General features: G+C 41.3%; 1 protein-coding gene and 1 long non-coding RNA gene across 3 annotated transcripts; one reads left to right on the plus strand and one right to left on the minus strand.

The window, feature by feature from the left end:
• Positions 1 to 10236: 10236 nt before the first annotated feature.
• On the minus strand, positions 10237 to 33409 carry FAM204A (family with sequence similarity 204 member A). Of its 2 annotated transcripts, none has more exons than XM_081912849.1 (8): positions 33260 to 33409; positions 30074 to 30339; positions 28815 to 28905; positions 25981 to 26017; positions 25487 to 25586; positions 23489 to 23578; positions 10916 to 11022; positions 10237 to 10586 (listed from the first exon to the last, which is right to left on the minus strand). In XM_081912849.1, the coding sequence occupies exons 2-8, from the start codon at positions 30335 to 30337 to the stop codon at positions 10535 to 10537; spliced, it is 741 nt and encodes a 246-aa protein (XP_081768975.1). In that variant the 5' UTR covers positions 30338 to 30339; positions 33260 to 33409; the 3' UTR covers positions 10237 to 10534. The 2 variants fall into 2 exon arrangements, with proteins under 2 accessions (XP_081768975.1, XP_081768974.1); XM_081912848.1 differs by lacking the exon at positions 33260 to 33409 and adding an exon at positions 32852 to 32987.
• Positions 33410 to 33562: 153 nt separating this feature from the next.
• On the plus strand, positions 33563 to 38895 carry LOC309370784. Its single transcript, XR_014168691.1, has 3 exons — positions 33563 to 33923; positions 37532 to 37584; positions 38768 to 38895. It is a non-coding gene; the product is annotated as an uncharacterized lncRNA (long non-coding RNA).
• Positions 38896 to 72089: the final 33194 nt, after the last annotated feature.

Below are 72089 nucleotides of genomic sequence, written 5' to 3' on the forward strand. Positions count from 1 at the left end.
GGACAATCACAGCTGGTAATTCATTCCAGAGGGCTGGAGCTGCAACACTAAAACCTAGCTTCTAGCACAAGCTAGGCACATTTCAAGAGCATGTGGCACTCTCAGCAATGCCCTATCTGAGCAGTGTAGTTTCTGGGCCAAGGTAGTCCCTTAGATAACCTGCTCCCAAGTTTCCTGTGTACACTGTACTTGGAAAAGCAGGAAAGTTCAACAATATCTTACTGAACTTTGGCTGAAAGCTGCCGTGCCACCCTAGTAAATGAGGCTTTGAGCTACCCCTGGAGTTAAGGTAGAGTCCTCTGGGAAGAGGGATGGAGTGTTAAATTGTAATTTATTGTTATTATGATTTTTATACCACCCTTTTAGATGCGGGTAGCGCTGTGGGTTAAACCACAGAGCCTAGGACTTGCCGATCAGAAGGTCGGTGGCTCCAACAGGGTGAGCTCCCATTACTCAGTCCCTGCTCCTGCCAACCTAGCAGTTCGAAAGCACGTCAAAGTGCAAGTAGATAAATAGGTACCGCTCTGGCGGGAAGGTAAATGGCATTCCCATGCGCTGCTCTGGTTCGCCAGAAGCGGCTTAGTCATGCTGGCCACATGACCAGGAAGCTGTATGCTGGCTCCCTTGGCCAATGAAGTGAGATGAGCACCACAACCCCAGAGTCGGCCACAAATGGACCTAATGGTCAAGGCTCCCTTTACCTTTACCTATACCACCCTTTACCCGTAGATCTCAGAGCAGTTCACAACATAAACTTACAATATAAAAAACACAAAATACAGGGGAACAGGGGGCTCCTAATAACACTCAGTGCCCTTAACAAACTACAGTTCCCAGGATTTTGGGGGAGCGTGAGTGGAGGAAACTCTGACTGTTTAAAGTGATATGATACTGCTTTAAATGTATAGAGCAAATGGAGCCCGAAAGTGTTGTATTACTGAACTATAGAATCAGAACAGACATCTGGGAATATATTTATATTAACACTTTTTTAATCCCTTTCTTCTACTGGTTTTATTTATTTTTGGTGACACAGTGGATGTTACTGTTGTTAATACAATCCTCTTGCTTTCCAGATGAATGCCTGTAAGTCCCTCCTTGATCTGACTATCATCAACTGCCTATGAAGCGTGGTCCTTGAGTGACATTTCTGTGCTCTTGCACTCTTCAGTCAGAGATAAATGAACCAAACACAATATGCTGCTTGTTATCTAAAAGGATTCAGGTAAAAGTATCATGCTACAATCACTTGGAGGGAGAAAAAAAAATCTGTTTCTTCATACTAAAAACACTTTACCCAGATTTTTGGATTGCCCACAGAGGAAGTGCAGAGTCTCGGGGGAGGAGGGGGAAAATCTGCAGTCACAGAAATGTTTGAACATTCATACAGGATTAATTACTTTGTTGTGTTTTACTTTAATTCTAAGCGATTGTACTTCTCATGGAAGTGAAGGATGAAAGGCTCTGATACGAGCCAGTCTTAGCATAAATGGGTGCCAAGCCAGCATCCACCCATTGAGGAATTTCAAAATCAGAGAATCGGGGACAGCCCAAGACATTTTGCTGCCTGAGGCAAAGGACAAGATGGCTTCCCTCCTCCACCTTCCATTCACAGAAGCCAACCGGACTGGCTCAATCTTGCTTCAGCACTGCCAACACGATAGCATTCTCCATCATCCCTGAGAGCACTTTTATATCTACCCCTTTGGAATAATCTCTGCATTAAAATCACATTTAAAGGAGGAGTGGTTACCATGTGGCCTGCTAGATGTGACTGAACCATCATCTCTGGCCATTGGCCATGCAAGTGGGGACTTCTTGGGGTCACCATTCAACAACATCTGGAGGGTCACCAGTTTGCCACCCCTGCTTTGAGAGTGTGGCAGATTGCATCGTAGCTGTCTTTAGGCATGATGAAACTTAGCATGAAAGTGATTCATTGAAATGCTAAGACAGAGGACAGTGTACCTCCAGAACCACTTGCTTCCACACGACTCTACCCAGATTTTGATGTCATCTTCAGAGCACTTTACCAGCTTGGGCTTTTTAATCAGTTTTGACATCTGCCATCTGTGCTTATGCTATGTTGTTTTGCGTTTTAATGTGACAATTCTTTAAAAATGGTTGGTTTTATTGTTAGCTGCTCTGGAAAACATTTTAGGGGTTTAAGACCTGTAATAAATAAAAGAATAAAATAAATAAAATAAAATAAAATAAAATAAAATAAAGGAAGAATGTTGGCATTAACTTTTGGAACACAACCCCAGAAATCAGCAGTGAAGGATTCAACCCAGCCCTTGCTGTTATTTCCATCAACAATCCGTCTGCCAATATCAAATTCTTTTGCAAAATTGCACTGGAGGACAGGGTAACATTTCAAACTGCAAGTGCAGCTTCATAATTATTCTGCTCCTAATTTACATACATTTGCCTCTATTCAATGGCTTTAACATGTCTTCTTATTAATTGGCCTCAGTCCCAAAAGGTAACTTTAGCCCCCAATGTAAATAATGAGTTGCATATCTGGTGTTTCCAACAAAGGCTCCAGTCCGAGTTTTAAAATACCTAAAGAGTGGCGTGTTTAATGGCTTCTTGCTTACTGTATAAAGCAGAACAGCAATCCATCAAATGACAAATCTACATGTTAAACAGTGTGAGGTCATTGGTCTCATTAACTGTTGACCATTTGAAGTCACTGCACAGCAATTCATCAGGACAGATCAAGATGTATAGGAAGTTGGCTGAAAGGGCAGAATTATGAGGAATGCGAATAACAGTGCAGATAAGTACAGACCTAGTGGTTTATCACAAAGTGAAATAACATCACACAGATGCCCTCCATGCTGTCACGCAGGGAACAAAACACCATTGCCATCAGGATTCCAATAATTATTGCCACAAAACAAGGAGCAGGGCTTTTAAGTAAAGAAATTTAGAGAAAGGTAGAATGACTATCCCGTGAAACCCACAATATATTGCTAACACCCATATTTCTTCCAATTAAAACCTCTTCTTTCCCTAATGTTTACCAGTCCCATTAGAAAAATGAAATAAAGAGAACAACACAAAGCCTTTTCTTTATCACTATCATGGAAGGTAAATGACAAATACTAGAGAGTTCAGGCAAATTCTCCGGATAATCAAGCAGAAGAACACAAGCAGATTGATTTCATTTGATTGCCACTGCTCCCCGTTACTGCCACAACATAAAATTCTACTACAGTCCTACTTTTTATTGCTAGTGCAGGAATGCAACCAGCATACCTTTTTAAAGCCATGGCTGTTGTCCCCATAACATTGGCCAGCACCACCCCTCATAGCCAAGGGATTGCCTTATTCCCTATATTCCTGCACAGTGACTACAGTCATATGCAAAAGCTTCCTTGTAAACTGTATGCACTAGAAGTTTGTTCTATGGCTCTGTGGACTAGGACCTTTATTATAGTAGCATCAGAGCTTTGGAACACAATACCCATAGAAATTAGACAGTGGTCATAAGCCTTCTTTTAAACAATTTTTAAAAAAAAAAATTCTGCAGCCTTTCCCAAAGAGATGAGTCCACTCACTGGCAGAATTTCTAGGGTTGAGAAAGGCTGCCCTAGTGGGTAAAATAGATTGCATAGCACAGCAGCACACATCTGAAGAGGATCAATCACAGGAATCCTTCCCCCTGATTGTTTTCTTGCTCACTTGGTCAATGATCATGGGGAAAACCCATGCAACTGGATTGGTACACATGATTCTGGCATTCAGATTCATACCACTGCGTTGGGGGAGCACACCCCACCAAGACAGCACCAGAACCACTAATGATATGTGTAAATGGTCTTCATGTGATAATGATATAGGCAAGTGAGTAGCAAATGTCGATTGATGGCAGACAATGCTTTCACCATCATTTCTTTTTAGGCATCCAAGAAAGGGAATAATTTGTGACTTGGAGAACAAGATGTTAACAATACATCTGGGTACAGTTTCAGTGATTCGCTTGACAGACCTTGCGATGAGGAGGAATTCTTTCCTGAGACTTGTCTTGCAGTAAGTATTTGTGATTTGCATGCACGGTATAGAAATGAAGAAATACGTTTGATGACTGATATTTAAAAACATTCACTGCAAGCCTCCCTTTAAAGTGCTCTATGCTGTCAAAATATTGATTGATTATAGTTGAAGTCAAGGCTTCAGAAATTACTTCCTATAATCAGCATAAAGTGTTGGGAAAGCATTGCGGAGGAGAGAAAATTGACAATTTAGAATGCTGTTGTGCCTGTTTAACCACAACCGCTACAGAAATAATTGTCAAGAATGTTGGAGGCCTATGAATCACACCAGTCATTTGGGATTTTTTCCCCCTGTGAAAGGTTCAATTACCCATTAAGGAGGAGATAGAGATCAAGTCAAGTCATGTCAGCTTGTATTGTATGGTCAAAGCCATTTTGGTATTACCCATTCAGACCACCATAACCACCACACTCAATCAAGGGCATTTATCAGTAATAAAAATAGTGTGGCCTATACCAGTTCATTGGCAAAGAGCCATAGCTCAGTGGCAGAGCACAGGCTGTGCATGCAAGATGTTCCATGCTCAATCCACATCATATCCAGGTAGGGCCAGGAATATTCCTTGGCTGAAACCCAAGGGATTTCTGACTGGAAAACCACTGCCAGTCTAAATAGACAATACTGATCTGAATTGATCGATTGGTCTGAATTGGTGTAAGGTAGGTTCCTTTGTTGTTATTATTTATTAAATTTCTACACTGTCCTTCATCCGAGGACCACAAGGTGGTAGAAATTACAAGAACACAAAAACACATACCACAGCAACAAATAAGACCACCCCACATTTGCTGGGATGGCTAACCAAAGGGACCCCAAAACAATGACAACTGCAAGGCAGCTGTAACACAGTGAAGTAATATGGTGTGTCTTCAACAAATCCTATGCTGCATAGGATGATTGGAGCATTACTTGGCGCAATGTTTGTCCCCCTCTTGTCTCCATAGATAGGAAGGAAAATGGAACAAGAGCTCTAAAAATAAGCAGAATAAAACAAACTGCAGTACAGAGCTAACTAAAACCAGCCGCCTGAAAAGACACATTAGCACAGAAGAGCTGAAAACAGTGAGAATCTCTAAAAAGATGGGGGAAAGTGGCAGGTGAGCCTCTCTGGGGAGGGCTTTCTGCAATAGGGCCAGAACTGTGGGAAAAGGCCCTATCTCTGGTTGCCCTATCTCTTTCCTTCTTCCACAAGGCAGTGGAGATTTAGGATCAGAGTTTTCCTTCTCTTAGATGGGCTACCTTCCCAGGTTGATGGGCCCCACCTGCCCCTCACTTGCCTCTACAGCACATGCAGAAACCACCTTCTTGACTTTTGGGCTCACTGTTGATCTCATCTGCTCAATCCATCACAGCCTGCCTTCTCATGCAGGGGAAGTCCATAACTCACTGAGGGTTTGAGATCCATTGGCTACCCTCAACTAGTTTAGCCAGCCAGTCAAAGCCATTTTCCAGGGTGTGGCCATGCTGACAACTTCTAGGAGCCACAGGTGAGAGCTGAATGAGAGGGGGGGGGACCAAGGGTGGGCAAACTACCCCAGAAGCAGCACGACAGGTCTCCCACCAGAGGTACAACCCCTCCCCTAAGACCCCATACATACTGACCTGGTATGATGAGAACAGCCAGTCCCAGTTTGTATTCTTGCTGCCTTGTTTTGGACCAGATAAAGCTTCTAGGCCATTTTCAAAGACCCACATATAACCCATTGTAGTAATCTAAATGGGAGGTGACTGAAGAATGAATAGCCTGTCCACATAGCCTCACAGTTGGTATATCCGATTAAGCTGATAAAAGGCACCCTGTGCCACTGAGACCAGCTGTGTCACCAGCAACAATGGTTGCACCCTCCAACTGTGAAGCTGAGCCTTTAGAAAGAATATAATGGACCTAGCTACAGCAACTCAACTGGGCAAACAAACCACCCACCAACAACTCATCCAAGTTATCCCCATATCCCCTCTCCCCATAGGAACCGACCTGGATGAACCCTGTGACCAAAATCAGAAGCTCTTCTTCATGTGTCTCCTCTGCAAGAGGTCTGGAAGGCAGCAAAATTAGAGCAGGCCTTTTCTGCAGTGGCTCCCCGCTTGTGGAATGCTCTTTCTAGGGAAGCTCTCCTGGCACCTGTATTACATATCTTCATGCGCCAAGCAAAACCGTTCCTCTTCTCCTAGGCCAGTGGTTCTCAACCTGTGGGTCCCCAGATGTTGTTGGACTACAACTCCCATCATCCTTGACCACTGGTCATGCTGGCTAGGAATGATGGGAGTTGTAGTGCAACAACATCTGGGGACCCACAGGTTGAGAAACACTGTCCAAGGCCTTTGGCTAATCATCAGCATCATCAAGGCTGAGTCTCATGTTGTTGATTTTCATCCAGTCCATTACCATTCTCTACACTGATTCAGAACATCCACCACCTACCCAGGTGGAAAAAAGAGAGTTGGGCATCATGCTTTGGTGACATTTCAGGCAGAATCTCTGGATGAACACTCCCATGTAAATGTTGCACAGCACAAGGGAGAAAAAGGATTCCCAAGATGACCCCACAGCGTAACTGCCAAGGGGCAAAAGAGTAATTGTGGAGCGCTACCTTCTGGAATGCAGGATCATGCAGTTGCAGTTCCACTCTAATGCACTACCTCCAACACCCAACTGAGACCATCTTTCCAGGAGACCATGGTTTGTTGGATCAAAAGCTTCTTGGATCAAAAGGTTCCAGAGAATTGGCAGGGTTGCACTCCGTCCTTCAGGGCAACCAAGACGCCTAAAGCCCAGTTGAAATGGATCTAGAGAATAGGTTTCATCCAAGAGTGCAACCACTCTCTTGTACCCCATGCCCAGGAAGGGCATGTTTGCAATGGGGCTACAGTTGTTCAGGTCTTCAGGAGTGGTCTAATTGCTGCCTGTTTTAAAGAGTCTGGGACCATTTCATCACCTGATGCTAGATCCTCTTGTAGTATGTCTAGTTTTAAACAGGACCTTTACTCATAGAAGGTCTTGTTCCAAGACGAACTCCCCTGAAAAGAAACATCTGCTTAATTGTTTGTGAATCTGAGCCAACCAAGAATTATTATTCAGGTCATGATAGTTCCTTTAAGTGTAATTTGGAAAGTCTAGAATTGTCTATGAATTGTGACTGCAGCCAATAATTCAACACCGGAAACTTTATTCTAGTTGACATAGAACATGTACCAGCTTTCAAATGAAGCCCAGTTGCAGAAGCATTGGCTGCCCCTAGGTGATCTCTGAAATGTATTTTGAACTGTTCCAATGGCCAACAAATTACATCTGCCCCTAACCACATGATAACTGGGTAGTATTATGTGTTTTTAAAACTTTTACTATAGCATAGGTCAAACTTCTCTCTATTTCTAGAAACACAAATAGTTGCTTTAGGCCTGATATCAGTCTTAAGCCAAACATATTTTCCTATGTTTTTCTATTTCTTTTGGGAGAAAAAAAGAAAGACAACATAGGTAGGCAAGTAGGACAATTACAGTGGTACCTCGGGTTACAGACACTTCAGATTACAGACGCTTCAGGTTACAGACTCTGCTAACCCAGAAATAGTACCTTGGGTTAAGAACTTTGCTTCAGGATGAGAACAGAAATCTCGCGGCGGTGGCACGGCGGCAGCGGGAGGCTCCATTAGCTAAAGTGGTGTCTCAGGTTAAGAACAGTTTCAGGTTAAGAACGGACCTCCGGAACGAATTAAGTACTTAACCCAAGTTACCACTGTATAGCACAGTGACAGTTATGTCACATTATGCCACACATTGGTTTTATTACAAACTCAGGAGCATTATTTCATCAGCATCTTGCGTTCAGTAATTCAAAGGCATTAAAAAGGAAGGCACTAGAGCAGGCTTCTTCAACCTCGGCCCTTCAGATGTTTTGAGACTACAATTCCCATCATCCCTGACCACTGGTCCTGCTAGCTAGGGATCATGGGAGTTGTAGGCCAAAAACATCTGGAGGGCCAAGGTTGAGGAAGCCTGCACTAGAGCTCATAAAGCAGAATAAAATGTGCAGATCAGCATTGACATCTACAACTGAGGCTAAATTCAGAGCAGAGAAATGGGTATACAGAAAAACTGTGGAGACTCTAGCAAGGTATGATCAACAGTGAGCAGTACAAGGTACGCACATGAGTGGGAACTCTTCCTCAGTGGTTACTGATTGGTGGAGACTCTGTGCCCAACTCTTACCAGAGCCAGGACAACTTCTGTTCCTTTAATTTTTTGGTGATGCATTTGACCACAATCAATATACTGGTTTCAGCATATTGTTTTGACCTTTCCACAACTCTTGCCACTGGTACTTCAGCTTGGGACTTAAAAATGGGGTAAAGTCACTTGATGGGACTTTTGCATGTTTCAAAGCCAGCCACTTTGCAATCTGTGAATAGGGAGCCAAAGTTGGATGGAATGGGGGAGAGAAAGTATTTTGGCTCTGCACTGCATTATTGCCATTGACCACCCAGCGCCTATCATTTATGTCTTCAGTATGGAATTCACTTTTCTATGCAGCTTGACGGCCTTTTGAAGTACAATGTGGCACCTTATTTCATTTGGCTAGCAGCTAACCATGGCAAGCTATGCTTTGTTACTGTAGTTTCTTCTTAGTCTGATAAAAAGAAGGAATCCCTTTCTCAAATATCATTTCCTGCAAGTTAAATGGCAAAGACATTCAGATAATCTCACACTTGCACCTGTTTCAGATTCCAGAGGGAACTATCCCCGTTTTATCCTATATCATCCATAGTCCTTAACTGTGCATGCTGTCAACAGCACATATCCTCCCAAGTCTATGAAATTACTGGTATTCTTTTTATTTACTTCCCTATTCAGATCTATGCCATCTTTACTATCATCTTTATTACCATCTGTGCCTGATCTCAGTAAAGGCATATTCCTTTCGAAATCTTATCCTCTGTAGCCCATGATAGCTAGAGGTGCTTTAGCATGGGGGCTAGATGCAAACTGTAGTCCTGTAAGTAACTCATGTCAAATGCAGGATCCATCATATAAACACATGATGTGAGCACAGCATGGCTGCTTCTGCTCCAGGCTCAGTGCCACAAGACCTTAGTAGCTCTTGCCAAGTTTTTGGGGAGGGGAGGGGAGGCTGTTGATGCGTGTTAAGGTCTTCCTCCAGACTTTAAGGGATAATTCTAACCTTGCCCACTGCTGCTACTACTAGGTCGACCCACCTATACCCACAATTGCCTCATATAGTACTTGACTTCCCTTTTCAGTATCTTTCTCATGCTCCTTAGTCTTAAACGCATAGGTCCTTCTCTACATGCATACAGGTATGCAATCTTTGCAGGACTGCACCTTGGAGTACCAGAAGACAAAAAGGATGGCTTGGAAATATTAAAAAAGCAAGCCCTCATTTGTTGGCAATATTATTAATAGTGGCTGTGGTATGCCTAAGTATGTGTTGTCTTATTAACATTTATTTGGGCATTATCAGCCCATACGGGACAGTTAAGAGGTCCACTTTGTTTGATAGCAAAGTTTGTTAAGACTTTAAGAGGCTCGACAATACTTGCTTCCTCTCTTCGCTAAACAAAAACCCCTCCGAAAACAGTCCCCGAGTACAGAATAAAGACTTTGCTGATTTATGGGGCTTTGTGGTACAAACCTGTTGGGCCAGTGATTTACAGGCTTTGCTGCACATTTAACTGTCAATATAACTAATTACAGTTGACTTTAGCTTACTGTACTGAAAACGCTCATTTTGTGAAATATAGTGTTCCATGTGAAAGAGGGAAAATCAAACATCCTCAGGGCTACCAAACAAGAAAGAACTACTCCACATTAGGACGGAAAACTTTGGACTTGTCATAAACCTTCAAATTATTATTTCTTGGCACCATGTTTTAGCTCAAAGTACTCAAATATTATAAATCACCATTAAGTTAATATTTCAATCTCGCTTAATAGTAAATGAAATTTACCAGTTTAACTCTCATATAGGTGACTGACATTTGAAGAAACATGGTGGGGGTGAGAGTTATTGCTAATTTGCTTGCGGTTTTGTTTTGAGGGAATATTATCATTGCCTGGTCTCATTATTATGTAAAAACAAGGCTTTCCAAACATGGTGTTTTATTGTAAATAAAGATTGTTTTTGATGTTAATAAATAACTAAAAAAAATTAAGAGCTTTTTTTTCTAGACTGTATTTTAATAGTTACAAGGCAAACGAGAGATTTAAATCTTTAGAATATTTGAAAGGTAATAAATTGGATATATTTCCAGGGCGAAAAAGAGTATATTCGAGACATACCAGAGATACTTAAGAGTATGGAATGCAAGCCTAAATTACTCAACGGTGATTCCCCCAGCTGCACAACTAATGGAAATAAAACCCAATGAAAAACATAATTTATGTATCTTCAATATTAACAAACACTTCCCCTCAGATTTAAATGTCACCCCCACCCCCTCCAAGACACAACTAACTACATGTATCCCATGTTGCTTTTAGTTTCCCATCTTTTCTTGGCTTCAAACCTGGAAAAAAACAAACAAAAAAACAAAAACAAATGTATGTCAGTATCTACCAAAGTACACTTTAGGGAGTTTTCAATCAAATTTCATTTAGCAGCAATGGCTATATCGGAACTAGATTTTTAATACTCTAGCAATCACAAAAGGGAAAGTATAAACATTTGAATAATGTATCAGCTGTAGTAAAGACTCTACATTAAGCAGATGCACTACTCAAGGAAAAAGCCAAGGTCAAATTAAGCAAACAAGGATTAGTAGAAGCCAATCTGAAGGCAGAAAACATTTTACTCAGAATCTCTATTAGTCTTAAATATAGAAGGCCAATGACCCACCCCCATGCAAGCTTCTTTTTCTTCCGGGCTTCTTGACAAGCTTCTGCATCCTGCTTTGTTTTCACAAAATTTCGACAAGCAACAGCTTTGGAAATTTTCACACCAAGCTAAGGAGAGAAGAACATAAGCAAGTGAGTTCACAGGAGAAATTAAAGAGAGACAAAAAGAACGGCCCTTTAAAGCAGCTTTGTCTGAGACGTTTTTAGCATTTGTACCTGACTCAACTGTCCTGCATCTACTATGGAACATTTCTGGGTACATTATATTCAGCAACAGGTGGAAGGAAGGTGAGGCCTGTTCTGATTTTCAGTGAAAGAAAAGTTCATTATTTGCCTAGCAAATCAAATTAGTTTTGGCACAGTTTGAAAAAGAGGTGGGATAATCATGTAAAAACAACAACATAATAGCTGTTCTATTAGAGTCAAAGTTGCTGTGAAGTTTCATTTCAGCACATGTTCTCTAGAGGTTGAGCAGGAATGGATATACTGTTGTGACTATTCATGCCTTCTTTATACTTTTTAAATTGAGTGCTTAGGAGACACCACTAGGGCTTTCCAGACTTTGCATAGGCAAAGGAAAAAGGATCTCCTCAATTTTCTTGGGTTTTTAGATGATTCCCCCCACCATTTCAGATATTTGATTTCCACAAAACATTTATACTTTGCTTTTCCACCTTTAGAGGCCACAAAGTAGCTACAACCAAATTATATTTTTGATCAGTCACAATAACAACAAGACATCACCATTAACAAAAAGATATAAAAAAGAAAATCAATTGAAAAAATACTATTTGATGATGATGATTTATTTATACCCCGCCCATCTGGCTGGGTTTCCCCAGCCGCTATGAATAGCAGAAATATTAAATTCAAATAAAGTTTATCTCAGTATCCCGATTCTCTCAGTAAAGGTTCAGTGTGACGAGGACAATAGATAACAAATCCATGGCAGGTTAGCTTTTTCTTGTAGTTTAAAGCTGTGAGTTAAACCTACACTAAATAAATCCAAGGACCACTCATTCAGGGTTATCGGAGAACCAGTCTCTGATGGAATTCATACAATGGCTGGGATCCAACTGATCCACATAGAGAGGTTCTATATGTGTTGAGGGACGATGATTCAGCCAAGTTACTAACCAAACTCAGAGGTAACCTATATAGCTGCCAGTGATGTACCACAAGAATGTAAGAGTGCTGCTAGATTAAAGACCCATCAAGTCTTGCATCCTGTTTCCCAGAGTGAGAAGCCCATAAACATGGCATGAAGGCAGAATCTAGCCCTCTTCAGCACTGCTGTTGTGCCCCTGCAACTGGTATTTCTATGGCATGCTTCTTCTGAACTTGAAAATGCCATTTGACATATGACAGAGGACAGCGGGAGCCAAAGGAAAGAAACAGAGGTGATTGTGGAGAGAAGCGGGGTGGGGTGGGGTATACACATATGAATATATGTATATTTATTAATTCCATATATACACACACTAGCGGGGAGTGCCTGGGAACTTTTAGAAAGTAAAAAATATTGTGATTTTAAAATACATAGTGTAATTTGTGAGTCTGGATTCTTCACATCAAAAATCTGGTGAAGTCATGATTTTTTCCCCACCATCTTGATTCAAAATGGTGCCCAGCTTTCAAATATAAACAAAGATTGCTGCCCCCACTCCGGGAACACTCATGCAGAGTTTGGTGAGGTTATCTTGAGAGGTAGACAAAACCTATGCCAAAAATCAGGTGAAGTCACTGACACTATTATAGCAACATCACTGAAAAAAGTAGGACATTTGAAAGATAAATAAAACAGGGCTGAATGAAGAAATTAATGGGAATAGAAAAGTAAGTTGCCCAAGGAATGAACTATGTTTTAACTAGAACACAGATAATTAGCATCACGGCTCAGGATTTGTATTCATACAGCAACCTAGGAATATGCATTAAGATTGGATTACTACAATGCACTCTATGTGGGACTTGTGCTTGATCCGAAAGCTGTGGATAGTGTATAACGCTGCAGCACTCTTGCTGACATGACTGAAACCCTGCCAGCATATAACATATAATTATATTTTTGGAAACTGCTTAGGTTTTCTTACAATCAACCTGTTTAAATAAATAAATAAATAAAGCACTGCAAAGCCTAAAAAGTTACTGTTTTTTAAGAAGAGCAGTATTTTTTTAACCGCCCCGATACCCCCTTTTATATCCCAGAACACCCATTTATTAATTTCTGCCATTTTAAACAACTATAAAGCTCACTCAAGTACTTAAGATGCCCGCAAGCTTCTAACCCTGATCTGGGCACTGTAACCACAGATGTGGCTTACCCACTATTAGCTAGCTTGCACTTGTTTGCCCGGCTAATAAGGCCTGGCTAAATTCTCTGGATTGCTGCCTCTTTCTTTGGATATCTTTGGAGTAAAATAACACTTATAGACTTGGCAAAGCATGGTTCTAGAATGGGCTAAAGCAGCCCGTACTATTGCGAAGAACGGGAGAGAGAACCATTTTGCAGTCTTAATGTTATTGTGCAAGGACTGCATTGATGCAACTTCTAAAAGACAAATCTGCTGTGAATAAATCAGACACAGCCATGTCTGATTCAAGTGTAAGCCTACTGCCCTCCTATCCACACCCTCACATACAGCCTCACTTCCTTTCCTAACAGAAGCCCCTGAAATCTTGGTCAATGGGTTTTATATTTATTTATTTATTTATTTATTTAAAAAATGTTTCAGGCCATCAGATAATACAGCAAAATACAATGTTGTAAGAAGCAATAAAACATGAATAAAAATACATACAACAATTTCTTGTGTAGTCAAAGTATCAGCATTTTCCATATAGAACATCCAATATTTTGCTGCATTTTAATTAAGGTGTCTAAACATTATCACAAAGAACTGCAAATTGGTCAGAGCACGCAGTAAGGAAAATTAAGCTCTAAAGGCTTTTTATCACCACATTTCAGGAACCAAGGGTGTAAAATGTTCTAATTTGGGATATATTAAAAGCCATAAAAGGTCTTTCAAAAAGATTAATGGTACTTTGCTTGGATTTAAGATAAGGGCTTTAGCTGGTTGGAAAAGCAGGGCCCTGGCAAGACCCTTGAGGCATTCATCTTTACAGCCACTTGGAAGATTTGTAAAAGCGTCTGCATAACCTCAAGCAAACGCACTGCGACATTTTTTTTAAAAAAAAAATCCTTTCAATTTTATAGGTTTAAAGTGTGTAAATCATATTGGGAAGTAATGCAGATATTATGGCTCATCCTTGTAACGTAGTACACATTTTTCAGAGACAAACTTTTAAATCAAGTTAGTTTTCTAGGGGGCAAACTCATTCTAATTTAAGTTCATAGATAATCATTTTAAAAATCTTGCTCTTGCAGCTTAATACAGCATAACGGCAAACTTGCTATCCATTATTTTTCATTTTAAAAAAACCCTGTATAGCCATGAAGAATACCTGGATCCTCATCTCTTGCCAAACCATATGAAGGCACATATTTTTAAAAAATACCAATTTTCATACTTAAAACTTTTTTTGTGGAATAACAGGTTTCTATGAAAAATATTTATGCTATTCGCTTTTGTTCTTTAATTAAATGAAAACAGATGTTTTCTGAAGTAAAGCGGAACCATTACTGAAGTACTTAAAGTGCTAAGGTCTTTAATTTTTATATCAGTTTGGTCTACAATTCCTGATTGTCTTTACTCAAGCTCAACATTAATGTCAAGCAAGTTACCTAGGAGACGAAAGAGATCAAAGAGACAAAACCCCCTCAAATGTCTGATTAATCAAGCCTGCAAACAGCTTATTTCTTTTAGCCTGCATGCAAGTATGAAAATGAGATTCAGGGAGCCGTACATTGTGCAGATTTGTTCATTCTTATCAGAACAAAGCCAGCGGCAGCTTATTTCATGGATCATTGGCACTGTCATCAGTGCTACACAGAACGGGTGACAGCTCCTCATTTTGAGGCTTGAACAAAATTAGCAAAAAGTCGGCACAAATTAGCCTCTCATCTTTTTAGTAATATGACATTATTCATTTACTTTTTATCCAATTTTTAATTTTTTCCTTGTCAGCTATCCCTTTCTAGTGTTTCTTGCACAGCATCATAAAACCCTTTAAAAAAAAGAAGCAGCAGCAGCAAAGGAACGGCTGAAGTTTGAAATAGTAAATAAAGTTGAAGGAGAGAGAGGAAAATAGACGATCTTAAAAGCTGCAAAATGTGTTTACTGTAACTTCAGGAAACATTACAAAAAATAAATAAAGCTTGAGATGCTTGATGAAATGTTTGGAGGGGAACCATCTATGACCCACCATAGCCCTTGAAATCCGCTGAAGATGCTCTCATGGTTCATGCGCCAAGTTAGAACATTGAGGGCAAGGGAGCAAGCTGTCTGCACAGCAACTGCCTGGCCATGGAATTCATTTCCTCTTGGAAGCATCTCTGAGTACGTCTGGCTTCCTTCCGGAAGCAATGCAGAGCTATTTTGCTTAGGCTGCCCTTTAGTGACCAATGACTGATGCCTCTGTTTTGAGCTGTGTATTGCTTTTAATATTTTGTATTATTATATTTGATGGTTAGGTTTATACATTATTTCACCTTTTGGGTGCCACCTTGAGCCTCTGGGCTGGCGGAATGAAAGTCCACCAAAAGATAAAAGATTTATTTCAAAGACCCCATTATAAAATACATACTCTCTAGGACATTCAAGGCTGGATTCAGAAATGTCATATGTAGGCATGTTCTATAAAAGGCTAAACCCAAAGGGGTTTTAAAAGAACATCTCTATTCTAACAAGTCTTGAAGCATCCTGTGGTCTATCAGAGAAACCAAACAGCCTTTTAATACTATATTACAGTTTCTCATCAAATATGAATCTAGTTATTTCAGGTTCTGCCCGCGGCTATGATTTTCCCCTTTTATGTTGTGGAATGTTATCCATTGCTGATGTATATTAACTATATAAAGCAAACAAGAATATTGAGTGGATTTTCAAGTGAGAATGGTCTTCTGTCAATGATTTGTTCAACTTCTAGTACAAAATACTTTGTAATACCTTTGTTGGGTTTCTATAGAGGAGTATTAAATCATCAAATTACTGTATATGTGGACAACTCTGTCATATAGCATGGACATTAAAAACTGTTCCTATATTTGAGCTTTGTTTTAGATTCAAATATTTATATGCAAGTAACTTCTTCCATTCATAAGAAACAGCATTAAAAATTAACCATAAGCTGTTAGATGTTTTACACAGTCCCCTTGTAAGAAAGGCTGTTTTAAAAAAAAGAACTGTAGTACTGTTTTCAGCAATTTCTTTATCTCTGTTCTTCTAAGTAAGAAAGCTTATTAACAAGCTTTGAACTTAAAATCACATTTACAATAATGTGCCATCAACAGTTTTATAAGCTAATTAGAAAAAAAGATTAATTAATGACTGGCTGCTAATAAAATGGCAATCATGAAGAAAGAAACCAAGGGTGCTAAGCTTCAACTACCACCAATTAAGAGCTAATTACAAACAAATTATATATGTGTTTTGCTGTGGGCTTTAATTTACTAAAATGGTTTTAATTAAAAGAGAAAACATGCTGATTAATTGAACTGCAGAAAAAAATCTACAGTATAAACTGTGCTTTGTCTCTTTAATTAGACTTGTAACATCTGAAATCTTTTTTAAAGGTTTGTTAAAAAGAAGATATACATAATTAAGAGAGCATATGAATATAATCCTAGGTGATAACCCCTGTCATATACTAAAGGTTAAGAGAAAACAACCTCATTGAAGAGAAACTCAGAAACACCTTCACTAGAAAGGCAGAGGAATTAGCCACAAATATATTGTATTTGTCTTTATTTCCCCCAGCACATTAACATTAAAAGGCATTTCTAAATTGTACATGGTTGTTCTACATTTTTTAATATATATTTTTAATTTCTTTGAACACGTAAAGTATTACTGAACATTTTGTATGTGATTCTGGAAACTGCCAACTCTATTCGCAATGGCCAACAACACATCCATTCCCTGTAGAGTGTATCAACTGTGTCTATGAAAAATAATCATACTAGTTTGGCTATAGTACAGGAATGACCTAACACTTTAAAGTAATATTTATTATCATGAATCATCTGAACAAATTCAAAACAAGATCATGCAAATTATTGTTTGTGAAATCTCTTACACTAAAGGGCGCAAACTGCTAGGTGAACAAATGGAATGATAGCACAGGAAAAGTCAGAAATGGCAGGGCCTTTTGCTCTTTAAGTTACTGCCCTAATTTTAATGCACTATTACAAAACAGAGCAAAGGAACTAAGTCACAAGGTAACTGAAAAACTTTTGATATTAAGTATTTTGAGGGTGGATCGGGCAGGAGATCTTTCACACATAGTAAACAAGTAACCACTCAAATTTCAATGATAGAATTAAAGTACCACTACTAATAAAAATATTTTTCTTCAACAGTTCAAATACTGAAGGAAAACTAAGACTATAGTGATGGCACTGAGTTATCAAGCTTGCCATACAAAATTACACAAGTTGTGAATCATGGGTCACTTAGGAGCAGAGCAGCAGAGAAGTTCTCCAACTACAGTGGAACCTTGGTTCTCGAACGGCTTAGTTGATGAACAAATGCCGCAAACCCGGAAGTAAATGTTACGTTTTGCAAATGTTTTTTGGAAGCCAAACGTTTGACACGGCTTCCGCTTGAGTGCAGGAAGCTCCTGCAGCCAATCAGAAGCCGCACCTTGGTTTTTGAATGGTTTCGGGAGTCGAACAGACTCCCGGAACTGATTAAGTTTGAGAACCAAGGCTCCACTGTATTGGGAATTGAACTGCTATGTATGCTCCAATTGGATCCTTGAAAAACCTTGGCTGCTGGAGGCCTTCCTAGAGATTCATCCATATCAGTCCTTGCCAATCCACACCACCAGGAGCCCCTTTTTCTTGACCTCACTCTGATGAAGGAGATAGCACCAGTGGCAGGTATAATAATGATAATAATAATATGCCACCCATCTGCCTAGGTTTCCCAGCCACTTCCCAACAGGTAGACTTCGCAACAGCAGAGGCTTCCGGCTGAATGCCTGAGTGAGAATCCAGGAAGAATGGAAACTGTAGCTCCATGCTTCCTTGCAGCAATGGACACTGCTGGGCAAAGCAGCTCTACCTTCCCTGCCCAGCCCCAGCATTGGGGCTATGGGGAGACATTAGGAACGTGATAGAGCAGAGGAGATTTGAGGCCAATCCAAACTTATTTGTTTGAGGTGGGCCCTGCTGACCTAAGCTGGAGGGAATTCATCAGTAGCAGATATGTAAGTATACTGCTGTATAAGCTTTTAAAAAATGGTCACAGACTATATTGCTTAAAAGAAAATGTGTTCAAATTATTTAATAGTCAGTCCTGCACAGTACTCAGAAAATATTTAAATACATGAATTGTTAAGCAGCCCAGAGAGTCAGAAGGTTTTCACGGAGATGTAAAAGTGTTCTTTAACAATCTATTTAATTTAAACTAATCAAAGTTACACTGATTAATAACAACTTGTTAAAGCCTTTCTGTAGGTTGCAAAATGGGGTATCTTTTATATGGCCAGTATAATTCAGGAATTCTAAATTTCTTAGCACGTCCAAAAGAATAATTATGTAAATGAATAATTTGTAGTACAATTTTCTGTGACACCCAAGATTAACAAGAAACCTCACATAATTTAGCTATAGCTTAATTATTCTGCATTCTTAACTTTGGCTTGGATCCAAAAGTGAACTTGCACAAGCAGAAGACACTTTCATAGATTTAAGGTGCCTCTAATTCCCACCAATTCCCCTTCTTGCTGCAGTTCCCTACACCTCATCTCATGTCATTCTGGACCCTCAAGAGTAGCTTTTCGGGGTTTGCTTGAGGCTGCAGCACAGATGAAGAGGCTGGGTAAATCATGCTGTGTGAGCACAGTCCAAGCCATTATAAATAAGAACAGCCCATGAAATCAAAGTAAAGTTTTAAGCCTACTGGGTTGCATCCAACTAAGTCATACTCCAGATTAGACCCACTGTATTCAATACACCTAAGTCCACTTATTTTTATTACTCTGAATATGACTTTCTGGCTGCAACCCACAACTTTCACAAAATATTAACAATTAAAATTACACTGCCAGCTCAGTTCTCTGAACCATGTGCATCTTGACCCTCAAAGGAGAATTCCTGCATATTACATTTGAAGAATATTGTTTTAGGATTTAAGTAAGGGATTTTAAGAAACTGTTTCACAATATATTGATCATGAAGGAAACCTGATAATTTTATGCAGAGAACTATTTCTGACTCTGTCTCATGTAAACTGGTGGAAAGCATTACTAAAGCTAGAATCTTCAAATATATAGAAGAACAAGTCTTAATGCGGAACAATCAGAATGGATTCTCCAAAGAGTCTTGTTTCACCAACCATTTAGAATTCTTTGAGAGTGTCATCAAAAATGAGAACAGGGACAAGCTAGAAGGAATTATATAACAAGATTTTTGAACAGCTGTTGAAGTCCCTCATTAACTGCTACCACAATTTCATTCTATTGATGTTGGAGACATACATGGAAACATCAATGAATCTGACAGTAATCTTGCCCCCTTGCTTTGTGAACATGACTGAAATTTCTACCAGCACAAACAGGTGCAATCAAGTCTCATACAATATAATCCATCTTATAACTAGGCACTGACAACACTGCAGGTGGCGGCCATTTCACATGGCAGTTCTGTTCCAGGCCCCCACAGGTGACAGCAGAGCACGTACAAGGATGCCCCTCACCGTTCTGCCACCTCTCATCTGGGTCCAAAAGGACTCATGCATCAGCGATTGGGCATAAATTTGACATGCCTAAAATGGCTGCTGCCTGTGTACCAGATATTCTAACCAAGTCCACCGTGATCCTATAAACTCAGGGAGAAATAGAAGGTAACAAGACAATTCAAGATGATACCAGAAGGTCCCGAGAGAAGTTTACAGTTTACAGTTAAGACTCTTCCAAGTATCTGCAGGCAGATACCCACAGCCCTATGGATATCAAACTATTTCTTGACACACACTATTTAATCAACAGAACACTAAACACCTGAAAAACAATAGAGCAGTACCACTGCATAACTGCCTGCACCCAAATACAACTGCAACAAGTGCCCCATTGCAGAGAGCCAAATAATTGCCCATATCTCAAATATATATATTGCTCATTCTACACTGCCTGGCTCTAGATTATGTACATTCTTTACATCCCTTTTTTATTTGAGGCAACCCCATTCTATAAAAATTGGTTCTCTCTGTGAAAGAATGATAGACAACTATGTTTTGGCATTCCCTAGCTTTTAAAAGCATGTTTTCATAGCCTCTTCTTAGCCATCTTTTTTATTTTTGGCTCTCCTCCTCCTCCCCAATACTGATGCTGTTCTATCAGTTTCACAGGCTTATAAATGTTATACATCAAAAATTAGTTTCACTTATTAAGGGAGGAAACAGCTTTAAGGACTCTGGGATCTGTGCCTCAAAGCAAAGGCTTTATCAGCAGGTTCCAGTTACTGCTTCTTGAAAAAGAAAATACCACTGATTAAAAACCTATACACCTGATTTCCAAAGAACACTCATCCATTGAACACGTATTCCATCACACTGTTAAACAGCTGTACCCACAAATACGGGTCAGCCCAGGTTTTCATTTAGTGTGAAAATAAAAATGGGTGATATCTTCTAGTTTTAAGTTACCCTTTGTCATTGGCACCTATAGTATTTGTTTCTATGGTGGACTTAGTGTGAAATAAATATAGTCAAATGCCCTCAATTTCACATATTAAGGACATATTAAAGACATATGAGTATATTCCTAAAATTTAGGAACTTTGGTGTATGGTAAGGAAAGATGAACTAGCTCTTCACACATCAATGCTCAAGCTAAGTGAACCCAGTAGTTCAATGCACAAACTCCAAGAGTCAAGCATTGAATGTGATCCAGCTCTAACTACTTGGGTGAAGTATTATTAGTCTGATGATACCCAGCTCTATTTCTTTCTAACATCTGAATTAGGCAATACCATGTGAGAGCTAGACCAGTGCCTGGACTTAGTGGTGGGTTGGCTGAAAGCTAACCAGCTGACTGAATCCTAGCAGGATGGTGGCATTGTGGGCAAACAGTTCCCAAGCCTGGATAACTGGTCAACCACCTGCTTTGGATGGGGTCATATTCCCCTGAAGGAGCAGATATATGCTGTGATGATGTTCCTGGATCCACCTGTTACTATTCACCCAGGTGACCTCAGTGGCTAGGAGCTCCTTGTGCCAGCTTTGGGTGGTAAAGAAGTCATGGTTGTTTATGGACTGAGATCACATGACCACTGTTTTTCCATGTGCTGGTAACCTTGAAGTTGACCTGCAAGCTACAGCTAGTACAAATACGTATGTGTCTGCTTGGCTGCTCACTGTCCAGAATATCACCATGATAGACAGCTGCTGAAGCAGTTGCACTGCCTCTCAATTAGCTACCAGGCTAAATTCAAGGTGCTGGTACTAGTGTACAACATCATATACAGCTTAGGTCCAGGATATATCCAACTGGATTCAGGGGTGGTGTTCTGTAGAAGACATCCTGCAGATACCATCTCATGAGGTCCGCTCTGCACGATGTCAGAATTGAGGGTTTCACATGACAGTACCTACCCTTTGGAATGCCCTCCCATTACTTATCAGGTGCTGCCTAGTCTTTTTAGAATTACCTCCAGCCCAGTGCAGGTCCTGTTTGTTTTCCCTAGACATCTGGTTAATCATTGTGGGAACAGAATGCTGATCTGATTCAACATAACTCTTATGTATTCTCATAACTATAGAATTATTATTTTTAAATGGAAAGAAAGGCAACCTTCCCTGAGGAAAGGAGCTCATAGCACAATTTTAATATATAGGGTTGCTGTTTTAAACTAAGCCCTCAAACTTTTTTTTATCTCTCTCACACATTGATGTCCAGAAATAGAATCCCAACTTGAAACATGTTGCTACACATTATTATGGGGAAGCAAGAGCATATGTTACAGCACTGGCCATGTTTCTTCTTCACAAAGGGGGCAATTGGAAAGATTGCTTAGGTTCCAGTCATTTTAAAGCAGCTTAATTGAGCTTAACCTTTTTGTGAATGGTTGCCATAAGCTTTAAAACATACAATTATTTGCTAAGGTGTAAGATATTAATTGCAATAAAAAATGCAGCAAACTGCGATCAGTTTACAAAATGAATAGCATTAAACAGCAAAGCTATTCCTGGACCACATCCCGCCAGGTCACCGATGGGGCCCTAAATGGTCTCCTCTAAAAATGCTCCTTGCACACAGAAAAAATAGCTTGTCAACAGATGAACTGATCTTTCTTTTTCTAAACGTATGAGCATTTTTTGTCCTATGTAAGACCATTATAGAACCCTGCATTTGCACCCTGAATCAATACAGTCCAAAAAACCCCAAACACTTTGCTTATACCCTGCCCATCTGGACGGGCCTCCCCAGCCACTCTGGGCGGCTTCCAACAGGATATTAAAAACACAATAAAAGATCAAACATTTAAAACTTCCCTAAACAGGGCTGCCTTCAGATGTCTTCTCAAAGTCAAATAGTTGTTTATTTCCTTGACATCCGGTGAGAGGGTGTTCCACAGCACAGGCACCACTACCAAGAAGGCCCTCTGCCTGGTTCCCTGTAAAATTACGTCTCGCTGTGAGGGAACTGCCAGAAGGCCCTCAGAGCTGGATCTCAGTGTCTGGGCTGAACAATGGGGGTGGAGACGCTCCTTCAGGTATACTGGGCCGAGGTTGTTTAGGGCTTTAAAGGTCAGCACCAACACTTTGAATTGTGCTCGGAAACATACTGGGAGCCAATGTAGGTCTTTCAGGACTGGTGCATCAACTGGCCTTTATGTACAGGTCAGTGGTATTGTCCTCCCTACACTTCCTAATGACAGTTCCCATACCACACGTCATACTTTTTAATCGTTCTCTTTGAGTATTAACAGCAATTTATTCAAAGGCATGTGAAATGTTGAACTAGCAGTGTGGAGGCCTGGGTTCAAATCCCCTACTCAGCCATAGAGTTCACTGGGTGACTCAGAGTCATTCACCATCTCTCAAGTATGCACGGTTGCTGTGGGTATAAAATGGTTGGTGGAAGGGAGAGAACCATGTATGCTGTCCTGAGCCCCCGGAGGAGGCGTTTTAAAATGTAATCGCAGCAGAAACAGGCGTGAGGACCTGCTGTCACATAAAAATAAGTGTGAAGTCCCACAGAGATGGTTACTTTCTGGGTATGTTTCCATGGTTTATTTTACCCCTGAATGACTTCAGGGTGATGTCTGTCCCAAAAACATTCTATATTCATAACCTTTCTCAATGAATCCCCTTCTCCCATATACTATAACTGAAAAAAGGGCTGCCTAAAAAGAAGTAAAGGATTAGGAAACAGAAACAATCCCATAACCATATTTTAATCCACATTATAAGACTTGTGTGAAGCTATTCGAAAAAGGTCAACCTACCTCTCGAGTAGCTAATCTATCACTTAGTTCCTCGGCTTGTGCAATATCTCCTTCAGCCAAAGATCTGTCTATGCTGATTTCGAGGCCGGACTGGAAGAAATATCAAGACAAAAAGGAAAGTTCCCAGTAGAATATCAACTGGACATTGCAAAAACACGTTCAGGCGAAATGTATCACAATATGTACAAAACCATATTCACTTGCAGAGCTGTAATTTCTGTGTGTAACAAATCGCATACAGGATGTATTTGGAAAGTAGTTTAAAGTACATAGATATTCACAGAATGGTTGTTTGAGAAGAAATCATTGTATTAGTTCCACCTTATGTGTTGGATAAATACAGCACTTAAAAAAAAATTACATGGGCTAGTTTACGCCTGTCACAATAAAATTTTATCTCAATATCTGACTTATCTGTTCCATCCCTGGAGCTTCCCTGAATATGTGTATGTGTCAAATATATGAAGAATGCCAATTACCACTGCGTCTTCACAATTCTTAGATCTTATCTTTATCCAAAAAACGAATTCTGGCATGCTGTCACTTCACTATTTTACCATATTACTGAATTCAAGCCTGCAAATTGTCAGCTATAAAGGAAGAGAGGACTACATTTTTAATCTCTAAAAACAAGCAATAAGAATGAGCCTTAATAACACAGGCAAATCCTAACTTGTCTTGAGTTAACATTTACAAATGAAGGCCCACTAATGAATGCAATAATAATAATGTAATAGATTTCTGCCCTGAAACTCTAGGTTCATCTTTCTTGAACACTCTATTTGTAATATATCTGAGGGGAGGGGAAGGAAATAGAATGCTGATTACAAGTTGATGTGTCAAGACTTTACTAGAAGAATGCCATCTTCCAATTAAGAAGATATTCACTGCATCTCAGTTTGCTTACATTTATTTTTACATACATTTGCTAGTCACTCCATCTGTTTTGTTATCTATTGCTAGCAGAAAACAAATAATTTGCTACTGACCATTAATAAACATTCTAGGGCTTTTGTAAGATGCAACACAAATAATGTAAGGCTAGCAGAAAATAAAGTGTTATTTATTACCAAAGCAGCTTGACTCTAAGTTTTACACTCCTATTCCAAACACACCAAATGGAACAAAGTTCTTTGGCCACATATGGGCTGGATTGAGAGGAGGTTAAGCATACTGATTTCAATATTATATCCATTTCTCTGGGAGCAAGCTCCATTTAACTAAATGGGCTTACTTGTGAAGAGACATTTATAAGATAGCACTGTAAAGGACTATTCTGTAAGAAAAAAAATATTGGGTTTTTTGTATGAAGATGGAGAACTTCCTACTTTTCTGTAATTTCAGTCTGAATCTTGGTTGACTCACAAATACTTAAAGCAACACCAACATCTCCTCTACAGTACAACTGAAGCGCATCTATGAAACACTGTTGGCTCAGTCTTTAGATATAGTAACCACAGCGTCTCACGTAATCTAGGATTGGGAAACAAAGGTTTCCAGGCCAGAGGGTGCAGTTGTAAGGCAGACATGAACTCCAGCGGCTGGACAAATACCACAATGAGGAACTTTTTTTATAAAAAAAGTGTTTTGTGATACAGTGGTACCTTGGTTTGCAACCGCTTTGGATTACAACCGTTTTGGATTACAACCATGTCAAACCCAGAAGTGTGTGTCCTGTTTTTTGGATTACAATAAATTTTGGGGGCGGAGGCCCCATTGGCAAAAGCGCGCCTTGGGTTACAACCTGTTTTGGTTTACAACCGGACCTCCGGAACGGATTATGGCTGTAAACCAAGGTACCACTGTATTTGCTTGATGTGAACAATTGCTTGGAAAACACAAGTGGCAAATATAACATTCCAGAGAAAGACAGAAATGCTCTTCAGAAAGTAACTTTGGAAGAAAGCATATCAAAGGTATGAGTAAGTTATGCCTATTTTTTTATTCAGAAAATAACAAAGTATACATTAAAGTTAGGAGTTTGGTATAGTAAGTCACCTTTGGAGGGGCTTCCTTGCTTGAAATTGATTTAAACCTATCATTGATTCCAAAATACTTAGTAAGCTCTTCCAACTGGCCTTCTTTTGTGGACTGTCGGCTACAAAGGGGGAAAAACATTTTCAGGAGATTATTATTTCATTTGAAAAGAAATACGCATTATTGAAGCATGTATTAAAACATCCTGTTAAAGAACATATTTAGAATAAAACGCTGCTTCTACACATTTGATATTTTGAAATTTTTACATAGTTAGATTGTAATCAAGATTTGTTACTTTTGTACTTTTGATATACAAGGGCATCTTAACTAAGGAAGTCTAGCCTGGTATCACTAAATATAAATACAGTATGTACATATATTTTGATTAGATAGGCCATAATCCCTCATATACTGAAGGCACAAAAGTAAGTAAAATTCACTGCAACTTAATGTTATGTTTATTTCATTATACTTGTAAAATAAATTTAAAATCACAGAAAGTTCTTAAATACCTTTCAGTTGTTTCTTCATTTTTCTTTTTTAATTTACCTGAAGAAAGAAAGTACTTTAGATTATTGTATTTGTTATAAATTCCTGTTCACCCTGACTTTTAGTAAATTGGAAACATGAAACAACTGTTGTTATCACACATCTCAGATGCAAGTTTTGTGCACAGGTTCTACTAGTGGGTAATGAAGTGACACACAATTAACTCACCTGTGTCACCACTATAGCACTCTATTACTTTCTTTATAAGGGCAAACAATCCTTTCTGAGTTCTTGCCATGGTTAGTGCTCTATCTGTGGCAAGGACACTAAGGTTGTTAAACATCAGCTTCCATCTGTTGGACTGCAGACATAACTTTCTGAAAGGTATCTTCTCCTTTGGCAGCATCATTCATTGCTGCCACAAAGCGAGCAAGTCCTCTCTAGTTTTAAAATCTGATGAGATTTCCATGCACAAAATTGCCACTGGCCAGTGTTGGCTATGTCAGTTGTCTCATCAATTGCTGATGAACAGAAAACAAATTCCAATACAACTATTATCATCTGCCAAATCATTAATTTTCTCACACAGTCTGATGGAATGATCTCATATTTTAACATAAGGAGAGCGTCTCTGGAACCAATACTGCAACATTTCTAAACAGGCAATCTTTCACAAATTCTCCCTCTGCTTATTGCTTCAGGTAACCTCTGGCTCTCCCTCTGCAGTTGGCTTTTGGCTGCTCCCATCACAGCTCATATCTGATTGGCTTCCTGTCATTTCATGCTTTGGCTGCTCCAGTCAGAGATCACATCTCTTTGGGAGAAAAGCTACAGGAAGCACTATGGGCAGAGGTTAATAGGCAGAGGTAAGTGTGGTGGAAGTGCACTCAGTAAGGAAGAGACAGTGCAGCAACTATTCTATGCACTTCTGGTAACACCCACAAAATTCTTTTTACAGCGAACAGTGGTTCTAGCACAGTGGCAAGTAGGAAGAAGGTTCACTAAGGTCAGAAAAAATAGCTGATGGCTTCCCCCCCCCAGGGGGCTGGACGGTCAGCCCTGTCACAGAGTACAATATAATCTCATTTCCCCCTTTTCTACGGAGGTGCACATACATCCATAGCAATGTGCTGGAATGTGTCTGATTTCACAGGGTATTGGAGGTCTATACACACCTCCAATACACATATTAACAGTTTGGTCTGAGTAGCTGTAAGTGCATGCTGTGGAGGGAGGGGAGGAGAACAGGATTGCCTTATATTCCACTGGAATACCTCCGTATATAGTGCTACAACGACATCAGACTGGACTGAGGCTGTCTGAGTGCTACAACGACATCAGACTGGACTGAGGCAGTACTATTCTCACTGTACAGTGGTACCTTGGTTGTTGAACAGCTTGGCTCTCAAACAAATCAGCTCCTGAATGCCGCAAACCCGGAAGTAAATGTTCTGATTTGTGAACGTTTTTTGGAAGCCGGACTCCAGACGCGGTTTCCACAGCTTCCAATTGAGTGTAGGAAGCTCCTGCCGCCAATCAGAAGCCGCACCTTGGTTTTTGAATGGTTCCAGGAATTGAACAGACTCCCAGAATGGATTAAGTTCAACAACCAAGGTACCACTGTATCTTAAATAGATATCCAAAGCATACCCAACTGAGAATAAGCTCTAGTCAACTGTGGAACTTACATGCATAGTTACTGTGGTACAAAATAGCTATTTGATGTTATTGTTACGGAGGTACAAAATAACTATTTGATGTTATTCTTACTGTGGTACAAAATAGCTACAGTATTTGATGTTATTCTTACAGATCTATACAACCCCTTCATACTCAGATCCAAATGATTTATGTAGAAGTCAGTTCTACTGGCTTCAGTTAAACATGTCTCAGTGTACCAGCCCTAACCGAAAGACATTTCCCTGGTGGTGGTGGTGGTGGTACATGGACTAAGTTTCTTCATTTCCCCAATCAGCGCATCAATTCTGCCATCATGCTGCTGCCTAGTTCCTCCAACAGAGCCCCTTTTAATGCATAGAGGTAGGATTTCAAAGGGGCAAGATGTGAGCATAAACCAGTTTTCCCACAGAGAATAATTATGATGGAGACAACTAAGCTTAGTAGGATGGTTTGGGGACAGAGGTTTGGAGAGCTGAATCACATAGTAATCTACAAAAACCTAAGTGCTAGTTCAAATGCCACCCTGAAAAGGCATTAATAATTAAAATGCTGAATTGCCTAAGAATAAAAATACACATGAGAACCACTGGGGTTTAATTAGGAGTAGTGTACAAGACCCAAACTTGAAATTAAATCCCTGCTCAGTCAACTGGGAGTCTGTGGGCAAGTCACTCTCTCTCGCTTTGGTTCTCCAATAAAACTAGAATGACCTATGTAATGCGGTCGCAGAAAGAATAAATGACAAACACTGTACAGCAGCACTACATAAATGGGCCAAGATTCAAAGAGCTATTTCTGACATGCCCAAAGGCCTTTGGCATTTTCTTTGAAGTATAGTCCCTCCTGCCTTACTACAAACTGCTTTTAAAATTGCTCTCAGATTTAATAATCTGCTTGTGGCATGTGCGCTGCTGTTCTGGAAAGATGTCCTTTGGATACCTGGAACTAGTTGTGTTCTCTGGATCCTGACCATAACAAATAATGTTATTTATGTTTTATACCTCTGAATCACAACCAAATTATAGAAAAATCCTCAAGTTCAATATTCTACAACGTATGCGTTGTCACTACTGCCACCTAATCCGTGCTTTAACCGTTTTTGGACTCAATTAAGCACAATGTTTTCAGCTATTAAACAACAACATTTCCCAAGACTTATGTTAATTAAGCAAAACACCTTTTCTGGAACGCTTTCTCTTTCCCCTCCTGTCACTCTGACTGACTTGGATTTTCATTTCAAAGTTTTTCTTTTGCAGGCTCTGAAATTTCTGTTGAAAGAGAAAAACACATACTGAGAAACACTATGTTCTTTTGTTTGCTTTTACAGTGAAGTCACTGAATGTACAAAATCAACTTATTTCAGAAATCTACTGTATAAAACACTCCCAATAGAAGCAAGCTGCATTCAAAGGTCCAAAATGGCAAGGATCAGAGTCCGCAGACCCTAAAATGGAGCCCACGAAACATGGACTTCCTTGTTCATGGGAGCTGCTGCATGAGTGCAAGGGAAATGTGTGTGCTGTTAATGTGTATGCAGTGAAAAGGAAAAACAATACATGCACAGCATCTCTATGCAGTTAACTCAGCTTCAACACATGCAAGAAGCCTCAGGACTACACTGACTGTCTACACAGATCTCTATGTGATTTATTCCACTTCCTGCATTAACTATGCAGGCATATTTTTCGGAGTCAATTTCAACCTTCTGCATAAAGGCTGGAACCCAAAAAGATCCCTTAGCATACCTAAAGGTTTGGGCATAGTCAAGGAGAGTTACTTTTTTTTCTTTGAAAAACAGACCGCCTCACCATGCCATATCACAAACTGCTTCTGAACCCCTCCCAGTGTGAAAAGTGTTCATTATATGGCATGAGGGGCAGCTGCTTCAAATACCTAATTCCCAAATCCATTTGGACATGCAGAATTGCTTGAGCTGTTTTCTGGACTCGGAGAAGATGTAAAACAAATATGAAATACGTTGAAAAATAAAGTACGAGTACTCAAGGATGGTCAGGTTATAATTGCTAGAAGATATAGCAAAAGAGAAGGCAGAGTGTGCATTTTGATAAAGATCAACAGACAGTAGCCAAACCTGCTTACTAAATCAAGCCTCAAGTTTCCGTACATGATCTCCAGACAGAAAACCAGAACCTGATAAACAATGGTAACCCCAGCACACATCTTGCGAAATAATCACACCTCCCTCCATTCCTATTTAAGTGAGCAACCTTTTGGGCAATGATATTAAAACAAAACCCAGAAGTTTCTTCTCCATAGGTGAAGAAGCTTAATATGGAGACTGTGTTCCATTTAACATAATTTTACTTCTTGTTTCAACCTGTTCTTTCAAAAATGATTACCTACGTAAACATCAGCTACAAGAGCTACTATACCAAACACAGTATCAGTCATGTGCAGAGTTGTAATCATACCTACTTTCCACATATCTAATGAAACTCCAGAAGGACATGTTTGGAATTCCTGTCCTTCATCTGCCACTGCTGTAAAAGGATTGCCTTCAGTGATACTTTCAGGTTCCTGAATCTCAGAGCTAGAAGACAGAATGCCTTTCAAATCCTTTTGTTCTCTTTTCTCTTTTAAGATGGACTCAGGCCCAGGCCCGTCCCATGTTCCTTCATCATCAGAACTCGTGTCAACATCACTTTCATTCACACCAGGAGGTAACAGTCCACTCCACATCTCTAGGTACATAATGAAAGATAACATACACATTATCGCTGTGGAAAAATCTTTAACAAAGTTATTTAAAATGTCTTTAGGGCTTTCGCTGTCTCTTCAGCAGCAATGAAAACAGAGTCAGAACTTCTTGTGCATCTTACTTAACTATTCATTCATCAATGTCAAAGTGAATTCAGATTTTCTAAGATCCAAGGAAACAGAATGTGAAAACAAATCCTTTGGACATAAAAAGAGAATTAGAAAAATACAATATTACAAAAATAATCATTTTTTTATTTGAAGTTTTAAGTGGCTTACACAGGCTTATTAGAATTAATGTCCAACATCTTACTGTTTATCAAACAGGCAGTTTATGCAACTACACTGAGCAGTGGTTTTATATGTATATTATGATGATGTGTTTTGGCAGGGTCTGGCAGCAATAATCCAAAACTGTATGATACCGGGGCAGGGGTGTGTGGCAGTGGCACATGTGTAAGGGCAAAATAAAAGACCCATAAGTCAAATATACTTAATAGTAATGACCTGAGATTGCCCACTGGTGCAGCACTGGGGACCCCAGGATTAGATCAGATGCTTTAAACTTTCTTCATTTGGGTATGTTTTTCGAGATTGGGTGAAAAAACAGTATTCCAAATGTGGCCACAAACAGATTTGCAAATAAGCCAGGTTAGGCAGGGTATGCTGCAAACTGTATCCTGTCCTGCCCAGGGACACTACTCTCTGTCTGCCACTCAATGCTCCCTTTTGCCAGTTGGAAACAGGATTATAAAGCTACCCTGATCTTCTTCCTCCTGCTTTTCTCTGGATCTCAGATACCAGGAGAAGGATGAGAGCTGTTTCCTTCTGAGCAGCCACCCACCCCAGCCTTAAAAACAGAGCACGAAGCTGTGCATAGTACAAATGGCCCTCATTTTTTTCCATTAGATGTCTGGGGGCTGCCCATTCTCAGGTGGCTTTCATAAGTCAGGGCACTGTCTACACAGCAGCCTTCCCTGGGCTTCTTGGTGGCTTCTCCCTTCGGTTCTATCAAGATGCCAACTCTGTGAAGAATGGCAGGTTGCAGGGGCCACTCTACTTGGCATCAGATGAAGGTCATCAACAGTAGATATGATAAACCAGTTATTTTCATTCCATTTCCTAATAATCCCTAGCACAGATTTTGCATTTTCCACTTCTGCTGCATGCAATTTTTTCTTGATTTTCTCATTTTATATTTTTGTAAATGACTTTGAGGGTGCTAACAATCAAGCAGTATATAAATTTTATGAAATAAACAGAATAAACACCATGTTTATATTTTTATTTCCTGTAATATGATGAAGGAAAGGCACTCTGCTGCAGATTCTCAGTCTCTGGTGTCACACACTTATATTCAGGAGTATTCTAATGTCTGTCTGTAAAATGCTGGAAGTATACGTGTATATCTGTGCTGTTTGAAGTTCATCTTACTCTCTACTATGTCTTAATATGTTGGATTCTGTGCAATCATATACTGTACACCATTCCTTAGGAGTAAGGCCTACTGAAGCCAGTGAGGCTCACTTCTCAATAAAAACGCACAGGGCCTGGTTTTCTTGCTGAAGGAGCTGTACTTAAACTAACAGACCAATCATGACCATTTCCTAACTCAGAATTCAATGGGACTTACTCCCAGGTAAATGAGGTTAGGACTGTAGCTAAGTTACTGTCCTCTGTACTTATTTTCCCTGATCCATGTCAAACTGTATCTCTCTGAACTTCAGAGTTCCCCAGCTATAAGACAGGATTTTATGCTTAAGAATGCAGCTGTAACAACTAGCTATTCTTTAAAACTTGCAAAATAAAATAAAATAAAATCATTTCCTGCCATAGATTCAGCATCTAACCTTGGCCTAATCCGGGGTGGGGGAACCTCTTAACATTCCAGATGTAGCTGGGCTGCAGCTCTCACCATCCTTGAGCCTTGGCCATGCTAGTCCCAACACCCTCCTTTGTGTGCCTCCTCCTCAAGAGGTCCGGAGGGTGGCAAGATGAAAATGGGCCTTCTCTGCAATGGCTTCCCATCTGTGGAATGCTCTCCCCAGGGAAGTTTGCCTGCCGCCTTCATTATAAACCTTTAGGCACCAGGCAAAAGCATTCCTTTTTAATCAGGCCTTTGGTTGATCTGATTGACATCCTATGCCCTTTTAAAATGGGGGGGGGGTTGCTGGGCGATATTGGGTTGTTGTTTTTAGTTTTATTAGGTATTTTGCGGTTTTATATCTTGATTTTATTTTGTGAACTGCCCTGATCCCCAGGTATAGGGCGGTATATAAATTCAATAAATAAATAAATACTAAACATCTGGAGGACCAGACTCCCCATCTCCTATCTAACAGGCACAGCTCAGGGTTGCATCTTCTATGCAGCACCTCTCTCTGCAGTCCTGTGAAATACGTTATTCTCCTAGGAGCCCGGTTACGATTGTGGCGATCGATTCACGAGAGTTTCCACGCCCTTTGTACAGGGCTGGAAGTAAAACCACAAAGCTACCTTCAAGAAGGGCAGGTGCGGTTATGGGGCTCCTCCTGCCTGGCGTGATCTTCGGTGCTGGCGATTTGCATTGCCTTGTAATTAAAGTGCAACGGAAAGCGGGCAGAAAAGGGGTTGGCATGGGAGAAAATAGCACCCGTTTTATTGGCAGCCTACTACTCGTGAGCAAGGCAAGCTTCACAATCGCCCACCTCCCTTACCTGGGAGCAAACCCTACTGAACTCTATGGGACTTCCTACAAAGGAGACGCGTAAACCTGCGACTGGAGAGAGGAAGAACTCACAGCCCCCCTCAGCCAACCTGAGGAGGAAAGCTCCCCCGGCCTCCCTTCAAAAACTCTGCCCCAATAACGTCCTACAGGCCGGAGAAGAACCGCCGCCGCCGCCTCACTCTTCTCGCCTCACTTACCCCCCGCACTTGTTTACATCGCGGCCATCTTGAAACTCCTCGCACAGCCCGCCCTCGAATGCACTGACTCCGCCCCTCAGCCAATCCGCGCTCCTCGGCTCGGCGGTCCCCATAGCAACCATCCGCCGAAGCGGGGAGGGGTGGGGTTTGTCGATCCAAAGGCTGCAGTCCTAATAGCTTTCTCACAAAACTTCCGGGTTTCGTTTCTATAGCCTTGAAGGCGTGAGGTGGAAGTGACAGAGGAGCTGGTGTAAACCATTCAGATAAAGAAAGCAGCTTCTTTTCGATACATTTCACCCCGAAATTCAAAAATGGGGACCGGTGTTGTTGTTTTTAAGGGTGAAATTCAGGAGGTGCGATGATGATGAAGCAGAGAAGAAAAGAAAAAGAAAAATCAACTGGTGAAGACAGTCGAGAGAGGTTTAAGAACTTTTACAGGCTGCCTTTTGCATTGGTGATGTTCAAAACATCATTGCCATCACCACCAGGGGCGGCCAGTTAGCTAACGGGTCCAAATAATTGGTTTCCTTCAAGAGTTTCTAAAGTTGGGCCACCACTACCCTCTCAAGCATTTTCTTCCAAAAGAGAGTAAATAGGAGGCAATTGTCAAATGCTTCTGTATCAAATGCTTTTCAGAAACAGTTGCACAACCTCCTCTTTAAAGGTAAAGGTAAAGGTAAAGGGACCCCTGACCATTAGGTCCAGTCATGACCGACTCTGGGGTTGCGGTGCTCATCTCGCTTTATTGGCCAAGGGAGCCGGCGTACAGCTTCCGGGTCATGTGGCTAGCATGACTAAGCAGCTTCTGGCGAACCAGAGCAGCGCACAGAAACACCGTTTACCTTTCCGCCGGAGTGGTACCTATTTATCTACTTGCACTTTGACATGCTTTTGAACTGCTAGGTGGGCAGGAGCAGGGACCGAGCAATGGGAGCTCACCCCGTCACGGGGATTCAAACCACCGACCTTCTGATCGGCAAGTCCTAGGCTCTATGGTTTAACCCACAGTGCCACCCACATCCCTTCTTTAAAGGTAGCAGGCACTTAATGGCACATTCGCCACACTCTGGACCCACCAGTTCAACACATGCACAGAAACATACATTTGTTAGCTCAAATTGGCCACAACAGTAGTCCCTGTATCTCAAATGCTTGACATCTGATTTATTTATTGAAGTCAGTAGAGTTAACATCCTTTCTCATTTAAAATTCTGGTCTTGGTATTCATCCAAACAATAATTTATATGAGTGAAAGAGTCATGTGCCATGAATTCTTCTAAACATAAAACAACCAAAAAGCACCGTAATTAAAGCACAGACTGTGGAGTTATTAAGGCTACTACTGGAAATTTTAATGCCACAAACTATAAAAAGGCAGGGTGTTGTGTAAATCATACATCTGTGCCAGTATTCACTTTAATCCACCCACCTGCGCTGTAGCAGAGTGTGTGATACACAAAAGAACATTAGCAAACCAGACCACATTTTTCAACAAGGGGAAAATAGGAGAGTTGATCATGCCTATGGTGGTGCTGTTGCTACTGGTCAACGTGCTTATTTAGCACTCACTGCAGTCCATATAGGAAAATGAAAACTCTGATCCTAAGCCTCCACTGCCTTGTGGCATCTTCAGAAGATGAAAAAGCTAAGGAGTAAACCCTACACAAATCTGGAGTAGAGTCCTTAAGATGGCTGGATGGTACACCTCCTTCTGACAACTACAGCCAAGCTAGTGCCAGATATATTGCTCTGCTTTCCTTTGGAACACATCAGTTGGGCTGAGAGGGGAACTTATTGTCTGGGCAGCCCAGAACCTCCATACGCACTGCCCAGGCATGTGCTCCAGAGAAGTCACTTCAGTGCTGATGACACAGTTTGTCTTCTGTCTTCACCCCTGGAGGTGCACTCCATTGTTTTTCAAGACAGACAGATGCCGCCGCCACCACCACCACCATATCGTGTCTACTTGCCTTGTTTGGCAAAAACAAAACAAATAAAACAAAGGGAAAACTGGGTGGGGGAACAAATCCAGATGCCACAACTAAGGAAATGGTTCTACAAAATAAAAGGCAGTCATGCAGACAATGGTGTTAAACTGGAACTAGAATTGCTTCATTTGAAGCTGTGTCATATTGGTGCTTTATGGACGGGTTGTTGCTCAATGGCGCAATACATATTCATGCAAAGAGTTCTAGGTTCAACCTCCTCCTCCACTTAGGAAAGATATCTGTTGGGAACCACTGCCAGTCAATATAGACAATGCTGATGTAGATGGACTAGTTGCATAAGATAGTTTCCTAACATCTTCTGAGAAATCGAAACATCCAGATTTTGTCTCATCCCTGTCATTTTTATCTGATGAATGACCAGCAGATAATAAAAATAATAATGATTGGCTAGTAAGTGTATCAGAGCAGAGGAATGCTACCAGACTGACAGGGAGAGATTCAAAGGTGGACAAAGCAGGTGGGTGAAGCAGGGCCCCCCACCCCCACTTCTCCCCACTCCCTGCACTACTGCAGTGAGCACCTTCCTCCGTCACAAGCAGCTGAGGGCAGGTCTCCCTTCTTCCCCCCTTCCACCTCCCCCCCCTCACCTCTCGCCCCCTGCCTGTGCGCAAGACGTTACTGCCTGCTCACGTGCTTCTCCTCCCTACCCCACCTGCCAGCCACTTGCCTCTCCTACTGTTCAGACTGCCTGCCTGCCTTTTCCCACCTGGCTTGGCTTAGAAACACTTGAAAATGGTACCAAACCTAGGAGGCAATCTGGGAAAAGAGGGTGGTGCCCGGCTGGGGGAGGTGGCTGCCCAAGGAAGGGAGGAGAGGGGGAGGTGCCAACTTGTAGAAAATATTGAGAGGTCCAGCCCCCTTCAATATTTTATTGGAGGAGGCAAAGGGACCAAGGCACCGTAGAATTGGTGCCTATGGTCCAGATGGGGGGACATCTGTGCCATCAGTCAAAAGTGATGGAAGGCACTCCACCCCACTGAGGCCATCTGAGCCTCAAGTGACAGCAAAGGATTCTGGAGTACCTCAAGCTACATACCTCAACAGGCCACCTCCCATCCATCCAGTCTAGGGAACCACCCACTAACAATGCCTGGAGGTAGCCTTAATAGTCTGGAGGTAACCTTCATTGTTCTTGTAAAACTTCTGATTCTTTCTGTCTCATTCACAGTAGTTATCCAACCCACAAGCCTGATAAGCAGAGTGCTTCTGAAGCATGGCTGCTCAGTCTCCTCTCTCCACCATTATATGTTCCTCTGAAATCATATGAGAATTTTGACCATTCCGACCCATCCATCTTTCCCCTCTGTTTCTTGTTCCACAAAGAAATGTTGATAATCTGAGCAAAAAAAAAAGTTTTGATATCATAAGGATCACAGTTGAGTTCATTTTACTTGTTATATTATTACAAACTTGACAAAGTCAGGTAATTTGGTCAGATATATTCTGGATTTCTTTAAAACTTCACACTAAACAATTTCTCTCTTGTCAGCGGGTTGACTGGAACAGTGCTTGGTGACTTCACAGTTAGATAGAAATAAATGTTATTTGGAATTTACATATGCACTTATTTGCACAAAAGGCGACAAATTATATAATCCTGATGTTAAAATGTATATTTAAGATAAATTAACTAAATAATCACTCATCACTAGATGCTCTTGACAGTAGGTGGCAAGGAATGAATCCAAAGTTCCTTTCACTCAAAAATCGGGGGGGGGGGGGGAATATTAATTTTCTTCATTTTAGATAGTGTTTTGGAAATAAGTTGAAATAATCAAGGACAGAGTTCTTGTTTAAACATAGTTTGAAGAATTTATTGTATTAGTAGATTACAGTCATTGTGTTAGTATAGTATCTACCCTGTATTCATTTTTGTGAACATAATGGGAAATTGTCTAGCGTGATGGTGTGCGTGTTAAAAAAAAACCCCTGCTGAAAACGAATACTAATGATTTTAGAAAGAGATGCAAAGACAATAAAATGACCTTTAAAATGTTACTGCCCTTTTACTATGTCACTTACTTTTTAGACATTTGTATTAATCCTTTGAAACAATAACTTTCAAATCAACATTTAATAGATAAAGAGGCTTTATGCTTTTGGGGAAAGTGAAGTTTCTGCAATGTAATGGGATTCTAAAATCATTTAGGTCATAGGGAGTACAGTTAAATGCAAAAATTGCACAACACAAAACACAGTATAATTATAGCCATATGCCAAGACTGGTTACGCTGGTAATAAGATCCATTCCTTGGTTTGTCAGTGCTATTCCACAAATTGCAGTGCAGACCTTGAGGAAGATCAGACGATGACCAAGTAAGTAGCCACCATTTTCATCACTGTACTGTCGGGGATCTTCATATTTCATTCCCTGTGTTGCTAGCAATGAAAGCTTTTCCATTCATTTAGCAACTTTTCTCTCCCTCTGCCAAAAAACACCCCATATTGGCAGCAGGAACAGATCACAGCCAAAATGCCAGCACAGTAGTGGGATATCAACAAAGGCTTGCTACTAGTACATATGCAGCAGCCCAGATGTTTTGGGGGACCACAGGATTTAAGCATATACTGTGGAGGCTGTCTATTAGTGTAAATGGGGCAGTGCCCCACCAGCCTCAGCCTCATACCTCATACCATGTGATGAAATCTGGGTGTGTATTTCAGCGAACAATTCTTTGATGCTGTTTTCGTGGGTGAATTATGGACGAACAAGAGGGGGTTAAATTTTTGCTTTGCTTTTCCTACCAAAAAGGCATTGGTAGAGCCCTTCTTACTATGATATACCCAGAACTCTTTTTTAATTTCTGCATTATACATAAATAACAGTCATTGAACCCTTCCCGCTTTGTTTAGCTCTCTGTGTCTTGATTTGGAATAGGATTAGCTAATGCAAGTTATCCCAACCCAACCCCAAACTAGAAAATAACTTTTGTTCCTGAGCTCAATCTGAAATTTATCATGCTCTCAATCATATTCATGTAATAGACTACGCACTTTTAGGGTAATAAAGTGCATTTCTCATTTTGAAATCTGCTATTTCCATTCAGTTTCACCTTCACTAAAGCCCCCTAACCAATGTTCCTGGGGTCTAAGGCTATCTAAGATCAAATCAAATCAAATCCAAACACTTCACAATACAACCCTGACCAACTAGGATGTGGATCAGGTATTAAAGAAGGGACTGAGTTCTTTGATTTGATCTGGCGACCTCAGCTCTTAGGTCTGTGTCATTGATAAAGTAAACTTTGCAAAACAATTAAGATAAAAGTGGCCCATCTGAACAGTTAGGTAGGTGAGCTGATGTCTTTCAAACAGACCTCAAAGGAGAAGCCAACATTGGAATGTGCAGAATAGGACAAAAAAAGCCAGCTGTTAAACACTGATTCCGACTATTCTGCTTCCAAGCATGTCAGTGGGCAGCATCTTCATGTTGTTGCTTCTGCCATGCTTTTAGGATGTTATCCTCATTAATGCAAAAATGGCTGTCCTTTCATCGCAGGTCAAGTAGTAAAGGCAGGGGGAGGGGAATCCAAGGTCAAGGGGAGGAGTCGAAATTTCCATTTGGATTTCCACAAGTTGGCAAGTGTGTCTCCCGAGCTCAGAGCAACGTTTTCCCATGCTATGAAGCCAGAGGTCACGTGATTTTGGAATGTGTATCCACAGATAATGCTACCTTCAGAAGACTCTACTTACAGGTAAGTAACTCTCCTTTAAAGGAGGTATCTTTGTGTGGCAGACTGTTTATGGGAGCAATTTGAATTGAACTTTAAATGAAAAAGGCATATCTCTGTAAGTGGTAATAATTTTAGTCATCTCGCTGTGGCTAGGGGTTGTGGAATTCATTAGCACAGATTAACATATAAAGTGGGTGAGATATCTAATAGCAAACGTAGAGGTTTAGGGACCTTAATTCATCACTGAATGAACAGCGTGTACAGTATTAGGGACTATGAAATTTTTAATTTACACAAAGTGTCCAAGAATATAGGGAATAAATTTAAACCCAAAACAGATAATGGAGCTGTGCCCTGCCTCGCTGGCAAGTTGAATTGTTTTTACACTGAGTGAAGAAAGCTAATTATCCCAAGCACAAGGAGACTGCTAAAAATAATAAGATTATAAAGAATAATTTGCTGATATAATTACAACAAAATTGGGTACACACAATCGTCAGATACATGTATTGCTTGACCTGGGCGAGAAAGTGAAATAAATCCTTCCTCTATAGCCTTCGTAAATTTGTTTTTATCATCTCAAAGTGGTGTTTGCATAGGCAACACAATTTGCATGTGTAATGTGGCTGTACAAATTGACAACAAGTAAATTATTCAAGGAAATAGGCTGGTCTGAACTATCTCCACAAAGCCTATTCATTTTGAAGAATCACTGAGACGTGAAGCTCATACATCAACCATTTTCTGACAATCCTCAGACTTATTGTCTCCTAAAATGTCATTATGGCTATTATTTATGAAGCTAATTCATTTATTAATATATATTTAACTCTGACTTGTCATGCACCTTAGCAGGCTTTCTGTGCACTGCATATTTTTGAATAGATGAAAGAGTTTTGCATGCTTTAATGATTACTCTAAGCTGCTATAGATTTATAGAATGCAGCTTTATTATCTACTTGCATTAATACCTTTTCATAACTTTTCCCCCTTAAGGCCATCAAATATAAATGGCAAATGACATATCCAAAAGATTGTGTAAAAAGAGATTTTCTTGGAGTTTGCTAGATGTTAGAACAAAATGGGTTAGACGACTGTTTAAAGCTGAGCTCATTTTTATGAGTATATAACAATTATATTAGATCTCTCCCCACTGCAACATATTTCCCCTAAAAGAAAACTCAGACAAATAGAGGTATTTGCATTATTTTAAATTCCTTTCATCTAGAAAAAAAATCTGTAGCTTATCCCAACAGGAACAGCACCATGTAGAGGTGAATGTGAGACTGAGCATACACCTTTCCTGAGGAACAAGTCCAATATATTTCACAAAAGTACATTGGCCATGGCTGAGGATGGGCAAATATGCAAATTTCAGTTTTTCAGGGTTTCTACTTTTTTTTCAATCTTAGGTTTAGTTCTCCACATTTCCACATCAGTTTGCAAATATGTATTTCTGAAGTCTTCATGAAAGCACACAGGTATCTTAGTGTGAATTTCTCCTTAAATGTACATTTGTATGCAATTTTGCCTAATATACACATTTCTAGAAAACAATTGGTCTTTAATGCAATGCATTTTTGTATGCTGATGTCACTAATATGTGACTTTCTCTGCACAAATTTCACTGGTACATGCATTTTTGTACACACATTACTTGGCTGGAGCACTGCACTGCAAAAATTGGAGAAGTGCGAATTTTGAAAGATGGTTGTGTTTCAAGTCTTGCATGGTTTCTGAAAGTGCAAATTAGGTAAGTTTGAATGAAAAACGAATCTTAAATCCCAACCTTCTCTTTAGATACATAACTCTAAATTGTTTAAGGAGCTTGGCACTACTAAATGTAAGTAAACATATATATATATATATATATATATATATATGCAGGTTTTGGTGTCCTCGGGTGTCTTCCCGTGTAAAAGTTGGGGTGTCTAGGCGACGTTTCGACGAGGTCTCACTCGTCATCTTCAGGCTGGTGCTTTCGGCTTCTTGTTACTGGAACAGAGCAGGATCTCAGTGTTTGAGTTCCTATAAATACTGTTGAGGGGGTGTGGTGTATAGCCTCCAATGTTCTGGGCAGAGAGGAATGTTCTCTGCCCAGAACATTGGAGGCTATACACCACACCCCCTCAACAGTATTTATAGGAACTCAAACACTGAGATCCTGCTCTGTTCCAGTAACAAGAAGCCGAAAGCACCAGCCTGAAGATGACGAGTGAGACCTCGTCGAAACATCGCCTAGACACCCCAACTTTTACACGGGAAGACACCCGAGGACACCAAAACCTGCATTCCTGTACCCGTGAAAATCTACGAAAGCATATATATATATATATATATATATATATATATGCATACATAAATACATATACATATATATATATATATATATATGCAGGTTTTGGTGTCCTCGGGTGTCTTCCCGTGTAAAAGTTGGGGTGTCTAGGCGACGTTTCGACGAGGTCTCACTCGTCATCTTCAGGTTGGTGCTTTCGGCTTCTTGTTACTGGAACAGAGCAGGATCTCAGTGTTTGAGTTCCTATAAATACTGTTGAGGGGGTGTGGTGTATAGCCTCCAATGTTCTGGGCAGAGAGGAAGTTCCCAGGCTAGTGTGCCTTTTCTTCTTTTGTTCCTTAATTACTTGAGGGATATCTTGAGTGATTTCTTGAGTGATATCCTGAGTACCACTTAGGTGGGTCATTAGGTGTGGATTAGTTGCTAAAGTCTTTGTGTCTTGACCTCTTGAACTTTGTGAAGAGTTTTTCTGAGAAGATGGCTGTACTGCACTTAGTTGTGCTCTGGCTTGGCTTCGTGTATAGGGGCGAGCTGTGGTTTTGTGGCCTGTGTCAGCCAGATCTGTGTAGGGATTGCAGGGGGGTGCAGCATCCGGAGGTGCCACCATGGTTTGGCTACTGGATGGTGTCTGTAATTTATCTGTGGAGAGGGTCTGGGTTTGGGTCTGGTGTGGTTGATTGGTGATAGCGTTCTGTGTGCCTCTGGATCTGGTGTCAGTTTTTGTGGGGAGGGCTAATTTCCAGATGTCTGGCAAGCGGGATGTGTCGTCACGCTTGTTCATGTTGTGAGGGTGTTTCTCTATCTCGATGGCTTCCATGATTATTCTCTTGTGGTGATGTTCCATGTTAAAGAGCAATTTGGAATCTGCAAAATTAATTTCGTGTCCTGTTTCTTTCATGTGTTGGAAAAGAGAGGAAGTTTTTTCTTCTTTTTTGACGGCATTCTTGTGTTCTGCGATACGTGCATTTATTCGTCTGTTTGTTTGCAGTGATAGTTGGTTAACGTATCTAAACTCTGATTTTTGTCACCATAGCCAACTATGGTGTCCCCCATTCAGTTTCATAGGCTCTCTCCTCTGAAGTGAATGGGGAACCATAGAGTTAACATTTATTTTGACTTGATGGATTAATTTGCTAACTGCATGAATAAATCGTCCAATATGAGGACAATGTTGTCATGTATCTGAGTTCAGAATCAAAACTACCAACTCTCAAATCCTCACACAATATTATCTACACTCTTTTTTTGTTATTCTGCCCCATATGCCGGCAAGAAACCTTGGATATGAATCTATTTATTGTATTTATTTCTTAACCTTCACTGTTAAGGTCTTGGCGCAAGTTACAACAATATAAAAATGCAATACTGAAAGAAGTTAAAATAATTTAAAATCAGAAGAAGCGGCTGTCGAAGGTCATACTGAAAAGGTTTGCCTTCAGCATAAGACAAAAACTATACAGTGAAGATGCCAGATGTGGGGAAGGAATTCCATGGTTTATGGACTGCCACAGAAAATGCTCTCTCCTGAGTCATCACTCCCCAAACATCTGAGGGTGGTTAAAGTAGCAAGAAGGTCTCCTCTGCTGAACTTAACACCCAAAAGAGTCAGTAGGGGTGGAGGCGGTCTTCCATATTTTTGGTGCCTAATACAGTGGTTAAGTACTTAATTTGTTCCAGAGGTCCGTACTTAACCTGAAACTGTTCTTAACCTGAAGCACCACTTTAGCCAATGGGGCCTCCTGCTGCTGCTGCTGCGCTGCCAGAGCACAATTTCTGTTCTGGGTTAGTGGAGTCTGTAACCTGAAGTGTATGTAACCTGAAGCATATGTAACCCGAGGTACCACTGTACTTCAAACACTGCTTTGAACTAATATAGCCCTCATTTATCCATTACCTATCTGTACTTCCATGACACAGCTCATGGTGGCAAACCCTAACTTTCTAGATACTCATCTAGACTTTAACCAGACAAAAAAACTTGCTAAGTTTCAGCAAGATCACTGCATCATGTATTATTATTATTATTATTATTATTATTATTATTATTATTAATTGAATTTATATACCACCCTATACCTGAAGGTACCTTCAGACCATGTCTTGGGCCCACTCAAACATACTTGTTGATCCAAACCTCTCTGCTTAGAAATTTATTCATTTCATATCTATACTACCCTGCATCGAAAGACCACAGGGCAGTCCAAATGTACAAACACAAAAATACATAACATAGTAGCATACGTAAACAATAACTCCCTATAAGCAGTGAGAGGGACCCTAGCTTTCTCCTTGATCGGCTAGTTTATGTTGCACATAGATTGTTGTTTTTAATGAGGAACATTCAGACATGGAAGGTCCCACCCAACTGCATTCTGGCAGGGTACAGTGCTGGAATGCTGTTAAGAAGAACCCTGCCAGATCTAATTTTCACAGCGGCAAACCAGATACCCTTGGAAAGTTCAAAAGCAGCACATGAGGGTAGTAATCCACTCTTGCTTCTGTGGACTAGCAACTGATATCCATAGTCATGCTTCCCCTGATCCTAGACATAGTGTGTCATCACCCTGACAAGCAGCCATCAAAAGCCTTCTCCTCCATAAATTCATTGATTCCTCTTTTGAAGCTCCTAAGGGTTTGTCCACACTGGGCTATACTGTTTGAGTTTGAGGATGTTTGAGTTCTAGGCATCGTTCACATGATGTTACCCTCAAGCAGAACCCATCCTCCATTTTGGTAGCATGGATTCAGATTTCTTCGGTCTTGGGAAAATCTGAGAAGCAAAGCAAAATGCAAAGCCAATCAGCTTCTGCCTGGTTGTTGGGCTTGCTGCTACTGTTTGTATCCTCTTCAGTTAAGGTGGCACCAGAAGGATCTGTGTGATCTCCTTCCTTGGAGGTTTTCAAGCAGAGGTTGGATGGCCATCTGTCATGGATGCTTTAGCTGAATTGCAGGGGGTTGGACTAGTTGACTCTTGGGTCCTTTCCAACTCTATGTTTCTATTATTCTATGGTCTGTGGAAGTGTGTGTGTGTGTGTGTGTGTGTGTGTGTGTGTGTGTTTGTGTGTTTGCAGAGTGGAAGGAAAAGGAGAACCTTTTTCTGTTTTCCCACTAGCAGTTACTCACTGAAGACTGGAGAAGGAACACACCTAAGAATATTATGGGTGTGAGGGACATGGCTTTGTTTTTGATGGAGGATGGATTGTGGGGGCCGCCTTAAACTTTACCAGCATGTTGGACCTCCAAATGCCTACATGAAAGTGTTGGGCAACATTTGCTTGACTAGACTGGATAATCTCCCCTCAAGCAAATTGGGATGAATGCTCAGTAAACAGTTCATCAAGAAGTGAGGTGGGAATGTAGTGGGATTGACTTAACTTGAGTAGCTGGGCTTTAAAATATCTGCCTCGATAATTCCTTATAGTAGCATGAGGAGAGCATATGTGGCGTTCACTTGCAGATTGGACTGAATGCAGTCATAAAAGAAACATGTTTTTAACACGCAAGACTATTTAAAATCACTCCAGTTCTTCAGCAAGGGGGAAAGCTCCTTTTCTTTTCATAAGAATACATTTGGATTATTTCACTCCTCCCCTTTGAATATGTGCATTCCAAGGGAGATAGTGATTATCAAGAATTGGTGAACATAATTAAACCTTGGTCTATATCATCTAAAGGAAAAAGAAGGAATGTAACTCCTTGATCCTTTGAAAGAATCTATGCATTAATAATTACTTAGTAAAAGAGAAAGTATTGCACATTTCTTATGATGCTGTACAAATGCTTTCTAAGTGTCAGAGGAGCTCATTATGAATGAGACTTTCCAGGTAATCACACACTTGGCCATAAATGTTCAAAGGCCAACACCGTGAGCTCTTCCTGGCATTTTTATAGTGTATTGGGAGCACAAAAGATAGCTGTATGCTTTGCGGATTGATTAATTGTGCTTTAAATGTTAAACACAAATGGGAAAGGAACAAAAACATAGGCTGCTGCAGAACACGAGATTGTTGGGTGTCATCCTGTTATGCCTGTTATGCTTTTGATTCAGCAGAGGCATCTGCTAAAGGAAGAGGATGGGAGGCATTTTTTGCCACTATCCCCTCCCCACGGCATCACCCAGCATCTTCTGCAAAAACACCTTGAGAGACTTGAGGGACCCCCCAGAACAGGCCCAAAGAGTACCACTTTCCTCATCAGTCGGTGGCTTAGCAGGACGGAGCCAGCCAGCCACCACAGTAGCCACAACAGCCAGAAATTCCAGGCAGAGGGAGACATTGTAGCTCTCTCCCTCTGGCTGAATAATTTGAATTAGTCTGCCTGCAAGATCAGCCAATGGTAAGTGGGTTCAGAGGCAAGGCTGTTAGATAAGGCTGCAATCCTTTATGCCCTTACTTGGAAGTAAGTCCTCTTGAACTTGGTGGGGTTTCTTTCTAAGTAGGCATGCACTGGACTGCACCACCAATGTTTCAGCCCTAATAACAACACTCAGTGGTGTAAAAAAGAGAGAGAGAGAGAACATTTTGCATGTAATAATCTTCCTGTCACTTGAACATATAGAGAAGATTTAGGAGCAAAATCATATTATAGGGACACAGATGGGAAACATTTCAAAGGGAGTTTTCTAAACAATTCTGCTGCACTCTTTTCTTCTTCTTCTTCTTCTTCCCAGGCTGCACTAAAAGGGAAAGTGCCCCATCAGAAGCTGCCTCCGCAGCTCTTTCAGCAGCTCCTGATGACACTAATCTCACATCCCACTTCTAAGTTGGCTGCTTCTCAGGGAAATGCTGCCACTTCAACATCTTTCACTGCTGATCCTGCTTTACATTTTTGGAACAATCCAGTGTCTCTCTCTCTCTGTCCCTCCTCCCTCTCTCTTTCTCCCATAACCCACCAAAATGAATAGTTTCTTCTATCACAGGAAAATTAAAAAATACAGTAGGCAGTGAAATAATGGCCCTGCAAGTTCTAGCCACCACATTGTCATAATAAAATAAACCCTGTGCCTTGTCAATGTCAGGTTTGAATCTTGCCCTTGTGGTGGAAACATGGGTATAATAAAGACAGGAGGAGAAGGAAGGTTGACATTTTCACTTCCAGGAAATCAGGAAGCTTCATGGAACAGTGATACTGCTTTGTTAAGATTCATCTATGAATGGACACCATAGGGCATCTGCACCAACAAAACTGGACGCGTTCATCAGCCTCAGCTGCAACAATCCATGTCTCTCCCATATTAGTCTTTGCAGCCACAGCAGGTATTGAAACTCTCCGACAGTTTGACTTTAACCCTGACGGCACACTCTTTCATTGTCTCTTGAGACAGATGGATGCCAGCAATAAATAACATTTATATCCCACCATTTTCTCAGAGAAGTTCAAAGCAGTGTATATCAGAACCCTCCCAGGTCAGAATAAAGACCCATCTACCATCTGTTGCAGCATGCTGTTCCCACAGTGGCCAACCAAATGCCTATGGAAAGACCCACAATCAGGACATGAGCACAACAGCACTCTTCCCACAGGTGATTGCCAGCCTCTGAGGCACACTGTCTCCAATGCTGACAATAATCTAGCCATCATAACTTCTAGGCATTTGTAGCCTTCTCCACCACAAACCTGCCCCCCCCACATTTTAAAGCTCTGTGCTTCACCTCCGTGCTTTTTGGACATGGATATTTGGATATTGGGGGGCGCGCCAAAAGGACTTGGTCCCCAGGAGCTGACACTCCTGCCATAGATTTATACGAAGACATTCTGATATGGGTAGTTTCATTTTCAGTCTGTCTCCTAATGATTCCTAACATTGAATTCATTTTCACAGCTGCCACACACTGGGCCAACATTTTCCTCATGCTGTCTACCACAATCCTAAGATCTCTGTCCTGATCAATCACCACCAGCTCAGACTGTATTAACATATATGGTTGTTGTTGTTGGTTTGCCCTAATATGCATCATTTTCATGTGCATGGATCTCTGCCCCCTCCTATTTCATCACCACAACATCCATGTCAGGTAGGTTTGGCTGAGATAAATAGGTCACCTCATATGTTTCATGGCTTAGTGGGAATTGGGTCCCTTCTATCTCAATAATTCAGTGGGACAACACTTTTTGATAACTCTCTAATCTATATTATACTATTTCTCTGGACTTGTACAATGGTCTTTGCCTTAGTTACACTAGCTCAAAAACGATGCATTCCTCACCTATATCCCTAAAAGCTGCTCCTAATGTCATCTGAGAAATTCAGCACTTATTCTTTGGCTACTCCCCATCCCCCACCCCACCCCTGGACATAATTTCACTGATAGATGTTGGCATATGATTTTGTTGACTATCCAGATGTAATGCTATTTCTTGAGACCTATGAATTTCTTCCTGAACTGGCTAAGGTTTTCTTTTCTACAGATGGCTGCAGCAATCAGCCATAGCACACTTGCAGCTGGGAGTATTGGCAGTTAAACCATTTTACTTTACCAATAGTAGCAGCCAAATTTGGGTAGCCATGATGACCCACAATTACTGAAGTGAACAAAAGAGTGAGTGGAAGTTAAGGAAGAAGAAAAGAAAGATAGTGTACTTTGGGGGGGGGGATTGCCATTCACAAGGCAATGGCTTTTTTCTCATGCCCCTTCCTGTTGAACCCATGATGCAGCAGTGTAGCTGACCAGCTTTTTCTAACTCCACAATAAAAACTGGTATCATATTTAGTGTTCTTATTGATAGAAGATAGTCATGGTTGCAATAATCTATAAAAAAAAAACTCTGTGTGACTAGTGGTGAACCTTTGAAATCCTCTTATGCTTGCATTGGAAAATTCCGTAATAGGTACAGTATATGGGAATCGAAAGGAAATCTGCAAATTTCAGAGACATTTAATTCCCTCCTCCATAGTGTTCATATATAAAACAGTAGTATCAAACAAAGAAAGCATGATACTAGTTTAGAATACACATCTAAAAGGTGCATTACACTTTTGTAGACTTCACCACACATTTTGCAAGTGTTCCAAACCCAGACTGGGTATGTAGCTTTATCATTCAGTGTAGCTTGATATCGTTTATGGATATTTCTGGCATCATTTAACATCATGCACATTAGTTAAATTCACTTTTTAAAACTATGAATGAGATCATCATTGGGAACAGATCCATATGTGGTTTCCTCTATGACTTTTTTTTAAAAAAATGTCCTGGTTGCTTCTCTGAGGATGAAGTGCCCACACACTACTACTTGATACAGATTATGCTTTCAAGGAGCGTAATCCAACCTCAAAAGAGGTAAGCTTCTTTCTTTTCTTTTTCTTTTTTGAAAAGAATAAACTGAGGGTCCCTGAGAATGAAAAGCCATGCCTGTCACATTTCACATCTTAGGAACATTCCATCTTAAGGATGTGGAATCACTGGGGTTTTCTTGTTTGTTTTTGTTTTAAACTCTTCATTGCATCCCTCTGAGTCTCAACAGCAGCCAAGGCGGAAAGTATTCATGTTCCCCAAATGTGGACTCTTTAAAGGTTCTGTTCAGAGGAGAGGAAGGAATAACAATAATTAATAATACAGCTGCACTGCAGTAATACAGGGGGTGGGGGTGGGCTCAAAGCAGTGACCTCCAATGCTGAACCTTTAACATTGTTGTTGTTGTTTAGTCGTTTAGTCGTGTCCGACTCTTCGTGACCCCATGGACCAGAGCACGCCAGGCACTCCTGTCTTCCACTGTCTCCCGCAGTTTAGTCAAACTCATGCTGGTAGCTTCGACAACACTATCCAGCCATCTCGTCCTCTGTCATCCCTTTCTCCTTGTGCCCTCCATCTTTCCCAACACCAGGGTCTTTTTCCAGGGAGTCTTCTCTTCTCATGAGGTGGCCCAAAGCATTGGAGTCTCAGCTTCAGAATCTGTCCTTCCAGTGAGCACTCAGGGCTGATTTCCTTCAGAATGGATAGATTTGATCTTCTTGCAGTCCATGGGACTCTCAAGAGTCTCCTCCAGCACCATAATTCAAAAGCACCAATTCTTCGGTGATCAGCCTTCATTAGATCTGCAGCAATTAATTAGGTGGTAATAATGTTTAACTCTTTGCCACAAAAAGTTTCACCTGCTGATTGTTGCAAGTCTAACCCTTCTTAAAGAGGGCAGGAGCAGATCAGGGCAGTACCTTCTCCCCTCCCAGGCCACTTACCAGGGGTGGAGCAAGCCGATCTGGCACCTGGGGCGGCAGGTGGGGCCAGCTGCCTGCAGGGCGGGGCAAGCCGGAGCAGGACGCTCCGCGGGGCCTCCAAGGAGTCTGCCTACCTCCTCCCACACAGCCGCCCTACAGCTGAGGGGGCAGCAGCGAGCAGACCATTTGGGCATCACGAACCTGCGTGTGCCTAAGCTACTGTGTCTCTCTCAGGAGAGACACGTGGCTCGGGTGCGCTGCAGGCCCCCCGGTGAGTGCTGCCCAGCATTTTGTCACCCCCCCAGTGGTGACACCCAGGGTAAGCTGCCCCTACCGCACCCCCTTCCTCTGCCACTGCCAATTACCAAGGCTAACTGATATTGTGGGTCTTGCCGTGCAAACAGCAGCTGCAATTCTAACCCTGCAGTCGTCAGTTGGAGATATGGGGAGATCAGAGACCAATTATTGGATGAAACCTCTGTGACTGACATACGCCTGTTATTCAAAATGGGTAAGGGGCTGGGTAGTCCACACATCTGATCAATTTGCCAAATTGACAGATGCATGCATCCTTAATCAGAACAACTGAACCAATCGCCAGGATCAGGAAAACTAATGCACGTGCTGTGTTCTGTCTTACTGTGTTTTTCAGCCGGAGTGCTTTTTCACAAAATGATCCATGCCCAGCAGACGTTTTCCAATGGGAACTTTTCAAAGGGGAGGGAAAGGGACGGAAAACTTTTTCCTGGTTTACCTCCCCCCCACACACTATCACTAATTTCACAGCAGTTGCAATAGAGCTTTCCCCAGTGCCTGCTGGCTGGTGACCACCATTTTTATTACCCAAGGAAATTGTAGCATTGTTCCATGACGAATTAAAGGAGAAGCTTGGCAAATCCTCTCCCCGCCCCCAATACTTTTTATTTTCAAATTATTCCTTATTTATTTATTATTATTTTGTGTCCCCCTCAGCTCAGCACCCTCCGGATGGGAACTGCCTGCACTGCCCTAAATCTGCACATTACTCTGGTTCCAGTGCACTCCTATCCCTGTCTTTTGACTCTGTATACATGATGTTATCCTGTAGTTTATTGCCAAATAATGCTGTGTGATGCGTTTTCCCTCCAACTGCTGCCAGCCAGAGTAGACAATGATGATTTAGATGGGCTGAGGATCTGAGCTGATATAAAGCAGCTTCTTCTGTCTGTATGATATATAGAGCATTAGGTAAATCAGACGATTGAAGTGTCATTCAGTCTAACATGGCATTCAAATACAGCAATTATTTCATTTCACATTTGTATATCCCACATATTAAATTTTGAATAACCCTCAATATAGCTATGGGAAAGGGAGTCACAATATTTTAGGACATTTGATAATTTGAGATTAAGTTTAAAGTGGGGGAGTGGGATTCACAGTCCAGTTCATTCCAGTCCACTAGTCCAGCATGCATTAAACTCAAGCTCCTTTGCATATTGTCAGAACCACATTCAGCTTGCTTTGCTGCAAAATCACTATGAGATCGAATGTATAATCATTATGAATGAAAATGTTCAGAACTCACTTTCCCATGCCTGAATTATAATTGGTTTTATTTTTCATTTAAAACCATTACAAAGCATCCTAAATAAATTCATCATCCCCCTGCTCCTCTAAATGCAATTTTTACATTTAAAACAAAATTCAATGTTTGAACAATAGAAATAGCACAAAGAGAAAATGTCAGCAAACATTAAATGAATTAAAAGTACTAATAAACATCTAGAAATCTGGAGTTACACATATAGTGGAGCAGATGAGAAAACCATGTGGGGCAGAGGGAATCAGTTTGAAAACAAAATTAAAATATAGAATTTGACTGGTTAAATGATCAACTGGTCAAAAGTAAATGAAAAGAAATTCTGGGTCACCAGAAAGTGCTGGATGTATACGGCAAAGGACGATACAGCGTTCTTTGTTCTACTCTCACATTTCCATCCTAAATTGGGTGGATTAAAGTTGTCTTTCCAATACCTGGCAGATTGCTAGAGCCAAAAACGATACCAATGTCTGCTGGTATCTTCAGTTTGAAGGATCAATAATCCAGTTGTAGCTGAATGACCTAGAAACAACCCTCCAAAATTTGAGTATAATGTTCAGCCTGCATATTAACTATTTCATTTTTTTCATATTAATATTAATATATCTTCTAAGCAAACCTCACTAGGGTGGGAGCTCATTCATCTACTGGACCATCACTTTGGACATCAGCTTGGTTTCACCTCTTGGGTGGAAGAAGTAGAAGTAGAAGGTATGCTGGGGTGTGTATTAAAATGATTTTTTTAAACGGTAAGCACTTATGATGAATAGCTCATCAGATATTAATATATTATCAATGAATACTAAAAACCCACATTTCCCTAGCACAGTTCTTTTTTTTTACTAGCGGCTCATCCAGATGTCTCAACCAACATGGTATAAATATATTTTCTTCACTTGAGTCTGTAATGTGCTGTCATTGAGATGAGTACAGCAAGAAACCGGTATTCTCAAATGGCTCAATAGAGTTTTCCATACTGAACATAATCCACTTGCTCTTATCTTAATCTCCAGTAATTTGGGGTGCAAACCTTAGAAAGTTCTTAAACTTTTGCCTGATCCTGTAATGCTGTTGCACCACTGTAAAAATTTGGAATGGAGAAAACTCTTTTGTTCTTAAACTTCAGAGAGTCATGTTCCTAAGAGTATGTGGCGTAGATTCTGTAGGATTATCTAAATCTGACGTTTATCTGGGTAAAACCCAACACATAGTGTGTCATGGCTAATCACATGGTTTTATGCTTTCACTTGCAAAAGAAAGAGCAGTGCAAGTGACAACCTCACAAATAATGCATAATCTGTACACGTGAAGTAATCTCTGGTGCTTTGTTACTTCAAGGATATACTGCAGATACCATGCACAACTGAAACTTGGCATTGTTGCTAGGTTTAGAGCATTCATATTCATTGAAAAATAAGGGAGTAAATAAAATGATTACATCGGGCTTCAACAGCATTGACTTCCAAGAGACTTTGTGGATGATGAGGGATTGCAAAATTGGGCATGCAATTTCCTGTTTGGCTTACTGCTTGCATTCTGCTCTCTTTTCGACTTCAGCAAGTCTGGTTGAGCAGGTTCACATGTAAAGCCATATTGGAAAGGAAAGAATATTACTTCCATTTTTTTGCTGACTATTAATCCATTCCTTGGATTTTCAGGCTTCTACTCAACAAAATCCACGGTCAAACTGCATCGTTCTTTCCGGCTTGTTGTAAACTACATTTTGTTCTTTAAAAATATCTATCTTTAATGAGTGAAAGACATTTGCATTTAGGCTGCATGCAATCAAACCAAATTCTATGGTTTTAATAAAAATCCAAAGTCTGAAATAATAAACTTGGCAAAGCAAAGCAAAAGTGCTTTCAAATTTTTTCATCCTCTGGATGTCTTCATGAAGACATTTGTTGAATATGTTCTTGTACAAAGGAGAAATGGAGACACATACCAACCATGGATCCCAACTTCATTGCTGCATTGCTGATGATGGAAACCAGGCCAACTGGCTTGCTGGGAAAACTAGGAATGAAACTGGAAGTCATGAGTTGCTCATGATTTCCATAGTTACCAATTTCGGGCTCTGTCTTGTAGCCATTCTCCAGTGAAGAATGGTTCCCAACTATTGGAAGCACAAGAGTTTGTGGGTAGCCCACCCCCCACTTTGTTACCAATCACAAGTTATGACATTGTCAAATCTTCTGATATGTTAAATGCCCAACACACACACACACACAGTATCTATATATGGCAAAATTCCTTCCCAGCTCTATCAGCAACCTACATGGGATCTTTTTTCTGGGGCCTAAGGGGGGGGGGATCAGGGGCTCCTGGGGAGACTGGCTGCTTTTGGTAGGTCAGCCAGGCTTGATTCCAGTTCAGATGAATTTTACCTCAAACCGAGACCACAGATCAATGATTTATCAGACACATGGTCTGTTTCCATAAGTCAGCTGACCCCTTCGTTGTGCAGGTGACATTGTGGCTTGGCACCATCCCCCCTTCACAATCCCATGATGGGAGGCCTGGTCAGATCATAGCCTGACTGTAAATTGTCCAATCTCAGGCAGGCTACTGTGCAGGACCTCCATGGGGCCAACTGTACCAGCAGGTGTCACTTGGGTCCATGCCTGGGGACTAAATAGAAGGCCTGTCCAGGCCTCACTTACACTTGTCCTTTCTGGTTATTTACTATATATCGGGGGCGAGGGGGTCACAGGGCACACAAGTCAGCAAGTCAGCTCCATGGTTCACTGGCAGAGTGATAAGCAAGAGTGGTTTTCAAAAACAAGTGGAATCCAGAATGATCCAAATGATGCCTTCAATTGAATCAGCTGTTTAGGTACAATAGCAAAAAAACCAAACCACCCTCTATAGCTCATTCTTGATAAACAGTATCAGCCTTTTAAAAAGATACAAAAACGATATTCTGCATGCTGCCTGCCTTTCTCTGAAACCTACTCGGCAATGACTTTTGCAGATACTATAGTCTTAACATTTTGTTTTAATAAGCATGCAGCTCTACAACAGAAAAAGCAAACACCAGTGTTATCAATATACCTAATTAAAACAAATGCCAGCACACACTACCCAGTTTGCACTTGCCACATGTGCTTTAAGTTGATAACAATGCCAGCCAAGTTTCTGACCCAGCAATCCACAAGTGGGTTCAAGCCTCGGGTTGGCAATATGTGTTAAAGTGTGTTCTGATGGGTCCATTTGCTTCTTCCAATTGCTTTAAGTTTAAGGCTGCTAAGAACAAAGCAGCCTTAAACTTAAAGCAATTGGAAGAAGCAAATTACAGATGCTGGGCCACGGGGCTACCTGGAAACACAGATCTCTGATCTGAAATCCCTTCCCCTGGTTTCTGGTGTGATTGTGTAAATCAGAGAGGCGGAACCCCAGGCCTGGAGGCCAAATGCATGGAGGCCCATGGTCTGACTTGATACAAGGCAACTTGCTGCTTTACAGGATTTATGAAGAAATACTAGGATAACTAATGTTTGATGCAATGAGAATACACTTGCTGAGAAAGTTTGCTAGACTGTGTAGGATGCACTGGACCTTCATTAGTCTCCTTAAATTACGTGTTAAAGTAACCTCACTGTACCTGGAATGGCAGAAGCCTTACACATCCCATTAAAGTTCCAGCTATCATAAGAATAAATTAGTTAGCCTACATTTTCAGGTTAATCTTCAATTTCATAATTGCATCGGTAATTACTGTAAGTTAACATAATTAGGTGCTAACATTTAATTGAGAATTATTTATTCAGGAATCTTGAGCATTGCAGGGCTTTTTTTCTTTCACAGCTCCAAACCATTTTGCGTAATGCTGCACATCTCCAGTATGCACCACCAGTTATTGAATGGGCAATATTAATAGCTCTGCAGCTTAATTTCTTTTTCTCCGCTAGTCTTTATTACCTTAGCTCAGAAATAGAAGCAAGTCTTTGGCACTCTTTATGAATATTCCCTTCTGCTTCACCATAATTTTACCAGAATATTACTGAACACCCACAAAATCAAAGTGTGTTATGAAGGGTCATACCTGACTGGAAGAGCATCTGCTTTGCATGTCTAGATAGAGCTGCAACAGCCCCTGCCTAAAACCTTGCAGAGCCGTGGTTGGTCAGTGTACTGAGCTAGAGAAACCAATGGTCTGACTTGATATTAGGCAGCTTCCTTTGTTTTTAGACAACAACCGGTATTTCAGTAGACTGTTCAGATTGTGGTAGCTGCTGTAATACATTGGAAAACGATATGTTAAGTGCAAGTTCCTTGCACACCGTGTATGTTTGGTTCCCACAACATTAAGTAGGTGAAAAGCTGAATCAACTTTCAACGTTGTGACATGCATTGTACACATATATATTCTCATGTGGAGGTGAGAACTCCCGCAAACGCAAGTATGCATAGAGGGTTAAGGGATACACACACACACCGTATTTTTTGCTCCAGACCACAAGACGCACCTAGTTTTGGGAGGAGGAAAACAAGAAAAAAAATATTCTAAATCTCAGAAGCCAGAACAGCAAGAGGGATCGCTGTGCAGTGAAAGCAGCAATCCCTCTTGCTGTTCTGGCTTCTGGGATAGCTGCGCAGCCTGCATTCGCTCCATAAGATGCACACACATTTCCCCTTACTTTTTAGGAGGGAAAAAGTGAGTCTTATAGAGCAAAAAATATGGTGTGTGTGTGTGTGTGTGTGTGTGTGTGTGTGTGTGTGTGTATGTAAACATTATGTATACTTGGATAGGCTTGCAAACTAGCATCCTGCACTTTCTGCTCCCCAGCAACTAGCATTCTGGGCATACTGCTTTTGATTTTGGTGAGCCTATTAAGCCAGCTGCAACAAAACATGGCTCTCCCGTATTGGTCTCTACAACCACAGCAGGCGCTGTAACTCTCCAACAGTTTGACTTCACCTCCTAAGGCACAGTCCTCCATTGTCTCCCGAGACAGATGGATGCCGACAAAAGTCTCTAATACTTTGTATCTAGTTTCCTTTGAAAACCATCTCAGCCAATGGCTGTCACCGTTTCTTGTAATAGTAAATTATGGAAATTAATGACACATTGTACAAAGAAGTAGTTTAGCTTTGCCTGTCCTGAATCAACTGGCAACCAATTTCATTGGGGATGGGCTGCAGCTGGAAAAGCACATGTTTTGCATTCAAAAAGGCCCTGGTTCAATCTCTGGCATCCCTGGGAAAGACTCCTGTCTGAAACTCTGGAGGGCCACTATGAATCAGTATAGACCAAAGGTAGCCAAAGTTGTTGGACTCCAATTTCCATCAGCCAGCATGGCCAACCATCAAGGATGATGGGAGTTGTAGTCCACAACATCTGGGTGGCACCCCACTGGCAACCCGTTAGAGTAGACAATACTGAGCTGATTGGCTTGACCTGACTTGTTCCTATTGGGTTACCCTTAGCTCTAGTATAATGGAAGAGGGATAATAAATCCTGGCTGCCCAATTTCATCACGCCGTAGAGCAAGACCCAAAGGATGCAGTAGCCCTTTCCTGTTCCATAGCATCTGGCAGGGACAGCCCTACCCATCACATGTTCCACCTGCCCCACCACTTCTGCTGCCACTAGAGCACCCTCCTCACATCAGTTTTGTGATGGGGGGCAGTGGCGTAACGTGGGGGTGCAGGGGGGGCCGACCGCACCGGGCGCAACATCTGGGGGTTAGGGGGCGCAAATCCACGGGTTAGGGGGCACAAATTACTTGCCTTGCCCCGGGTGCTGACAACCCACGCTACGCCACTGATGGGGGGCATTCCACAAGGACTTGGCACTTTTTTGCCCCAGGAGTATGAAGGATAAGTGGCAACATTGCGTGCTGGAATGACTCCCTCTCGCCGAACTTGGTGGTGGTGGTGGTGGGCATTCCGCAAGGCTTCGGTGCTCATCTTCTCCACCCCCGGGGCAAGAGGGGTGGGGTTTCGGTCACAGTGGCAGTGGAGGAGTGGGAGGGGCATCACCTCTTGCACTTCCACTACCTGAGGCAGCTCATTCACCCTGCCTCATGGGTGGACTGGCTCTGGCATCTGGTATGCAGAAGTCCCACGTTCTGGGACATCATTGCTCATAGGAGTCAATAGACCTATTCTTCACGAAACCAACAGAGCTGTACTGATTAAGCTGCATTTGCTTCTTTGAAAAGAAGTACACCTGCACAATTCCTCCAAAGAGCAGATAATCAGAAAATCAGCACACTTTGAGATACCTGTTGCTAGGAGAAAATTATTTTTTTTTAAAATGCATTGGCCTTCCTTTTCTGAAATATAAATTAATTATGACTCTATAAAACCCTTTTTACCATAGCTAATTAATCAGAATCTCCCCATAAACTTTGTGTCGACAGTACTGTATGTCTAATTATCTTTCCCACTTCAGAATTGTGCTGTTGAATAATGAAGTAAAAACATTACCTGATGAATTCTTTATTTGATGATGATATCTCCAGAGACGGGGAAGACAAAGGGACTTAAATGCCATCTTAAATTACATCTTGGTCGTGGTCAGCTTTTCAGCTGGTTTCCATTTGTGTGGAAGCCATTCAGAAATACTTGCATTCCCAGTGAGAGGGAATGTAATGGAATAACCAGAATAAATTACTGTACCTATTTAGGGTGCTACTAAATCTAGATGTTGTGACCCTTTCCGTGTACAGTAAGTCACAAAAGAACTCTTAATGCCCTGTCAACCTGTTCTGTGAAAAGTTGGCTGGGCAGGGGAGACTTCATTGGGTGATTTTTTATTAAAATGTCTTCCCCCTCTTTTCTCCATCATGAACCACTCAAAATAATTCAAACCAGAAAACCTGCATGTGTCTTACATGTCTCTGGAGGTGACGCTAACGTTTTAACTTTAATTTTTAAGTGCTTCTCTATAGGCATGACATCTCGATTGTATAGCCACTTACTAATTTGAAAGTCTTCCTAACGCAATGTGCCAGTGTAGCTTGCAGACTGAAAGTGAAATTCTACACCCACCATATGTCTTGCAGTTCTGGGGTTCACATGGAAGCTGCCCTCTTTTATTCTATGAGTTGAGTAATGCTGTGCGTGAACAATGCAGATTATTCTCAGCGTGTGGGGAGAACTTCCCAGCATTTGCCTCTGACAAATACATTCTTTCTATACCAATGGTGAACTCATTCTCTGAGTGCGGATCCTGATGTAAGCAAAATCCACACACTAGAGGGAGGTATGAGCAGGTGTGGAGAGTACCTTAAAGTCTGCAGAAGTACAAAGAGACTTGGAGGGACCCAAAGGAGTTAACCCCCTCAGATAAACAGAATCCAATGAGAAGCAGGGAAGCTCAGCAGGCATGGAAAGTTGGGAGCTGGGCAGGAAAAGAGGGGAGGTGATGGAATGGAGTGTCATGGAAGAGGGAATGACTTTTTGGCTCAGTGGTTCTCAAACTCTTTCAGGTCACTAGTCCACTGGTTCCACAAACTCATCCTCAGTGCCCCGTATCCTACCCTATAAAAAGCATTATTCAGATTAGTGGTTTGCTAAGGAAGACAAAATTTAAAAATGTCTGCTCCTTGGGAGAAAGGCGATGGCAAACCTAGACAGCATCTTAAAAAGCAGAGATATCACCTTGCCAACAAAGGTCCGTATAGTTAAAGCTATGGTTTTCCCGGTAGTGATGTATGGAAGTGAGAGCTGGACCATAAAGAAGGCTGATCGCCGAAGAATTGATGCTTTTGAATTATGGTGCCATTTAGTGTAATTAAGCAAAATTGATGAACTTGATCCAGTATACTGGCTTTTCAAAGCCTGGTAGTCATTTACACTTCCAGTGTCCTCTGCCACCCCCTTTCCTCTTAGCGCCCGTTCACTGCCCCTGCTCCAGGGGTGGTACCAACCATTTTGGTACTACCCAGCTTCCTATTAAACATTGGGAAGAACTGATCTAGCTGAAAAACACCACTCCACACTACAATATTTAGTTGCAGGCCTCAGTTCTTGCTAGTTTTAGGTCCAATATAATGCATTAAATGCATGCCATAACAAGTCACATTTAGGATGAATCTGTGTGTGCGGATAGCTGAGCGGTGTACTTGTACAGCCATTTATATGCAACATTCAGTGAGCGTATAATATATGTACCCAATTGCTGAGCTTTACAAACACATGAATGGGACATTGTTGGCCTTGGTTCTGATGTTGTATGTAGTCACTCTGGCCTCTGCAAAGGTGGTTCAGGTCTGAAGAGGAGACAGCTGCCCCACATAGACTCCTCCATACAATTGGAGCCTTGCATGGTTACAGGGCCAGGGCCCAGTCATACTTTAGCCCAAGGGTGGGGGGGAACTTTTTCCCCAGGTACCCCTGCCTTCCCTTCTTGGCAACCTTTGGGGGCCACATGCCATTGGTGGACAGAGCCGGGAGAAAAAGTGGGTGAAGCAACACAGGCAAATTTTACCTCTGTACACTAGGCTAGTTTCTGCATGCAGTCACATGCCACTCTCTATCCTCTATACAAGAAAAACCATCAGAGTTCAAGGACACATTCCAACCAAAGACAGTGTGAAGGAGAGCTGGTGATGGGGAGGGATCATCTGGGGAAAGTGCCATGGGCCGGATAGAGAGACTTGGAGAGCCAAAAAAGACCCTCAGGCCCAAGGGTCCTCATTCCTGCTTTAGCCTTTCAGGTGATTAATACCTAGGTAGTACTAGTGAGGGCCAAGCATCTTTACTGGTGACAATGTCCTCTTCATGAAGGTAAAGTTGAACATTGTGGGTCTCATTCCTTTAAGATGTGACATCGGGATCATTTTTCAATGCAATATATGCAAAGATACAGTGGGATGAGAAGCAGCTCTTAAATCAGTAAATAAATACATTTCTAGCCTGACTGAACCCTGACAGAGGAAAAGTGATATAGAAAACTAAATGAAAGCTCACATAAGGTTTGCAGATGCTGCGTAGCAACCCAGAAAAGGTACCACTTGATCTCCGATTGAGAGCATATCAGAAAGTCAGCCACCCTGACCTCCGTGGTTAATGAATTTCATAAGGTGGAAGCCAAAGCTTAAAGTGCCCTGTGGCTCAATGTCTTCAGCCAGAAAGAACTAATCCAATTGACCGAGGCCAAAGGAAAATGGCCGAGGATGTATAAGGTCCCATAATGTCTCTGAGGTATTCAGAAAGCAAGTCAATTTAAGATCTTGTAAGTTAATAACTAGGACTTTAGAGGTAGCCAGAGCAGGATTTTTTGTACAAGCAAGCTAATGTGATTTTCATGCATGGTGTCAGTCGAAATTTCAGCTGCTTAGTTCTAGGCTAAACAGAAGTTTGTTTATCAGTGAAAAATCCAATGGCAACAAGCAGCTATAAATAAAGAAACTTTTCTCACACTTGGAAGTCAAATGCAAATCTGGGTGGTACTAAATTTTTACATCCCTCTGTTAACACTGTAAGCTGGTGTGGTGTAGTAGTTAGATTGTCAGACCAGGACCTGAAAGACTTGAGTTCAAATCTCCACTCAGCCAGATCCATCCTTGGAGAAAAAAGGTGGAATATAAATGAAATCAACCAACCAACCAACCAACCAACCAACCTGTATCATATGTCAGTGTTCCAACGATATATTAATTGCAGATCCGGTTTGTCTGTCAAGAGAGAGAATGGAAGATAAAATCAAACCATTGGACAGAGTGAGTTACAGCGCCTCCAGTGGTTATAGAGACTGATACGGGATAGACATGCTTCATTGCAGGTGGGGCAGATGAAAGAGTCTGGTTTTGCTGCTCCAGCACAGGCTATTAATATAGAACAGAATCGACCCATACTTGAGATTACAATACCATGCAAAGATATCCATACTGCAGCTTTTCCCAACCTGGCACCCTCCAGATGTTTCAGCCTACAAATCACATCAGCCCTAGTAAGCATGGGCAGCGGTCAGGAATGAGACGGTCACCTTATTTAAACTCAAGGGCCACCTAGCCCACCAGACTGAGATCTGGATTTAGCAATGGTCGGCTCTGAAAGAACACTGATGCACAAGCTGCAGTACGTCACATACTGCTTAGAGGTTTGATTGCAATCAAGCGGTATATACATTGTGTTAAACAAATAAACAGAACACCCAGATCAGATGTAACACTACTTGTAGGATCCAAGATGGTCAAAGGTCTGGAAACCAAGCCACATGAGGAACAGTTGAAGGTGTTTAGCCTGGTAAAGAGGAGACTGAGAGGAAATATTGTAGCCATCTTCAAATGGCCACTTGTCACATGGAAGATGGAGCAAGCTTGATTTCTCCTGCTCTGGAGGGTAGTACCTGAATCAATGGTTTCAAGTTACGAAAAAGGAGATTCCTACTAAACATCAGGAAAAACTTTCTGACAGCAAGAGCTGTTCAGAGAGGACTCACTTGGAATGTTGACTCTCCTTCCTTGCAGACTTTTAAGCAGAGGTTGGATGGCCACCTGTCATGGATGCTTTCGTTGAGATTCCTGAATTGCTGGGGTTGGACTACATGATCCTCGGGGTCCATTCCAACTCTACAATAGTATGATTCTATGATTCTGTGATTCTGTTTATTTTCACCTGAAGACATTTGTGTTGGGGATACCTGGGCCAGACCAAATTGCTTTGTGTCCAGACCTGGCCCAGGAACTAGAAACTGCCCATGGCCATAGTGTACCATTGGGTCCCATTTGACAAAAACAATTCCAGCATGGCAAATGGTCAGGGATGATGGGGGTTGTAGTCTAACAGCATCTGGAGGACCATAGTCTGTCCGCCCCTGTTGTAGACTAAAGTGGCCTTTATTTCCCCCTCATCATGCTTATGACCTGCTTTGCCTTCAAGAACTTCAGAGAGGCATATATGAGGTTCCCAGGCAATCTTCCATCTGGGTACTAGCCAAGCTTTTCAAGTGTCAGAGACAGAACTACATCGGCTGCTTTAAGAACATTTTTAGATTACTTACAGAAAAGGAGCAGCAACCGGATTACACAAATTAGTTACACTAATGGATTCCCGTAAAGTTTTTTTGGGTTTTTTTAAAGATGCACAAAGACAAGGAATATATTTAACAATTGGAACAAATTGGATAAATTGCTCCCTCAGACATAGTTCTCTACCTGAAATTATTTGTGTTTTTAAAGCTTCTAGAAGTTTTAGTTACTTAAGAGAAGGGGGAAAGGGGGAAAGGAACACGATAGAACCACTTTGTTCTTTTCCTAGTCTTTGGAATACACAAATGGCCTTGAGATATCTCCCCTAGATATATGACCGAATGCTAAGTTATCAATCATTAAGGATAAAAGAGGTTTGTGTTTAAAAGGCAAAGGGTTATTAAGATCAGCTATGGTTTTCCAAGAGTAAATCCTGTCAGATGAATATGATGAAGGTCTTTGAAGGAGTAACAAAAGAAACAAATGAAGAGGCCGTAATTTATGTAGACTTCTAACAAGGGCAAAACCAGCCATTTGAGTGTATATACATCCAGCTTGAGCCTTAGCTCCCTGCCCAGAGTGCCCAATAATCTCCCAAAGCAGACAGTCTTTTTCAGGCAGTCTGATCACTAATGCAGCCTTTACACACATTTGTACACAAAGTAGTCTACCGAAAACTATTGGCTTCAATCACATAGTAGTTTATACTTGTCTAATAACAATGGGGATTGTGATTACTTAAAACACAGTGTCAGAACTATTGAATCCACCCCATAGAACCACTTTTTCTTATCTTTGATCTTTTTTATGATTCTGTCATGCTACCATGGGACACAAAGTTAAATATATTATTATTATTATTATTATTATTATTATTATTATTATTATTATTATTATTCTGTTGGGCATAGGAATGTTTTATTATGGCAAAGGGGTCTCCCTTACTTACCATGTTTTCCTCATCTTTCTTTGCCAATTTATGTCTATTTCAAGGAATCAAAATTATTCTCACTGAAAATGCATAGTATTCTTCTAAAACAAAGTCATAAATACTCAACAACAGATGAGAGAGATATAAAGTTTCTAGGTGCCCACAGTGCCAAGCATAATAAACCTATAATGTGGGTCCTCCCTGCATATAATAGCCTGGTTCACACATAATGCTAAACTATGATTTATGAAACTTTGGATTGTTGTTTTTAAAACTATGGCTTAGCATCATATATGAACTCAGTCTACCAGCTTGACCATGCTTTATTAAAAGTTTGATCATTAACCAAGGTTTGTAGTTGGTTTATAAACCTGTGTGTTTCATATCTCTTCTTTAACTATGATTAAGGAGTCATCACTAGCCTGAACCTACAGAGCAGTGAGCGAGGTTTGACAAAAAATGTAAACCGTTTTCAAGGTTTGGTTTCTCTCACTGTTGCTTTTATTTATACAGTATCCTGCTTTTCCATGGTGAGCTGTGCCCAAACCTATGGCTCTCCATATGATGAAAAGATAACCATTCCCATCAGCCCCAGACAGCAATTCAAATTATCAAGGATGAAGGGAGTTGTTGGCATCCGTCTGTGTGGCCCGAGTTCAGTTTAAAGAAAAATAAATATAAGACCAGAGGAGGAAGGGCAAGAAGTCCCCCCCCCCCACAGTTAGCAACCTAACAGCAAAGTGGGCATGCACCCAGTGCTCACAGCCTTCCCCTTTATGGTGAAATGTATTTCAAAAAGCAATCCTCTCTAAATGTGCACCTATATGTACAAAGTAGCACATGTACATTTTGTGGAAATCTGTGGCCTCTTTCATCATGTCATATTCTGGTCGAATGGAGGAGCCCACAGGGAAAGCAGCAAAGTAGGTCCAGATGTTGCAGGACCACGGATAGCTCCTAGTGAGAGGCAAAGAGCAGACCAAGGCATTGTGTGCCTCTGTCTCTAGACTACCTTTCCCATAATCCTCCCCATTGTGCAGACTTCAGATTCCTAAAGGGCCACTCTCTGGCCTGAAGACACATCTCCTCCATTTCATAGACTCCTACCTGATTCATCCTAAGTGCCGCTGGAGAGGTGAAATACTGAGAAACGCTTTTGGTTCCTCTGATGAAGGAGTCTGTAAGGGTGCTTGCTTTGGCCCTACTGGCTTCCTCCTGTCTGACAGCCTTGGCCATGGTGCTCTTCTGATCTACAGCAGCAGGCTCAGAGCCCTGCACTTTGTCTGGCTCCTGGTGCCTCTGACTCTGTTTCTAAATTGCTGCTGCTAGATTCAGGGGCTGTGGCACATCTATTTGTTTGAACTGTGTTTAATATTGTATTTTACATTGTGGTAACCCATCCTGCGACTTCTTGGTGAAGAGCAGCTAAGAAATCTAATAAAGTACTAATGCATTTAGTAGCAATAGTAGTAATGCATTTCGTCTTTCATGGTGATGCCTAGGTGAGAATGGGATGCAAAAAATTTAGGAAGAAGCAGTATCACAACAGTGATAAACTAATAGAGTGGATGGGGTGCAATGGAAAGGGAGTGAGAGTGAATGGGAAGCAAATTGTGTGAAGTGTTTTTATGTCTGTTGTGCAAGTGGGAAATGGTTGCTGAAAGGCATTATAAACACAAGTGCATACATTTTTAAGGCTACAATCTTGATTTCAGTTGCACAGGATTGTTGCATTTGCATGGCATTTCCTTTGCACTGAAATGTACCGAGTGGAATAATGTTTGAACAATATAATTCACACAATTAATAACATGAATTGTGTAAGTTATGTAATTTCATCACAGCAGACAGTGAGACAAAGAGTGCAGTTTTGGTGGAAGATGAACTGCAGCAGAAAGGAAACAGTGCTGCAGGTTACAAATACAGAGCAGAATGGAAAATGTTGCTTTCTTAACACCCCAGCATGCAGCCCATCTGGGCTGACTGCTGGCTGGGCTACTCATGAGCAAGCAGCTTCTTTTCCACACTACTTATGGAGGAGGAAGTTCTAGTGAGTACAGTGGGGATACTGAAAGTGTCTACCTATAAGAGCCAACTCTAACGCCCAATCAGTTATTATTAATTGCTATTCCTCCAAGACATCTAAGAGATGTTAAAAAAAAAATCTGTCCCCAACTTATCCTCACAGGAACCCTGCAAGGTACGTTGGACTGAGAAATGGTGATGGGCCCAAAGTCACATGGTGGTTTAATGGAGATTTTAGTTCTGAGCAGACCCACATGCTTTCTTATTTGTAATATTGGCAAAATGACAGCTAGTCCATTTCTACTAGGGCTCTATCTTTTGCAAAGTTTGCCTTGCCTGGGAAAAAAAAATGGAAGCAGGAATTCTTATCCAGCAGAGCACAGTAGAACATACTCCTCAGGCAGCAGCAAAATTCATGGGGGGAAATAGAAGTGGGAGGGAGGAAGACTTTATTTGCTTTGAGATATATTTGCCCCAGAGGATGCAAAAGTTGGGAGGGGGATAATCCCAAAAAACTTGAATCTCCTGGGTAAAACGAGAGCATTTTGAAGTATGACATAAACATCAGTAGCCTTTGTGCCTCTTGAGAGCTCAGCTGAGTCTCCCAGGACTCTGGAGGTTGATTTGTCAGCTTAGCGCTAGCAGTGGAGGTGGAGCTGCTTTACCTTTATCAGCAGAAACAGTGGGAGCTGCCTGAGCAGCCAATAGAGAGAGTGATGTGGCAAATCTTTTACGTGGCACCTTTTTTTCAGCTGGGCAACTGTTTCTAAATTGCTTCCAACCATATATGTGCTTCACCCTGAGCTGCAAAGAATGAAATCATCAACTCTCTCTTCAATTAGACAAGAGCTAATTTTAAGTTGTCAGGCGTTTTCACCCAGCGTGCTTCCAAAGCTCAGGTTTTCAGAATTGCCATCCTCCAAATTCATAAGAATGGTTTTGCTTGCTAGGGCAGGCAATAGTCGTTGCCATTTCCCTTGCCCATCTCCGTGTTATAAATTGGAAATATGCAGCACCAACCACACAGATACTGGTATTTGTAATCGTTTTAAAAGAGTAAGATTAACAAAGTATTTGGGAAAGGAGTACAACAAGGCTGTATATTGTCTCCCTGCTTATTTAACTTATATGCAGAATTCATCATGCAAAAGGCTGGGGTGGATGAATCCCTAGCCAGAATTAAGATTGCCGGAAGAAATATCAACAACCTCAGATATGCAGATGACACAACCTTGATGGCAGAAAGTGAGGAGGAATTAAAGAACCTTTTATTGAGGGTGAAAGAGGAGAGCGCAAAATATGGTCAAAAAACAGCTCAACATCAAAAAAACGAAGATCATGGCCACTGGTCCCATCACCTCCTGGCAAATAGAAGGGGAAGAAATGGAGGCAGTGAGAGATTTTACTTTCTTGGGTTCCATGATCACTGCAGATGGTGACAGCAGCCACGAAATTAAAAGACGCCTGCTTCTTGGGAGAAAAGCAATGACAAACCTAGACAGCATCTTAAAAAGCAGAGACATCACCTTGCCAACAAAGGTCCGTATAGTTAAAGCTGTGGTTTTCCCAGTAGTGATGTATGGAAGTGAGAGCTGGACCATAAAGAAGGCTGATCGCCAAAGAATTGATGCTTTTGAATTATGGTGCTGGAGGAGACTCTTGAGAGCCCCGTGGACTGCAAGAAGATCAAACGTATCCATTCTTAAGGAAATCAGCCCTGAGTGCTCACTGGAAGGACAGATCCTGAAGCTGAGGCTCCAATACTTTGGCCACCTCATAAGGAGAGAAGACTTTCTGGAAAAGACCCTGATGTTGGGAAAGATGGAGGGCACAAGGAGAAGGGGACGACAGAGGACGAGATGGTTGGATAGTGTTCATGAAGCTACCAGCATGAGTCTGACCAAACTGCGGGAGGCAGTGGAAGACAGAAGTGCCTGGCGTGCTCTGGTCCATAGGGTCACGAAGAGTCGGACACGACTAAACAACTAAACAACAAAAAACAAAGTATTTTAGGAAAAGCCTACTCTCATTGTTCCTTCTTTTTTTTTTTACATTATTACTATTACTCAATGCTTCTTTTCTGGGGGTACTCAAGGGTACACAGTACTGGCACCTTTTTTATACAAAAAAAGACTGCTATTACTATTACAGTAGTACCTCTGGTTATGAACTTAATTTGTTCTGGAGGTCTGTTCTTAACCTGAAACCGTTCTTAACCTGAGGTACCACTTTAACAAATGGGGCCTCCCACTGCCACCACGCCGCAGCCACGTGATTTCTGTTCCCATCCTGGGGCAAAGTTCTTAACCCAAGGTACTACTTCTGGGTTAGTGGAGTCTGTAACCCGAAGTGTTTGTAACCTGAGGTGTTTGTAACCTGAGGTACCACTGTAGTTAAATTTCTGAGCCCCATATGTCACACACTAATACCTTATCAAGCACAACAGATCATAATTGCTTAGGCTACAATTTAATTTTAAAAAGCCATTGTTGCTGGTAGACCAAGGTTATAACCTAAAAAGCCCTTCAACTTATGAACTTTCTTACAATTATATATTTGTTTTGATCCTTATGCTTTGTTTAAAGTCATATTATCACATATTAATTACTGTTTCTGGAAGAATGTGATCCATTGTTTACTCCTGGAGTGCACTGCAATTAAAGCAACAACAAATATCCTGTTTCAGTTATCTAGTATATATATACAGTAATTTGGGTGAGGTAGAAATATTTTCTTAAAAACACACTTATATTGTGCAATTATTCACCTTTTCTCTTGCTTAGTGCCACTGATTCTGCTCATAGCTGCACTATCAGCATTATTTCCTACTTAGCTTCTTCTTTCTCTTTACCAGATGAGTAATGTAAACCATCCCAGCCAACCTAAAATTCTTCAGAGTGAATGGGATGACTTCATAATGCAACATGTCCAATATGATCTTGCTGTCCGATGCCCTCATACACCGTAAAAAATCAGGGACAAGTGAATTTGTTTGTTTCAGATGCTCCCATTTCCTCATCCATCCTTAAGTTCTGTTCACCCAGTTTCTTCATCAATTTCTGATTTATTCATTTATTAAGTCTTCATTAAAATTCATACATATTTTCAGGCATATTTATTCTAATATACATAGTTTCTTACAGTTTTGCCTATAATTGTTCATTTTTGTACATTATTTGCACCAATACAGTGGTACCTCGGGTTACATACACTTCAGGTTACAGACTCCGTTAACCCAGAAATAGTGCTTCAGGTTAAGAACTTTGCTTCAGGATGAAAACAGAAATTGTGCTCCGGCGGCACGGCGGCAGCAGGAGGCCCCATTAGCTAAAGTGGTGCTTCAGGTTAAGAACAGTTTCAGGTTAAGTACGGACCTCCGGAACGAATTAAGTACTTAACCCGAGGTACCACTGTAGTTTGTTAAGGTGCTGAGAGTTTTTAGGAGACCATTATTCCCCTTGCAGAGTGACAATTCCCAGAGTGGTTTTAAAACCCATCTCTCTTCCCAGGGAACTCTTGGATCTCTAACTCTGTGACCATTAAATACTAGTTCCCCACTTAGAAATCTAAAATCTGCAAAGCATTGCAAGAGTTTCCATTAACTCACATGTGTTTTCTCCCAAGAAAGCATGGGTGGGGAACTTGTGGACCCCCAGATGCAGGTGGACTGCAACTTCCATCATCCCTGATCCTTGGCCATGCTGGCTACAGTTGATGGGAGTTGCAGTCCAACAACATCTGGGGAGGATCAGGTCACCCTCTGCTATAAAACCTTAGCCTCACTGAGCAAAATCCATGCCACCCTCACTTTGAGAGGGGGGGAAGTGTGCAAAGAAAGGAGAGCCCAACCACCCCACAGTCTAGCTGCTGTCATAAAACTAGTGGTTTGCGACTGCGTTCTGGAGTTGTTTTTCAGGTGGCCTAAGCACTTATCTTCCAGGGGAACTCTTATAACAGTCCTCTCCCTCTTCCAGTGCAAAGCTTACAAAAAAACAAAACAAAAAAACACACCCCTGCCTCTAATCCAGTTTCAAAGATAAAGCCGGTCAGACAGGCATTTATCCCCAGCACTGATATTTGGTGGTTGTAGCAGGGCGTCACTGTTGACATGCTGGAAACAGTGAGAGTTCTGTGATCTACCTGCAACAAGAGGAGGCCACTCTTTATGAGATTCTTTTGTGTCTGCACAGAATTGCAACATTAAATTGCCCTTTGATTTTTCAAAGCCTTCAGTTTATTTGTTTCTCCGGCACAAAGGAACATCTTAAGCAACAGTTAACATAATCTCTTTTTCTTATTATGGGTTTAGATATTATCTCTGCAGTATCTTTCTTCTCCTATAAGGCCAGAGAAATCTATCCTCACTCTATAATCAGCAGAGGAGGGGGATTCACCTTGATTAACTGTGCTTATACCACATCATCTTTTACCATCTCTCTTTGTAGGGCTTAATGCAGAAGCGGAGACACCAGGGTGTTCGAAAGCAATTTGTATGGCATTTGAGATGTGGTGCTTCAAGGTGCGCCAGCGTTTCCCACTGGAACCCGGAGTTTCTTTCTTTCTTTGGCTTACATGGGCTTTAAACGAGTCTCCCTTCCCTTCCACGTGTCGCGCAGAAATATTATAGCTGCGAGACTTGCATCTGAGGTTTGAAGTCCAGGGGAAATATGTTGCTCAAGGCACCGATTCATTTCCTGGCTTCTGACAAGATATATTTGTGCACACAAAACAAACTCATGATTTATACAAAGACAAGCGTCAAAGCACAAAATGAGGGCTCTTTAAAAATACACACTGATCCAGCATTTGTGTCTATGTGTGTGTAAAAAATGCTGCTGTACATACACTTTTTTTAAAAAGGGGGGGGGGATTCGTACAGTCTTTCACTTTCTTTTGATTTATTACTATGTGAATGAGCTTGTACTTTGCCGGCCCCAAGGGGCTATATTCCTCCACCATGCCAATACAAAATAGACCTAAGAATGTGTGTAGCAGGTAGTGAAATAAATTTGGATTAGAAAATTTCATGTAGATGTCTGGGAAGCATCTGTAATTTCTGTGTACATACATGCATAAAGAAGTTTGTTTTTTTTTCCTGGGAAGAACATAGAAATGTAACTTGCTATCTTACTCAGACACTATAGTGTTTGTTTAGCCATGTAAAGTGGACCACAATAAATCATATGCAAGTATATGGAAGCTGCCTTGGACCAAGTGAAACCACTGGTCCATTTAGCTCAGTATTGTCTACACTGACTGGCAGGGTTTTAGGTAGCCAAGGTGCCAGGGATTGAACCTGGGACCTTCTGTATGAAAAACAGATACTCTGCCACTGAGCTACAGCCCTTCCCCATCTTCATTTAAGGACAGTCGTACCTCGGAAGGCAAACGGAATCCGTTCCAGAAGTCTGTTCAACTTCCAAAACATTCAGAAACCACAGCACGGCTTCTGATTGGCTGCAGGAGGTTCCTGCAGTCGGAAGTCGCAGAAGCCCTGTTGGATGTTCAGCTTCCAAAAATAGTTTGCAAACCGGAACACTCACTCCCAGGGTTGTGGTGTTTGGGAGTCGCAAGGCGTTCGACAACCAAGGTACGACTGTATCCTCTCCCCCATATCTGAAAGAGCCCACTTCACAGTGTGAAGCCATTATTCCATTCTGCATTACCTTCCATCCCTCCCCCTCCCCTTCTCAAGCTGCACACGCCTAGGCTATTCCAGTTTCTCCCTTCAATGCCACAATGTGCAGACTGTCTCCTCTTTCCTCTTCCCTTGCTTTGTCCATGCTTAGAATACCTCTCAATGTGGACTGGAATATTCTGGTTTTAAGCCTGAATATGATGCTCTCAGCTCAGTTTTTTAAGGCTTCGATCCATTCCTGTTTATTTCATAGCGAGCACGCACACACAAAATCTTTAACCAGGTTGCTTTGAGAGAAGATGCTTTGGGATGAATTCAATATCGTGCTCTTACAAATGTTCCACCAGCACAAGCATTTCTTCTTGCTCCCTTGTCCTCCCTCCTGAGCTGTTCTTGAGGTTCTTCCAACCCTCAGGAGCAGATTGCAGGGAGCTAAACTGCGGGAGGCAGTGGAAGACAGGAGTGCCTGGCGTGCTCTGGTCCATGGGGTCACGAAGAGTTGGACATGACTAAATGACTAAACAACAACAACATTTCAGGGTGGCAGCGGCAGGGAGAGTAGCCATCCCTAACCTGATGCCCTCCAAATGTTTTAGACATCTCCCATAAACACCAGCCAGCATGTTCAATGAGGGATGGTGGAATTTGTAGTCCAAAACATCTGGAAGTCACCATGTTGGGGGAATGAATGATTGCAGGAGGTGTGGAGAACCTTTGGCCCTTCCTATGCTGCTGAACTGCAATTCTCATCATCCCTTGGAGGCATGGACAATGGCCAGGGATGATGAGACTTGTAGCTTAGAACTATTGGGAAGGCAAAAGCATATGACAGCCCTGAAGTATAGACCAGTGTTGTTACCCAGTCCTCTTGGCATTTTGGATTTTTTCTTTCTTTAAGGGAATGCATTAAGGGGATGGCTTTTCTTTAAGGGGATGGCTGTTAAGTTGATTAGAGTAGCAATATGCAGTGAGGGGGATTATTGCTTTCTCATCCATGGGTGAAAAATAGGGGGATTCTTTGGGTGGGTTGTTGCTGCTGGTATAAACACACCAATGGGTATATCAGTGTCAAAGACTCAAATCCTTTATAAGAGAGAGAGAGAATTTGACTTATTGCTGTAGTTATTATGAGGTATAAATGATAAATAACCAGAACAAACACTCTTAAATATACAGCTTCCTTTTTAGCAAACTGAATATTGAATGTCTAGTTTATCCAAGCACAGACATCTAAATCTTGGTTGCTGCAAATCTTAAATCTCTTTTGACACCCCTTAACCTCCATGCCTGATCTTGCTATGAACACAATATCAATTGCTTCTGGTCAATTGATGGAAGACCCACGATAACACAACTGGTTTCCAACTCTTGCAGCTTGAATTCTTTGCATGGTTTAAGACTGGCACTGGGATGAGACCAGGGCTCTTGCTCTTTTAGCACTGTGTGGCAGGCCAAAATTCAACAGGTGAAACCTTTTCTCGTATGGAAATACTTCACCTATTGGCGTTCTGTCTGTCAGACACTTTATTGCTTGCTTGCGGCCTCTGATTTGTTTTCGGAACCTCGGCCCTCCCCCAAAAGAGAATACAAATTTG

The sequence above is a fragment of the Podarcis melisellensis genome (assembly GCF_964234715.1).
Source record: "Podarcis melisellensis genome assembly, chromosome: 5".
NCBI classification, from domain to species: Eukaryota; Metazoa; Chordata; class Lepidosauria; order Squamata; family Lacertidae; genus Podarcis; species Podarcis melisellensis.

Coding starts and splice junctions, on each gene's coding strand:
- FAM204A (XM_081912848.1), bottom strand. CDS start 32,972: ATGCCAACCCCTTTTCTGCCCGCTTTCCGTTGCACTTTAATTACAAGG. Junction 26,018..28,814: donor GAGAAAGCGTTCCAGAAAAG/GTGTTTTGCTTA, acceptor TTCTTTCTTCAG/GTAAATTAAAAAAGAAAAAT. Junction 25,587..25,980: donor AATGAAGAAACAACTGAAAG/GTATTTAAGAAC, acceptor CCCCCTTTGTAG/CCGACAGTCCACAAAAGAAG.